The sequence below is a fragment of the Triticum urartu genome, chromosome 7A (assembly GCF_056163025.1).
Source record: "Triticum urartu cultivar PI428250 chromosome 7A, HENAU_Tu73, whole genome shotgun sequence".
Classification (NCBI taxonomy): Eukaryota; Viridiplantae; Streptophyta; class Magnoliopsida; order Poales; family Poaceae; genus Triticum; species Triticum urartu.
Window position 1 is genome coordinate 104,136,466 of NC_141879.1, and position 72,089 is coordinate 104,208,554.

Consider the following 72,089-nt stretch of genomic DNA (forward strand, 5'->3'; position numbering starts at 1 on the left):
GGGATGAGACTCCGGACGAAAAAAGAGGCCAAAAAAAAGAAGGCCCAAATAAAAAAGAGAGAGAAAAAGAGAGAAGGGACAATGCTACTATCCTTTTTTCCACACTTGTGCTTCAAAGTAGCACCATGATCTTCATGATAGAGAGTCTCCTATGATATCACTTCCATATACTAGTGGGATTGTATATTCCAATGGTGGGCTTCCTCAAAATGCCCTAGGTCTTCATGAGCAAGCAAGTTGGATGCACACCCACTTAGTTTCTTTTGTTGAGCTTTGATATACTTATAGCTCTAGTGCATCCATTGCATGGCAATCCCTACTCACTCACATTTATATCTATTAATGGGCATCTCCATAGCCCGTTGATACGCCAAGTTGATGTGAGACTATCTTCTCATTTTTGTCTTCTCCACAACGACCATTCTATTCCACATATAGTGCTATATCCATGGCTCACGCTCATATATTGCGTGAAGATTGAAAAAGTTTGAGAACATCAAAAGTATGAAACAATTGCTTGGCTTGTCATCGGGGTTGTGCATGATTTAAATATTTTGTGTGGTGAAGATAGAGCATAGCCAGACTATATGATTTTGTAGGGATAACTTTCTTTGGCCATGTTATTTTGAGAAGACATGATTGCTTAGTTAGTATGCTTGAAGTATCATTATTTCTATGTCAATATTAAACATTTATCTTGAATATTTTGGATCTGAACATTCATGCCACAATAAGGAAAAATTACATTGAGAAATATGTTAGAAAGCATTCCACATAAAAAATTCTTCTTTTATCATTTAAGCTTGGGGATGCTTGATACGTCTCCAACGTATCTATAATTTTTAATTGCTCCATGCTATTATATTATCTATTTTTGATGTTAATGGGCTTTATTTTACAGTTTTATATCATTTTTGGGACTAACCTACAAACCGGAGGCCCATCCCAAATTGTTGTTTTTTTGACTATTTTAGGGTTTCGAAGAAAAGGAATATCAAACGGAGTCCAAACGGAACGAAACCTTCGGGAACGTGATTTTCTCAACAAACGTGATCCAGGAGACTTGGAGTGGGCATCAAGAAACGATCGAGGAGGGCACGAGGCAGGGGGCGCGACTACCCCCGTGGGCGCGCCCTCCACCCTTGTGGGCCCCTCGTTGCTCCACCGACGTACTTCTTCCTCCTATATATATCCACGTATCCCCCAAACATCCAGGAGCACCACGAAAACCTAATTCCACCACCGCAACCTTCTGTACCTAAGAGATCCCATCTCGAGGACTTTTTCAGAGCTCCGCCGGAGGGGGCATTGATCACGGAGGGCCTCTACATCAACTCCATGGCCTCTCCGGTGATGTGTGAGTAGTTTACTTCAGACCTACGGGTCCATAGTTATTAGCTAGACGGCTTCTTCTCTCTCTTTGGATCTCAATACAAAGTTCTCCTCGATCTTCTTGGAGATCTATTCGATGTAATCTTCTTTTGCGGTGTGTTTGTCGAGATCCGATGAATTGTGGGTTCATGATCAAGTTTATCTATGAACAATATTTGAATCTCCTCTGAATTCTTTTATGTATGATTGGTTTATCTTTGCAAGTCTCTTCAAATTATCAATTTGGTTTGGCCTACTAGATTGATCTTTCTTGCAATGGGAGAAGTGCTTAGCTTTGGGTTCAATCTTGCGGTGCTCGATCCCAGTGACAGAAAGGGAACCAACACGCATTGTATTGTTCCATGGAGGATAAAAAGATGGGGTTTATATCATATTGCATGAGTTTATCCCTCTACATCATGTCATTTACTTAAAGCATTACTCTGTTCTTATGAACTTAATACTCTAGATGCATGCTGGATAGCGGTCGATATGTGGAGTAATAGTAGTAGATGCAGAATCGTTTCGGTCTACTTGTCGCGGACGTGATGCCTAGATACATGATCATACCTAGATATTCTCATAATTATTCGCTTTTCTATCAATTGCTCGACAGTAATTCGTTTACCCACCGTAATACTTATGCTCTTGAGAGAAGCCACTAGTGAAACCTATGGCCCCCGGGTCTATCTTCCATCATATTAATCTTCCAACACTTAGTTATTTCCTTTGCCGTTTATTTTACTTTGCATCTTTATTTCTCTTTATCATAAAAATACCAAAAATATTATCTTATCATATCTATCAGATCTCACTCTCGTAAGTGACCTTGAAGGGATTGAAAACCCCTTTATCGCATTGGTTGCGAGGTTCTTATTTGTTTGTGTAGGTGCGTGGGACTCGAGCGTGATCTCCTACTGGATTGATACCTTGGTTCTCAAAAACTGAGGGAAATACTTACGCTACTTTACTGCATCACCCTTTCCTCTTCAAGGGAAAACCAACGCAGCGCTCAAGAGGTAGCAAATACGTCCGTCACCTAGCGGTGCATCAAGGACATAATTCTTCTGTGCAGCAATGAGGATAATCCTCAGATCACGGACCTAGTCCGCATCATTGCTACTATCATCTTTCAACATAGTTTTTCTCTAGTAACATATCAAAAATAAACGGGGAGCTACATCGCGAGCTATTGATATACAACATAGTTATGCAAATACTATCAGGACTAAGTTCATGATAAATTAAAGTTCAATTGATCATATTACTTAAGAACTCCCACTTAGATAGACATCCCTCTAGTCATCTAAATGATCACATGATCCAAATCAACTAAACCATGTCCGATCATCACGTGAGATGGAGTAGTTTTCAATGGTGAACATCACTATGCTGATCATATCTACTATATGATTCACGCTCGACCTTTCGGTCTCCAGTGTTCCGAGGCCATATCTGCATATTCTAGGCTCGTCAAGTTTAACCCGAGTATTCGCGTATGCAAAACTGGCTTGCACCCGTTGTATGTGAACGTAGAGCTTATCACACTCGATCATCACGTGGTGTCTCGGCACGACGAACTGTCGCAACGGTGCATACTCAGGGAGAACACTTATACCTTGAAATTTAGTGAGAGATCATCTTATAATGCTACCGCCGAACTAAGCAAAATAAGATACATAAAGGATAAACATCACATGCAATCAAAATATGTGACATGATATGGCCATCATCATCTTGTGCCTTTGATCTCCATCTCCAAAACACCGTCATGATATCTATCGTCACCGACATGACACCATGATCTCCATCATCTTGATCTCTATCAACGTGTCGTCACATGGTCGTCTCACCAACTATTGCTTTTGCAACTATTTCTATCGCATAGCGATAAAGTAAAGCAGTTATATGGCGCTTGCATCTTATGCAATAAAGAGACAACCATAAGGCTCCTGCCAGTTGCCGATAACTTTAACAAAACATGATCATCTCATACAATAATTTATATCTCATCACGTCTTGACCATATCACATCACAACATGCCCTGCAAAAACAAGTTAGACGTCCTCTACTTTGTTGTTGCAAGTTTTACGTGGCTGCTATGGGCTGAGAAAGAACCATTCTTACCCACGCATAAAAAAGACCACAACGTGGTATAGTGATTGCTTTTTGATCTTCAGAAAGAACCTTGTTTATTGAATCTGATTCAACTAAAGTTGGGGAAACAGACACCCACTGGCCACCTGTGTGCGAAGCACGTCGGTAGAACCAGTCTCGCGTAAGCGTACGCGTAATATCGGTCTGAGCCGCTTCATCCAATAACACCGCCGAATCAAGAATCAACTAGTGATAGCAAGCAATATGTATATACCCACACCCACAAATCCTTTGTGTTCTACTCGTGCATATAACATCTAAGCATAGACCTGGCTCAGATGCCAATGTTGGGGAACGCAGTAATTTCAAAAATTTCCTACGCACACGCAAGATCATGGTGATGCATAGCAATGAGAGGGGAGAATATTATCTACCTACCCTCATAGACCGTAAGCGGAAGTGTTATGACAACGTGGTTGATGTAGTCGTACGTCTTCACGATCGACCAATCCTAGTACCGAAAGTATGGCACCTCCGTGATTTGCACACGTTCGGCTCGGTGATGTTCCACGAACTGACGATCCAGTAGAGTGTCGAGGGAGAGCTTCGTCAGCACGACGGCGTGATGACGGTGATGATGATGCTACCGGAACAGGGCTTCGCCTAAGCACCGCTACGATATGACCAAGGTGGATTATGGTGGAGGGGGCACCGTGCACGGCTAAGAGATCAATGATTAACTTGTGTGTCTATGGGGTGCCCCCCTCCCCGTATATAAAGGGGTGGAGGAGGGGGAGGGCCGGCCCTCCTATGGCGTGCCCCATGGGGAGTCCTACTCCCACAGGGAGTAGGATTCCCCCCTTTCCAAGTAGTAGTAGTAGTAGGAGAAGGAAGGAGGAAAGAGGGAGAAGGAAAGGGGGCCCCCCTTCCTAGTCCAATTCGGACCAGAGGGGGAGGGAGCGTGCGGCCAGCCCTGGCAGCCCCTCCTCTCTTTCCACTAAGGCCCATAAGGCCCATTAAACTCCCCGAGGGTTCCGGTAACCCCCGGTACTCCGGTATATGCCCAAACTTCACTCGGAACCATTCCGATGTCCAAACATAGTCACCCAATATATCGATCTTTATGTCTCGACCATTTCAAGACCCCTCGTCATGCCCTTGATCAAATCCGGGACTCCGAACAACCTTAGGTTCATCAATACACATAAACTCATAATACCAATCGTCACCAAACGTTAAGCGTGTGGACCCTACGAGTTCAAGAACTATGTAGACATGACCGAGACATGTCTTCGGTCAATAACAAATAGCGGAACCTGGATGTTTATATTGGCTCCCACATATTCTATCAAGATCTTTATCGGTCAAACCGCATAACGATATACGCTGTTCCCTTTTGTCATCGGTATGTTACTTGCCCGAGATTTGATCGTCGGTATCTCAATACCTAGTTCAATCTCGTTACCGGCAAGTCTCTTTACTCGTTTCATAATGCTACATCCCATAACTAACTCATTAGCTACATTGCTTGCAAGGCTTATATTGATGTGCATTACCGAGATGGCCCAGAGATACCTCTCCGACAATCGAAGTGACAAATCCTAATCTCGATCTATGCCAACTCAACAAACACCATCGGAGACACCTGTAGAGCATCTTTATAATCACCCAGTTACGTTGTGACGTTTGATAGCACACAAGGTGTTCCTCCGGTATTCGGGAGTTGCATAATCTCATAGTCAGAGGAACATGTATAAGTTATGAAGAAAGCAGTAGCAATAAAACTGAATGATCATTATGCTAAGCTAATGGATGGGTCTTGTCCATCACATCATTATCTAATGATGTGATCCCGTTCATCAAATGACAACACATGTCCATGGCTAGGAAACTTAACCATCTTTGATTAACGAGCTAGTCAAGTAGAGGCATACTAGGGACACTCTGTTTATCTATGTATTCACACATGTACTAAGTTTCTAGTTAATACGATTCTAGCATGAATAATAAACATTTATCATGATATAAAGAAATATAAACAACAACTTTATTATTGCCTCTAGGGCATATTTCTTTCAGCCCTACCCCCTGGGCGTGCCCTCCACCCTTGTGGCCACCTCGTGGCTCTTCTGACTTGCACTCCAAGTCTCTTGGGTGTCTTCTGGTCCAAGAAAAATCATCGCGAAGGTTTTATTCCATTTGGACTCCGTTTGGTATTACTTTTCTGTGAAGCTAAAAAACAAGGAAAAAACGGAAACTGGCACTGGGTGCTAGGTTAATAGGTTAGTCCCAAAATAATATAAAATAGCATATTAGTGCATATAAAACATCCAAAACAGATAATATAATAGCATGGAACAATAAAAAAAATATAGATACGTTGGAGACGTATTAGTGATTAGACTACTTGACCAAATAAAAACTTATCATTTTCTTAATTTTAGTTGTAGGCAAGTTTTAGCAATTCTACCAAGTCAAGTACACCCTACACATGCAAGTCTAAGAGTTGAACAGCGGAAAGTAAAGACTTTGCATATGAACATAAAGGAGGGATCAGAGAGATCAAACGCAGTGAAGACACGAAGATTTTTGTCATGGTTCTGGTAGGTGGTGCTATCGTACATCCACGTTGACAGAGACTTCAACCCATGAATGGTAACGGTTGTGCAAGTCCATGTAGGGCTCCACCTATGAAGGGTCCACGAAGAAGCAACATTGTCTATTCCATCATGTCTTACGCCCATGAAGGACTAGCCTCACTCGGGTATATCTTCATGAAGTAAGAGATCTCCTTGCCCTTACAAACTCCTTGGTTCAACTCCACAATCTCTTGGAGGCTCCCAAGTGAAAAATAACGAATCTAGGAGGCACCACTCTCCAAAAGGTAATAGATGGTGTTGTTGATGATGAACTCCTTGCTCTTGTGCTTCAAATGATAGTCTCCCCAACACTCAATCACTCTCTCACAGATTTGACTTTGGTAGAACAGGGGATTGAATGGAAAGCAACTTGGGAAAGGCTAGAAATCAAGGTTCAAATGGTTGTATTGGAATCTCTTGATCTCAACACATGAGTAGGTGGTTCTCTCTTAGAAAATGAGTAATGGAAGTAGTGGTTCGTTTGATGGCTCTCTTGAGAGTAGGTGGTGGTGGAGGGGTATATATAGGCAGCACCAAAAATCCATCCGTTACAAGTCTTTGACCCAACTCGATGACACCCATATGAAAATCTCAGTGAGACCGACTAGTGCAAAATACTTGACCGCTAGGATTTTCGGTGAGACTGAACAGAACAACTTGGTGTGACCGAAGTGCAATGGCTAGGTCAAGACTTCATTTCGGTAGTTCCGATCGTTTCAACTCAGTAATTCCGAAATGGAACAACTTTACTATAGAAACTTGGTCAGGCCATCTCGGTGGGACCGCGATCCATATCAGTTGTACCGAAACGTTAGGGTTTGGCATGTGGCAATGTATGGGGTTATCTCGGTGGGTCCGGATTGGAAGATTTCAGTGGGACCAAGATGGACTTTTAGGGTTTTGGATAGATGTGATGTGGAGAAGTGGTTGAGGATTTTGGCGAAATATCACTAAGCACTTGAGCAATTGAGTCATGATCAAAACCTCATCCCCTTTTAATAGTATTGGCTTTCCTATGGAATCAATGTGATCTTGGATCACTTAACCAAAAATGTAGAGTCTTAGAGCTTTGCCAATCCTGTCCTTAGCATTTTGAGGGGTCCACAATCACTAGTACTTGCCATGCCAATCATTGTTCTTCTCTGAAATCTATTATCAATGAGCACTAGATCAATGACTTATATGTTGTTATTAATTACCAAAACCACCCGAGGATTAGTTGCACTTTCAGGAACCAAAAACAAATATAATATTTAGGCATTCACGACATGAGATTTCAGCACTTAAGCAATCAAGCACCCTATTGATACCCCCAATAAAGCAACCCAACGATATAGCTTTAAAAACCAGACTGGTGGCCGGCTGGTGAGGCTATCTCATTATGTGCATTTTAAAACCGAACCGAAAAACTATACCACAAATAAACTAAATCGAACCAATTTTATGGTTTTATGGTTTCTGGGTTCAGTATGGTCATTGCTTGGAAGGCCAAAGGAGAATCATAATTTTATATTGACCAAGTGGATATTCAAGAACAAGCAAGACACTCATGGTCATGCGGTTCACAACAAGGCAAGATTGGTGGCTCAAGGTTTCACCCAAGTCAAAGGTGTCGATTATGGTGAAACTTTCGCTCCCATTGCTCGCGATGAATCTATTCACATGTTTCTTGCATATGCATTGTACTATAACTTTTAGTTGCAACAAATGGATGTGAAGAGTGCATTTCTTAATGGTTCCCTAAATGAATTGGTGTATGTCAAACAACCTTCGTGGTTCAAGGATCCCAAGTTCCCCAATCATGTCTATAAAATCGATAAGGCGCTCTACGTCCTCAAGCAATGACCACGAGATTGGTATGAGCACCTTATCGAGTTGTTAGAAAATCATGGGTTTGAAATTGGGCAAATCGGTCACTCTTTTTACTAAGAGGGTTAAAGGGAATTTGTTCATATGCCAATTATATGTTGATGATATTATCTTTGGTTCCATTAACAAAGCTTTTAATGATGAGTTTGCTAAGCTAATGACTAAGAAGTTTGAGATGTCTATGATAAGAGAGTTGGACTTCTTCCTTGGATTTTAAATCAAGCAATTAAGATGAGGAACCTTCATCAACCAAGTCAAATATACCCAAGACATGCTTAGGAGGTTCAAGATGGAGGACTTGAAAGGGGCAAAGACACATATGCCAACCACAAGCCAGCTTGACCTTGATCTCGGCGGTAAAGTGGTGGATCAAAAGGTGTGTCGTTCTATGATTGGATCTTTGATTTACCTTTGTGCAACTATACCAGATATTCTATTTACTGTGGGCATGTGTGCAAGATTTCAATCTGCACCAAAAGAAAGCCACTTAGTGCCGGCCAAGAGTCTTTCGATATTTGGCTCATACCCTAAACTCTGGCTTATGGTGCCCTAAAGGAGCAAGTTTTTGATCTTATTGGCTAGTCGGATTCGGATTGGGCAGAGACAAAGTGGAGAGGAATTCAACTTCCATGGGTTGCCAATTTCTTCGTAGGTCCTTGGTGAGTTGGTGTTACAAGAAGCAAAAATGCATGTCTCTCTCCATCATCGAAGTCGAGTACATCGCCGCTGCAAGTTGTTGTGCCCAATTTCTATGTATGAGGCAAACTTTAAAGGATTTCACTGTTGTGCCCAATTGCTATGGATGAGGCAAAGTTTAAAGGATTTCACTGTCATTTGTGACCAAGTGCCTCTTTTATGTGACAATAAAAGTGCAATCAAGATCACCTAGAATCCCTTGCAACATACCAAGACAAAGCATATTGAGATTCGTCACCACTTTTATTCGGGATACATGAACCGTGGAGATACTGAGCTATCTTATGTAGGTGCCGGGAAGCAACTAGTGGATATTTCCACGAAGCCTCTAGATGAAGCAAGATTCAGAGAGTTAATACATGAGCTAAATATCATTGATTCCGATAATGTGGTCTAAGATTGTGCACACCCTCCCATGTCTCAATATTTATATTGTTTAGGTGTAGGCATGGACATAGGGGGTGTTGTTCAGTCCATGAACTCACATTCTTCTTATTATGCGCAAATAGAAAAATCATCCACTATAGTCACTTTGTGTCAAAATGTGCTTCAATGAAGAATATTGGTTATTGGGCTCAAGATATATCTTTGTTGCACCAAGCCAAACACTCAAACATGATGGCTTCGGCCACCGACCCTTTTGGGGAGTTGGTTTTATTTGGTCTTCATTTGAAATATTAGACTTTAATCATATGTATGCTATCATTGTAAAAACACTTAAAATTTGGTTTCCACCTTTGCATCTTGCAATTTTTTAGTGCATATTACCGTATCTTTTTTATGACAATGTCTCCATCTCAAGCCATACCCATCTTACTATTCTTGTGCACAGGTTCCTTGTTCAAAAAATTAATCTAGAATTTTTTTGTTGGTGGCAAGCGGTACTATACCGCTGGGATGTGCGGTATTACCAGACCCCCTACTAGGAGTACCAAGGGTGGTACTACCGTGAGGAATAAGCAGTACTACCGGACCTCCTTGGGTCAATAGTATCAACTGAAGCTCTAGTTTATACCAAGAGTGGTACTACCGCTTACACAGGTGGTAGTACCGGTCTGCAAGATCTGGTTTATATATATGGGGCGGGGCAGAGGGGTATCTTTTCCCCCTTACTTCCCCATGCCCTCAGCATAAACTTCTCATCCGTCCGCCATACGAACTGCACCGGGGAGACCTCCCTCGCCCCAGCTCCATCGCTCCTTCACCGATCGGCTCCATGGGATCACTCCCGTCCTCAATGTCCTCCCTGGTTTTCGGTATTGCCTAGTTCCATTCTCTCTGGGTTTGTATCTTAGAACCCTAAGATTTCTAGGGCAATGCGAGTGGGATTCAATTTTTTTGGCCAAACTATGTGGAGGAGGTCATTCTTAGATGTAGTATTCATTGGATTAGAAGCCCCAATGTTGTATATGTGACTTTAGATTCAGGTAGTTATAGTGCTCGCCCTAGATTCAAAGTGTCCGCTGTATAGGCAAGCGGTACGTACTACCAGTCTCAGGACCGGTACTACCACTCTCTGGCACAACGGTACTACCGGACATAGGAGTGGTAATACCGTTGTCTGAAGGTTCTGACACCTTTTGCGTTTACTTCGTGGATTTCATGGACTTGTGCACTTACTTTCCTATGCTATTTCCTCTATGATATCCACGTGTGATGGTTCTCATGGATTATTTTCTACTTTCATATAATATATATAGGATTATTTAATATAATTATATTATATGGAGCTAAAAACGAGCAAGCAAGTGTTGGCTCGAGATCCGCTCATTTCTCGACCGAGCTACATAAAGTGCTCATACTCAGCTCATTCTTTTAGCCAAAAGACGAGTCGTTGTCAAGCATCTCATGAGCCTCCAGATTTTCTTGCAGCCTTAACAATGCGTGGGTTGTGCAACTTCTCATTCACCAGCTTTTCATGCTGAAATCAAAAGAGACTCAAGAGGATATGTGCTATTGCTAGCCTAGCAGATGTATCCATCATTTTTTGTACATCACAAGATAGGTTAAATGAATCTAAAAAATATCCTCCGTATAGGCTAACAATATCAAACAAATAATATCAAAGCCACATCATCAGCACCACACCTAAGCAAACCATCAAATGATGATGTCGAAGCTGGGTGGAAGTCCTGAAGAAAGGAGAAGTGATTGATTCATAAGCAAAGAGGTTGATCTTTAAGAACCTGTAGGAGGTTTATTAGCAAGGAAAGAGTGCTAACTTTTTTGCAGTGAAGAAGCTTGATGAAAAGAAAGGCACTTTTGATGTATGTTGCCCACAAAAAGGTTGAAAATCTTTTCCCAGTTGTACCATGATCATATGCACTAACAACTAGTTAGATAGAAATTAGAATTTCTGTTCAAATAAAAGAGACGTGGAAAATGGCTAGTAAAGTTGCGTTAATGACCATCACTAACACCTTAACACATTATTTTGTGCTAACCAAACTACAACAGGCAAAGCAGATGCAAAGGTTGTATCATGATTACAAAAACATAAGGTTAGCCCATATAATTAGGATAGACATAAGTACGATTATACAAACATACTTAGAACGTATGCAACATCTGCGAGTTAATTGCACAAAACTATCACATTGAGGTTAGGTTTGCACAAAATCACCTAGTCACTAATTTTCTTCAGAACTCACCACGTTTTCAATAATTCTTTTTGTAGAAAACACTAATCGAAGGATTTCGCCCGTTTCAGCAATTTCCTAACAGGTGGGGCCAATTGTAAGGAGCTGACTTGGCAAAAAAATCGCCACATGCGTGCGTTGAATAGTTTCCACTCATTAGGGCTTACCCGTCAGCATGAATACAGTTCTCTCTTCCTTGTAGACATTATGACGAGCACCTTGTCTACACACGCTCAGCCGGAGCGACGGCACGTAGACACGGCGGTGCAGCTCTGCGGCTCGGCGGTGGCGGCGGGCGCAGGTGGCCTCGACGCACTGGATCCGGCCGGCGAGAGGAAGCAGTGAGGCACGCGGGAGCACACTATTATGACATGATAGATTTAACTTCAACAGTGGTAAATGCATTAGAAGGTAAGTGAAATGTTGAATGGGAGACTGAATTTGACTAAAAAATTGCAGCACAAGAAAGCTTACTAACTGGAGAACGCATACTGAAGAGAATTTTAGCCTATGCTCTGTGGAGAGCATGAAAGATGAACTTCCTATAATGAACTAAATTATTTTGATTGAGCGAAGAAAATAATAGAATGACTTCTATTGCTAGAAGAATATACACATCTGACCTCTGTGTATCCTTTATTTATTTTTTGGAAAAGGAGGATGACCCCCGGCCTCTGTGCATCCTTTATTATGTCCATCCGATTAACACATGAAGGTTAAAAATTCCACGTGTTCACTCATCATTCTTTGAAAAATATGGGACTAGGAACCAAACTCTTATCCTATAGGAACCTTGACGTAGAGAGTCGAAGATGGGAGAGGACTTGGGTGAGGGCAACGGGGCGGTGGCCCTGCCGCCACCGCCGGAACCACCGCCTGGGCTTCATCTCGTGCCCTCCCATCATGGAAACGAGGTGCCGGCATCTCTGGGGCGCTCATCACCGGAGGGGATTGCGCAGGTCTTGCATGACGAGTTCGAGCCCGGGCTTGGGGAGGCGGATCGTGATCGGGGCTTTCTTCACCCGGCGAGATGGAGCGTCAGATTTGAGGACACCAGGGCACCCGGCCAGCGGCGAGAGGGTCGGGTGTACTCCTATTCACCGTCAAGGTGGACGGTGATGGCTGATATTGAGGGAGACCTCCTCGCCGGCCGGCATCTGGTAGATGGGGAGCAACTGGTCGAAGGTACGTGTCTCATGATTGATGTTTTCGAGGTTTGGTTTCTTCAGTGTGTGCAGGAGTTGAGTACGGAAGTTACAATTGAGATCGTGGATCTCACTTCGAGGCCTACTATACCCAAGATCGGTGCGGCGATCGCGGGTACGCGGGCGAATCCGGGGGCGACCGGAGCGGCGATCGCGGGGGCGCCACCCTCATCTTCTGCGAGTTATACGCGCGTCGGGGACCGATTCTGGGCGCTGGCCGGATCGAATGAAGATGATGAGGATGGTGACAGAGAGGATCAGGCGGTCTCACCGACGTCACCAACGCTGTCAGATCTAATTTGTGAGTTCTTCCACTCCGGATATGACGAAGACGAGGTAGCCACGGCGGTCGACAAGGTCTTGCCGGTGGATGATCCGGCTAGGGTTGGGCTTCACGCGGGCGAGAGGAAGGAGATGGTCAGGCGTGTTGTTCACCGGAGAACGGCAGCGACGGCGATCAGGCCTTGGAAGGCCCCCCTACCTAAGGTACGTCTTCCGAACCTTACACTTTTTGATTTAATTCATTTGGATTCGTGGATGGAGGTTAGGAAGAAGAGGCAGGCGCGTCGGAAGGTGGCTGCTTCGCAGCCGACGACGGCTGCGGCGACCGGGCCACCAATCTCTATGATTGGGATCAGGGCGGCTCGAGATGCTCGTTTGAATTTTCTTCTGGGCCGAGTTGGGCCAGTTTTGTCAGTCTCTAGGCCGCAACTAGATGGGCCGGGGATAGCTGGGTATGAGGCCCAGGCTATACCGAATCCCACCAGTTGTGCGCCTATTGATACATGCAGGAAGAGATCGTTCCTTGCCATACGTACGAAATCGCACCGGAAGCTAGGGTTCGTCAGAACGGGACGCCGGGGTTCCCTTCTTGCGGTCCTGGTCGTGCGCGTAGGATTCTTCCCCTTGGTGCCATGGCGGGCCGAGGTTCCGGAATGCCGTCTGCGAAGAAAACCCAGGCGGTGGTCGCCAGGGGCCGGATTGGGGCTGAGCCGCCGCCGCACGCGGGCGCAGGCCGTGGTGCCACCGGCGCAGGCCATGGTGCTGCTGGCACTGGGCGGGGCGCAACCGCTCCTATTGCTGCTACGGGGCGGGGCGCTGCCATTCCTGTTGCCGCTTCGGGGCGGGCGGGCGGCAACGTTGGGGCTCGGCCTCCTGTGCCCGCGGCGGCTAAGCCGCCCGTAGCTCTGGCAGGCAGAGGTGGGCCTACTGGACCCCGGCCGACAGCGCCGACGTATTCCGCAACTACTGCTGCAGGTCGGGGCGGGGCCAGCGGCCCGAGGCCGGCTGTGGTCAACCAGACCTCGGTCGGCGGTCAGCCTCGTGTCGTGCCGCCGCCCCATTACGTCGTGAGGCAGGCACTAAATCGCTTGGGTCCAACGCAATCGAGGCAGAACTCTACCGCTGGAGAGTCCTATGATCTGCCCCGGAGTTAGTGGGGGGACGATGGTCATGATGCTTATGGAGATGGACAACACCGTGGCTCATCATCCACGGTAGGCGGTCGTGGTTATGCTTGGTAGAGTGATGGCTCTGCTGAGCGACCTTTTCTCAGCTCTCCGGGTGGATTTGTCGAGGGAGCCTTCGACCTAGATTACCGGCAGAGAGGTGGCTACCATGGTCACCGTGGTGGTGGTCGCGGTCGGTACCGCAGACAGCCGCCGCCACCGGCAGTTGTTGACCATGCGGCATCGCGGTGACCGATCCCATTCAGTCAACTGATCTCCTTTCCCAGGCGATGGACGTTGTGACGGCATTGGCCAACGTGGAGGTTCCTACGACTGGGGGTACTGCTGAGGCAGGTGACAGGTCTGATTTTGAGAGAGCGTCCAAGTGGGCGCGTAAGAAGGAAAAGATGTTATGCTATCGGTGTGGTGAGAAGGGCCACTTCATTGCTGAGTGTGTGGCGGAGCTGTGCGATTCGTGTGGTAAGGCAGCACATGCCACGGGGGATTGCCCGTTTCTGCATGATCAGGTCCCGACTCTTTCAATGTATGGAGTATATTGTGCTGGGTTGATGTTCTTTGAGTCCTCGGCTGCGGGAGAGATTCCGGAGGAGACGCAGAGTTTGACCACTGGGATTGTGAAAGCTACCCAGGGAGAGGTATCTCAGGCTCAGATTGTGCAGAGGCTTCAGGAACTGGTTCCAGGTGATTTCCAGTGGGAGCTTGTCAGTATTGAGGCCGATGCTTTCAAGGTTGACTTCCCAACTGTGGATGATTTGCAGATATTGCCGAGCTTTGGTTTGTGCAGAGTTCCTGGCACTAAATGCATTCTGGAATTTCACGAGTGGAAGAAAGTGGATTCAAAGGGCAAGCCTCGTACTCAGGTCTAGTTGCGGTTTTCCGGGGCTCCCTCTAAGCCTTTACAGGATGCTCGAGTTGTGGCTAGTTTGGGCATGATGGTTAGAAAAACTAAGAAAGTGGATATGGCCTTTACCCGCGCTCATGGGGTGGCCCGACTTCTAGTGAGCGTCCTGGACATTGAGTTCATCCCTGATGTGGTAAACTGGACGTACAGGGGAGAGGGTTTTCCTTTGGAGATTGAGTTTGAGGATGCAGATCTATTTAATGAGGCGATCAATGGGACTGATGTGGATATGCACGACGGTGATGACAGCGTGGGTGCTAAGGGGGCGCCGACTGATGAGGCTGGACGAGAGGGGTCTAACGGATCAGGCCCTGTTGCTCAGCTGCCCGGCGACGGGGCCGGGGTTGAGCCGGCACCATCGCCCTCGATGCCTATGATTGCTCTACAATTTGGGTCGTTTGAGCCAACTTCTGCTCCTGCCAGGCTCTGGAGCGACAGGGTGGATTCTGATGGTGTGTTTGAGTGCACGCTTCCTATGTTGGAGTTTGAGGCTGCTGACAGTCCCATGATTGGAGGCTTGGTGAGGATGCCCTCGGTGATGACCTTGGTTGGTGAAGGGGAGGTGGAGCATGTGGTGGCTTCTCCTCCCCCCTGCTCTCCCAGCGGTTGCATTCACAGAGATGACATTTGATTCGGAGGTTGTGTCTGGGGAGGGAGTCCAGGGCAGGTGGCCTCAACCTCTTATACTCCTATCCTGGTGCCAGCGACGATGATGACGGCCGGCTGTGGGGGAGGCGGTCCGGGGCAGGTGGCCTCGGACCTCCCTTCTCCGGCGGCGGGTAGGACGACCACGACCCCAGTGGCGCTGGGGGGGTCTGGGGCAGGTGGCCTCAACCCCCCCTTCTCCTTCCGCGGTCAGGGTGGCCGCGTCTCCTATGGCGCCGGTACTACCCTCTGGTCAGAGGGGTGGGGCGGGAGGAGTGCTCGGGCAGGCGGCCCCCGCGCTTCCCTCTCCTGACTTTCCTGTGGCCAAGGGATTCGGTTTGGGACACTCGTCCATGGGGCTTGGGAGCCCACTGCCACCTCCTTCGGTAACTTTGGTTGACCCTTCATGGGATTCAGCGCAAGGTTTTACTCGGGAGGAGGTCATTGCCTTTGGCGGGATTCCAGACCCGGTCTCTGTGGGAAGACGGATGAGTGCCCGCATCCAGGAGCACCCGGAGGTTGATGACATGCAGTAGAGGTGCACTATGAGGGCGGCCAAGCTTCATGACATTGAGGTCACTTCTGGTATGTCCGTCAATATGTCTAATTCTATATTGCATTTTTCTAATGAGGAGATTATAAATAATGCAAACCAATTAGGAGTTTCGCTAGGGAATAATGCGAGTGAAATTTCCAACTCGGTTAATGACGTCTTAGACTTGGAAGCGGAATGTGCTTTAGAGACAATTCGCAATCTAGCAGTGGTAAAACCCATGAATGATGTAGAGATTGATGCATTGGGGGTCAGAGTGCTCGATAATTTTTGTGCGGATCTTGCACCATCCAATCCTGAGTCTGAGGATGAGGGTATGACTCTAGACAATGCAGTAGCTAGACCCACTGAGCCCGGTTATGAGGACCGGGTGGAAGACCATAGTAAACCCAAACGCAAGTGGAAGCGGAAGATTTATCCCATTTCAGCGGTTCGTAGGAGTGCTAGGATTCGGACTACCAAAAAATTTCATGATGAAATATGAAAGGAATCTTTTGGAATAGCAGAGGTCTGAAAGACTTGGCTAAACGAAGGTTTCTTGCTGAGGTGTCTCTAGAGCATAGATTAGATTTTATTGCTCTCTCGGAAACTGGTAGAGATAATTTTGCGCCCCAGTTTCTTAATACTCTTTCGGGCGGTGTTGATTTTGATTGGCATTGCCTTCCTCCGCGAGGAAGATCGGGTGGGATCTTGCTTGGAGTGAGATGCGATTCGCTGGAAGTCCGCAGTGTAGTGATGGGTGACTTCGCGGTTAAGTTTCGAGTCAGGTCCAAAGCTGATGGGTTTAACTGGGCTCTGGTGGCGGTATATGGTGCTGCGCAGCCCAAGCTTAAACCAAAGTTTTTGGCGGACCTTGTTCGAATTTGCGGATCCGAGCAGCTCCCAATTTTAATTGGGGGTGATTTCAATATCATTATGAGGAGAGAGGAAAAGAATAATGATAATTTTGACGGCAGATGGTCGTTTATGTTCAATATCATTATTGAAAGCTTGGATCTGAGAGAGATAGATCTTTCCGGTAGAAAGTTTACTTGGGCTAATGCTTTGCCAAACCCGACATATGAGAAGCTGGATCGAGTTCTCACGAGCGTCGAGTGGGAACAGAAGTTCCCTCTCGTAACGGTTCAGGCTCTCTCGCGCGGAGTCTCAGATCACACACCTTTATTCGTAGACTCGGGTGAGCCAAACCACGTGGGAAACAAAAACACATTTTCTTTCGAGATGGCATGGTTCGAAAGAGAATGATTCTTGGATCTGATTGCCAGGGAATGGGCTAAGGATGCAGGAGGTAGGACTTCTGTTGAGCGTTGGCAGAATAAGATTAGGCATTTGAGAAGCTTCCTACGGGGATGGGCTAAGCACCTTAGTGGAATTTATAAGGTTGAAAGGAAAGGCTCCTTTTGCTTATTCAGACACTAGACTTAAAAGCCGAATCATCGATTCTGCAAGCTGCAGAGTTTCAGGTTAAACTAGATGCGGAGATGAGGTTGAAAGAACTTCTCTGCGAAGAAGAATTGAAGTGGGCATTGCGGGCTAAGGTCCGTAAAGTTGTCCAGGGGGAAGCGAACACTCAATTCTTTCACTTCATTGTGAATTACAAGCATAGAAAGAAGAGAATCTTTCAGCTTGAACAAGATGAAGGAACTATCTTAGGACAAGACAACCTAAAACTTTACATAACTGAGTATTATAAGCAGTTATTTGGACCTCCGGAGGATAGTTGTGTGTCCCTCGATGAGTCCAGGATTGAGGATGTGCCTCAACTAACTGCCACTGATGATGATATTTTGGTTGCCCTGTTCTTGGAGAAGGAGGTGTATGAGGCTATAGCGCAGATGAAAAACAATAAGGCTCCCGGGGCAGATGGTTTCCCGACGGAGTTCTACAAAAAGTTTTGGAATATTATTAAGGGGGATTTGCTACCAATGTTCAATGATCTATTCTCTGGACAGCTTCAATTATTTCACTTAAATTTCGGAACAATAATACCGCTTCCTAAGAAAATGGATGCTGTGAGAATAGAGCGGTTCAGGCTGATCTGCCTTCTCAATGTTAGTTTCAAAATCTTCACCAAGGTTGGGACTAATCGGCTCACACAGATTGCGCATTCTGTGGTGCAACATTCCCAAACTGCTTTCACGCCAGACAAAAACATTCTAGAAGGGGTGGCCGTCCTTCATGAAACGCTCCATGAAATCCACTCGAAAAAACTAGATGGAGTTGTTTTTAAGGTGGATTTCGAGAAAGCGTATGATAAAGTCAAATGGCCATTCCTCCAACAGGCATTGCGTATGAAAGGTTTTGATGAAGCCTGGCGCCGCCAGGTTGAATCGTTTACGCAAAAAGGGAGTGTTGGAATTAAAGTGAATGACGATATAGGTCATTACTTCCAGACACATAAAGGCCTGGGACAAGGGGATCCGATGTCACCTATCATGTTCAACATTGTAGTCGATATGTTGGCCATTATGATAGGAAGAGCTAAGGAGGCTGGTCAAGTAGGTGGCCTGGTACCTCATCTCGTTGATGGAGGTGTGTCCATCCTTCAGTACGCCGATGATACAATCATCTTTATGGAGCATGACTTGGCCAAAGCGAGAAATATGAAGCTGGTGTTATGCCTATTTGAACAATTGTCCGGGTTAAAGATTAACTTTCACAAAAGCGAGTTGTTCTGCTTTGGTAGAGCCAATGACGAACAAGAGGCATATAGGCAATTGTTTGGGTGCGATTTGGGGGCTTTACCTTTCACTGACTTAGGTATACCAATCCACCATCGTAAGCTAACAAACAGAGAATGAAAGTGCATCGAGGACCGATTCGAAAAGAAACTGAGTTGCTGGAAGGGCAAGCTCATGTCATGCGGAGGCCGATTAATACTGATAAATTCGGTTCTCACGAGTATGCCTATGTTTCTTTTGTCGTTCTTTGAAGTCTCAGTTGGAGTTAGGAAAAGACTGGACTTTTATCGATCACGTTTCTTTTGGCAGGGTGATGAACTAAAAAGAAAATACCGTCTAGCTAAGTGGAATATCATCTGTAGACCGAAAGACCAAGGGGGTCTTGGTATTGAGAATCTTGAAGTTAAGAACATATGCCTTCTCAGTAAGTGGCTGTGGAAGTTATCAAGTGAGACTGATGCCACTTGGGCGCAAATCCTTCATAGCAAGTATCTTCAAACCAAAACTTTGTCTCAGGTGACAGTAAGGCTGACTGACTCACCTTTTTGGAAAGGGCTTATGAAAGTCAAACAATCCATATTTAATAGGACAAAGTTTATTATTGGTAATGGTGCTAGTACGCAATTTTGGGAGGATACTTGGCTCGGAGAGACACCCTTAGCCATTCAATACCCGTCTTTGTATCGTATTGTTCAACGACGCGAGGTGTTCGTTGCAACGGTATTTCAATCTATCCCCCTTAATATTCAGTTCAGAAGAGCGCTAGTGGGCAACCGTTGGGAAGAATGGCTCCGCCTAGTAAGTAGACTGATGGCGGTTCAGTTTTCTCAACAACCCGATGAATTATGCTGGAAGCTTACTAGGTCTCGAGTATTTACAGTTAAATCAATGTATATTGATGTCATCAATTCAAGCTTCATTTCTAGTTCCAAACATGTTTGGGCTATCAAAGTTTCTTTGAAAATCAAAGTGTTTATGTGGTTTGTCCATAAACAAGTTATTTTAACCAAGGACAACTTGACAAAGTGTAATTGGACAGGTCCTACTAGGTGTAATTTCTGTGATCGGGATGAGACGATCAAACACCTTTTTCTTGAGTGCCCACTAGCCCAAGTTTTATGGCGGACGGTCCATATTGCTTTTAATATTACTCCATCGAGTTCTGTCAACACGTTATTTGGAACGTGGCTTAACGGGATAGAGCCCGCTTTAGCGAGACATATTCGCGTAGGAGTTTGCGCCTTGCTGTGGGCTATCTGGATTTGCAGAAATAATTTGATTTTTAACAGGACAACACGCATTCATTTTTTGCAGGTTATTCTCCGAGCCACGGTGTTGATCCGTTCGTGGTCACTACTCACTCCGACGGAGGCCAGGGAGCGTATGGTTACTGGATCTATCCGCTGGGAGATGGTAGCACGGGATATATTCAAGCGGTTTGGATGGCGGTCATTTAATAGGATAGGCAATTAGTTTACCTATCTCTCTTTTTGTCAGCCGGTTGTGGCGTCCTTTTTTTTGGCTCTGTCTGAGCTCCTTTTTATCTTTCTTTGGAGACTTTTAGACATTGTTGGAACCTATTTATTTGTTTAATAAAATGACCATATGCATCGTTTTGATGCAGAGGCCGGGGAATCCCCTTTTCAAAAAAAATCTAATTAACACACGCAAATCCTGGAAAGCAGACGAAGCTGCTATTGCACATAACCAAAAGAACAAGATCAGATACTGATACGAGATGCATCGTCTAAGCGGGACACAGATGGCAACACTGAAGAAGTTAAGCACCATGTCACAGGTGCTGCAACCGTTCCGGCAGATCAACAATCTCATATTGCTAAAACAAGACAACAAAAGAAAAAGAAGGTACCTTCTGTACAAAACCTAAAAGCAATGTAATGTGCAGAAACTAGTTTTCATGTAGATGTACTGTTGTTGGATAAAACCGAGTAATTGACAAAAAACTATCACACTTCACGTATCCGTCCCACAGAACTACCACATTTTGAAAACTGACCGAAAACTCCAGAGTAATACTAATTTTGTGACAAAAAACTACCAAGTTGAGTTGATGACCGTTTTTATGATTTTAAACCTGTTTATGACATGTGGGACCGGGAGCAAAGTCAACTCGGTTTATTTTGACCGTGAAGTTGACCGTTATGACAAATGAGACCCACACGTCATCATCAACCTTCTTCCCTCCTTCTTTGTTTGACATTTCAACAAGCACCTTATGTGCATCGGGCAGCACCACCGTGCCGACGCGTCGACGCCGGTGAGCAGCGGCAGCCCGTGGCACCGGCGATTCTTCCTTCCCCGATTCCCTCACCCGCGCCGCCACCCACGGCCGACCCTCTTCTGTTCCTCGGACGGACCTTGCCGCCGGGCTGCGCTCTCATGGACATGACAAGGGAAGGAGGAGAGGGAGATCCAGCGACGGCCATGGCAGATCGAGCACGCTCCTCCGGGTCCTCCCAACCAGATCCGTTGCCTCCATCCGGCGCGGAACCGGCGACGATGACACGCCCGTGCGTGAGGAGACGGGTGGAGTGGCTCGCGCCGCCGGGACAGAACCTCCGACGACGCGGCCGTGCCAACCCTCTCCTCAGGCGATGGCGGCGGCCTTCATTCTCTCTCGGTGGGGAGCTTGCTGCTGCGACACCGGTGATGGGTTGCATATGGTATTCCACACACCGGCGAGGACGACCATGCCAACATCAGTGACAGTGGCGCACGAGCTCGTCACCGCCGGTGGTCTCCATGCACTTGCGCATGCGCATGGTGCTAGTCGGTGGTGGTGCACGCCACCACCCGAGCCTGGGGCTAGAGCTCTACTTGTCCTCGCTGGTGTCCTGCACTGCTGCTGGTAAGGTGTTCGAGGAAATGCCAACAAGAAGGAGAAGAGGAGGAGGAAGAAGGTTTGGTGCTGACGTGTGGGCCGTTAGCCGTTAGCGCGGTAGCCGTCCCGATAGGTGGGCCAGCTCTGTCAGAAAGGGGTTTAAAACGGCTAAATCGGTCTTCAACTCGACTTGGTAGTTTTTTGTCACGAAATTAGCACTAATCTGAAGTTTTTGGTCAGTTTTCAAAATGTGATAGTTCTGTGGAACGGATACGTGAAATGTGGTAGTTTTTTGTCAATTACTCGATAAAACCTGAATTTTGTTCGTACGTTGCAAACCCCGTGGCCAACACCCAAAACAGGACAACTGAAAACACGATCACCAGCTCATAGCAAGAATCCGCTACATTTTTTATTTGTACGAAATGCATATAGTTTAAAAGAAATACATGACCACTAGCCTACTGGAAGAACCAAATTTATTTTCCACTTATATGAAATGCATGATGTAAAAAAAGGGTCGCGCTAACTGCCACACGTGTGGCAGGAAGGGAGACGCACCACACGTCTCTAATGTAAACAGATTGCCACGTCATCGCATGCATGCATGTAGGAATCTTTTTGGATTTTCAGTTTTAAAAATATTTTATCTCTTAAATGAAAAATCCGATTGAAAATTCGTTTTCACCATTAAATCCCTCGCGATGAGATCTTCGAAACTAGATCCCATGTTGATATGTTTTGATGAAATTTTTTTTGGATTAAAAGTTGCCATGTCTATTGCATATGAATTGCCATGATGTTTACACTGAAGTTGCCATGATATGTTTCAGCTATTTTCTTCTACATTTAAAAATAAATTTTGACATTTATAAAACGGGGAATTAAGAAACTAGACTTGCCATGAACCATAAACTAAAATTGCCATGATACATGCACGTAAAATTGCCATGGTTCATATAAAAAATAATTTTCATGGTCAAAGTACTGGAGTTGCCATCATCAAAATACTAAAATTGCCATGATCTACAAACTAAAATTGCCACATGGCAACTTTAGTTTAAGCCCTATGGCAACTGCAGTGTAAACATCGTGGCAACTTCTGGCAAAAAAAAAAAATTCGTCGAAACATATCAACATGGGGTCTAGTTTTGAAGATCTCGTCGAGACGAATTTAATGATGAAAACGGATTTTTAGTTCGCTTTTTTATTTAGGAGATACAACTATTTTAAGCCAAAAACCAAAAAAAATTCTGCTGATATCATCTATTCATACGTGGCAAAATGAGTGGTGATGGAGGCGTGTGGGTGATGTGCAAACACCCACACATGTGGGCGTTAACATTTTTGAAAAAAAATACATGATCATCATCACACTGCAATAACCACTGCATTTTCCATGTATGCGAAGTACATCATCCAAAATGAATGGTGACCGTCGATTCATTTGCAGAACCCATAATGGAATGCTTTATCCCGGAAGCAGTAGCAACCACATCACATAGATGAATGTCAGAAGAGCGACAGTGCAACGACTACTACAACCAGAATCGCTACGAAATTATTCACCCATTGGACACAACGCTTTCAGCAGGTCTGAATCATAGAACCGCGATGCCAAAATAGACAGGTTCCCCCTGTCCTGAGAGCGGAGCAAGTTTAGCTAGCAAAAGAAACACAAGAGCTGATTAGTTTTCTCAACCTACTATATCTATCTATCAAATATCAATATGCAAAAGTAGGCGTCCAGTTCTGCCGGCATTGTGTCTGAGGCAGCGAAACTTCGAGGTGAACTGTCAGGACTCCCACTCTGATCTTTATCTACTTCGCGGCGACATCCGGGTGTCGCAGCGCATCATAGGCTGAATTAGCAGAAATAACGAGGCGGTTAGGCGGCAGACAAATAATCAATATAATGACAAGATCAAGAAGACAAAACCTGAAACAATATAATTATAATGTGCAAGGAACTAAGCTTTATGGACTATCTCTTGTAGGATACAACCTGAATTTTGTTCACAGGTTAGAAACTTAGTATCTTCCCTGCAGTTGCAGACAATTCCCAACACCCAACAGTTTCAGTTAACTTGTTTTCCGGTACAATTTCAGTGAACTGTTTTACTGTAACAGCTTCGGTAAACTATTTTTCAAACACAAGCAGATCAGCACCCCACTTAAACAAGACCAAAAAAAAATCATGGCCGTGCAGCAAAAAGTATCTACACCAAAATCTGTACATTGCTCACTTCTTGCCTCCATGGGATAAATGGGAAGTTCTGAGTTCTGACATGGAGGGAGGCTCTCACCAGGGGTCCCGGACAGCATCACGACGATATCGAGGGTCTCGCCGTAGCGGCCGTGGGGCAGGTTGACGACGAGTGGGGTCAGCCTCCCGTAGAGGCCCGCTCGGACGCACATGACCATGTCGCGGCGCTGGCCGTGGATGTCGATGTCGCCGACGCGGCTGGCCAGCGCGTTCCTCAGGTGGTACACGGACCTCCCCCTGATACGGAGCGCGGACCAGCCGTCCTCGTTGTAGAGCCCCTCGTCGCTCGCTCGCACGAACCGAATCCGGCGCCATCCGCCCGGCTTGCGCCCCAGCATGACGACGGAGAGGTCTCCGGGGACGCGGGTCTGCACTTGAGTCGCCAAGAACCCTAGTTATGTATATTCAGGAGATCAAAGAAGCAGGGTGATAATCTGAATTTTCTGATCGAAAACACAAATGCGATCAGGAATGAGGAGCGGGACATGGCGAACTCACCCGAATCGGGCCCGGAATGAGAGGCGGGCGCGCTCTGGGGCGGATCGGCTCGACGATCCAGTGCATCATGGCGCTGACGTTGTCGGTGTACTCGACGCCGACGCGGGCGTTCCACCGGAGGTACCTGCGTAACTTGCCGCTGGCGCGGAGGTAGCGGCCGCCGATGTTGCGGAGCAGGACGCCGTCCCCGGAGCCCGCGTCGACGGCCTGCCACATGATGGCCGCCAGAACCGGCTCGTCGTAGTCGCGCTGCTCGGCGCGGAAGCCGTGGTGTCCGAACGGCGCCGGCTTGGCCGCGGCCGCGAGGTAGCGGCCGTAAGCGGCACCGTGGAGGAGCAGGTGCGAGCCGTCGCCGTGGTAGATGTGCACCGTCCACGCCGCGTTCAGCGAGTACCGACGGCGGCTGATGGAGACGCTCTCCCCGTCGTCGTCGGCGTGGAGGTAGTACGTGTCGTGCACGCGGCTCCGCAGCCGGACGTGCTGCCCGTCGTGGAAATGGTCCATCGGTAGAGGTGGGCACTGCGCGGTGGAGAGGCCATGGCGAAGGCTGTTGGTTAGGCGGTTACGATCGGCCGGGCGCCATCGCCATGCGAGCCTCTGGGCCCAAGGTGGGCCTGCAGGCCATTTGCTCGGCCCTGGGCTCCTCAAACCCTATTCGGCACCTTAAGCGCCAGTTTGGGTTTAGTCTAAAAAAAAAGTTGTTTGGGTAAACTGCGAAATCACTAGTTTTAGCATGGTTTTTTTAAAAGCTGTTTTAGCATGGTTAATTAGGGCATTTACAATGCTGAGCGCTTAAGTAGACACTTAAATAGGTAAAAGGCAAATAAAATAAGCACCCCCGAAAATGAAAAGGAGCTAACGACCCTCCCCCTCGACGCAGGACGCTAACTGAGACGCTAAAAATCAGCTAACTACGCGTAAGTAGAGACGCTAAAAATCAGCTAACTACACGTAAGTAGAGTCTCCGCTTTCCACGCCGCAAGGCAAAAAACCAGAAAGCGCCCGACTCAATTTGTTGCAACGACGCTAGAGGAGAGACCAGGATTCAACCTGGCAACTGCCCATCGGCAGGGATCAAAATCCTAGCGCCCGTTTTTAAGCGCCGCATTGTAGATGCCCTTATATGCCAACGAGTATTATTTATACTTGGCGGAGCCAACATAGAAGCGTTGGGTTCAAGTAAACCCAACGGCTTTTGCATCGTAAGTCCGTGTAGATACATGTTTGCCTGATCTGAACCCAGTAAAAAATCCTACCTGACCCCATCAGTTTTTGGAACGAGATCCTCTGACATTGGCGATTCCAAGTCAGAGGGACGTCCTTCGCTTGGCACCGTCCATCAACCATCAGACGGCAGTAAATTCCAGCTCTCTCTGGTTTGCTCAGATCAACACCAAAACCAGCGGCCCACTACGGCCCACTACGAACCGAGGGATGCAGGCTAGGGGAAAAAGGGCGCGAGGAGACAGAAAAAGGCGCGAAGAATACCCAGACGGCGCCAGCCGACGAAAAAGAGATCGTCGGAGCTCGAAGGTGGACGCCCTGCTCTGCTCGTCAATATCACGTAAGTCCTAATACTCTGCTCCTCTCATGCCATCTTTCACATGAATGAAAACACTACAACTGATCGAAGGTCCACCATCAGGTTGCTTTGGAACTCCATCAAGTTTCCATTTTTCTCATGGAAGAATCAGTTTGTTGAACTTGATCAAACATCTTTTCTCTCATGAAAGAAGCAACCGAGATGGACGAACATGCCAACACAACCCACCTGGATTCCGATTCCAATAGGTAATTTCTGCACATATACAAGTCTGCACATAGTCAGATTTACATAATTTCTCAATAGTTCAGCGATAGTTCTATTACATAATTTATGCACATATACAATTCTGCATATATTCAGATTTACATAATTTCTCAATAGTTTAAGTGATACTACTACATAATTTCTGCACATATACAAGTCTGAACATATTCAAATTTACCAAATTTCTCGATAGTTCAGTCATACTTCTACAATCCCCTTACTCGTGGTGTTTTTACTTTGCAGAGTTGTATTGCCTAGTTTGGTACCTTATGTTGGCATGGAATTTAGAAGCTCAGACAAGGCTTGGTCATATTGGCTTAGCTACAGTGGGCAAAAAGGCTTTGAGGTTAGGAAAAGGTATACTAACAAAAGTTCAGCCGATGGCAAGGTTAGATCATGTAAATTTGTTTGTGCAAATGAGGGTCAGCGAGCACAAGACAAAAGGGATCATTTGAAAAAGTGCCCTCAAGCTGAAACTAGAACCAATTGTGAAGTAAACATGAAGCTTAAAATGGACCGGAAGAAGGGAAATCTCAAAGTGTCAGAGCTGGTTTTGGAACACAACCACACACTACACCTAGCAGAAACCTTACACTTAATGGTGTCACAAAGAAAAATTTCAGAGTTGCAAGCTTTTGAAATTGCAACAGCAGATGATGCAGGAATTGGGCCAAAAGCCGCACATGAGTTGGCTAGTCAACAAGTTGGTGGACCACTCAATCTTAGTTATACCCTCCGTGATCACAAGAACCATTTGCGGACCAAGCGCCAACGAGAAATGGCATATGGCCAAGCGGGTAGCATGCTTAAGTATTTTCAAGAAAAAATTGCTGAAAACCCATCATTCCAATATGCATTGCAAATGGACTGTGAAGAACAAATAGCGACCATATTCTGGGCTGATGCTAGAATGATCATGGATTATGCACATTTTGGTGATGTTGTTAGTTTTGACACTACTTTTGGAACAAACAAGGAGAGTAGGCCCTTTGGTGTCTTTGTCGGATTCAATCACTTTAGGGAAACTGTAGTTTTTGGTGCTGCTCTCATGTATGATGAAACATTTGCATCCTTTAAGTGGTTGTTTGAGGCTTTTCTAACAACCCATAAAGGGAAGGGGCCAAGAACATTCTATATACAGATCAAGATACTGCAATGGGAAATGCAGTTGGGGACGTGTTTGCGGAAGCACGACATGGTTTATGCACCTTTCACATTATGCAGAATGCTATCAAACATCTACATGAAGAGGATGATGATGAGGAAAATGGGGAGAAGAAAAAAAGAGAAGAAAAAAGGGAAGAAAAAAGGGAAGAAGCAAAAGATGGATGAAGAGAAGGAAAAAGAGGAGAATGAAGAAACAAGTATTCTATCAGATTTTAGCGCGTGCATGTTTGAGTATGAAGACATGGCAGAATTTGAACAAAAATTTGACCTCAGAAGGAAAAAGATGAGCAAGTAAACTTGGTTGGATAGTATATATAAGTTAAAGGAAAAAAGGGCTGAATGTTATATGAAGGATGTCTTCACATTAGGAATGAGAAGTACACAATTGAGTGAGAGTTTGAATAATGACTTGAAAATCCATTTCAAATCTGATTTTGATATCATCCGGTTCTTTAAGCATTTTGAAAGGGTGGTGCAAGGGAAAAGGAACAATGAACTGAATTCAGAATTTGAATCAAGGAAAAAGTTTCCTAGAATATTTATGAGGAGACCACCACCTATGTTGGTGCAAGCTAGCAAGTTATATACACCTGGTATTTTTGAAGCTTTTCAAGGTGAATATGAAATATCTTTGTCAGCTTGCACCAAGGCATTAGATGGTTGTAATGAATATCTAGTAGGAGATTGTATCTTTGAGGAGGAGTATAAAGTTATAGGTGATCCTTTGAAGCAAACAGTTGTGTGCGGCTGCCGGCAATTTGATAGAATTGGGATATTGTGTGGCCATGCTCTTAAAGTTCTCGATTTGATGAATATCAAGTCACTACCGCCACATTATGTGTTAAAGCGCTGGACAAAGGAAGCACGAAGTGGAACTGTACAAGACAAGGAAGGAAGAGATATCGTCTTAAATCCGAATATGGATGCCATGCTTAGCTACAAATATATGTCCCATAAATTTCATAATTTGGCAGATCGAGCAGCCTACTTTCGGGAATGTGTCGTGTTAGTAGACAACACACTTGACATCCTTAGTAAGCAAATTGAAGAAAAAATTAATGCATGTGCAAGCACATTGGAGTATCCATGTACAATTCCGACAGATGCTAGCCCACCAAATGACTTGTTGACTAATGCACGTCTAAAGAAAAAGGAGGTCCAAACAAAGAGTTCAAAACGAAAACAAAATTGGCTCGATAAGAAGCACAAGGCTAGGAAAAGGAGAGAAAGCAGAGCTACATCATAGTTGGGTGAAGAGGTATGTTGCTAAACAATACAGTGCTTTCAGTGTTATCATTATGTCCATTAATTCTCACAGCCTCCAATTTTCTTTCACGACAAAGATGCGGGAGGTCGAGGAAGTGGCAGGTGGTGGTGATGCACAAGTTCCAAATGATAGAGTTTATAAGGATAATGCGGAGGTGCCTGAAGGTTACAAGACCAACCTTAGCTTCACTCAGTTGCTGATGGTATAATCTTACTCCTGTAGTTTAAAAATCTAAAATGATCCAAGTAGAGATCGCAAAGTCTTGCTCATACGGTATTCTTATTTATTTAATTTTCAGGGGCCAATTACAGATGATCTTTTCACCGGGTCATGGTGAAGTACTGTTGTTTTTGGCCAAATGAATGAGAGAGCAAACAAGCAATGGTGGGCAAGTTCAGTTCTGGGCAACACTTGACATTGAGTTCAGTCCAAGTTCAGTTCTAGATAACATTTTGCCATTCGCTTCAGTCCAATTATGCACATGTACAAGTCGAACTTCTGTACAAGTAGAAATTAAAATGCTCAATCTCCAGCCATATCTCCCAGAGATATATTACCCTGTTTTGGCATCTATTTTGTTCGATGCACCTGCAAGTTATATATGCAAGACCTCTGTTGAAGTGTCACTTTCTATGATAATTGTACTTTCAACAGCCAAATCAAGCATTGTGACTTGCTGGTCTTTATAGTCCTGGAATCGCTCAACTTCACTCTCAAATGAAACTTTAAGTCAAATCAAACTCAACAGCCAAACAAAAATTCAGTCAAACTATTCACTCAACTCCACTCTCAAATGACATTGCAAACTGAATTTAAATTCAGTCACACTATTCATTACACATTACTTTTGATTTACACCAATTACAATCTCAATTTGTCATTTGGCTTTGTCTCTGCTGCCATTGCTTCCTCTTTTCTGTCCATCTAAATAGCAGGGAAGTGGCAAGTAGCAGGGGAATTTCCAACAGAAGTCCAGAGCCTGAGTAGCCGACGGCGCAACGATGCTTGCTCCGGCGCGTCGCGGGGCAGTGGCTTGCTCCGCCCCCTCCACAACTATGTGCGTCGCGGCCTGATGGAGACAGTGTGGGCTGTGTGGCCTCAATAGCTCGGCCGCGTCGATGTAGCCTGCTCCGCGGCTCTAGGGCATAGCTAGGAGGCATCCCGCCCTGAAGGAGCAGCGGCTGCTCTTCCCTGCCGGCCAGCGTCGCGCCTTGGAGGAGCAGAGGCTGCTCTTCCCCGTCGCGTCCTGAAGGAGCGAGGCCAGAGCGACCGGCCGAACAGATGCAGTGACGCGAGAGCGAGGAGTTCTGGGCGTACTGGGCCGTATGGGCTGCTTGTTTTCGTGTCCATGCGAGTGGAAGTGGCGCTGGTAGCGAGTGTCGTCGGATGTAGATCAACGGCCCTGGGCGTAGGACGTCCCTCGGCAGTACTTTCTTCTAAGTCAGAGGATCTCGTTCCCAGTTTTTGTTGAGGAAACCTGACTGAAATCACTAATTAAGGAGTACTTGTTGTAAAGAACACTTCACTTTCTTAGGTCGCGACAAGTGGCGCACATGCATCGCGCCACTGGTCACAATCTGAGAGTTTTCCCTTTTTTCATAGATCCGTTTATTCAAAACGTTTTATCTCTTAAACCGTGCGTCCAAATTTTGAACCGTTTTCACCATGGGATTCCTCGCGTCGAGATCTTTAAAACTAGATCCCATGTTGATAGGTTTTGACGAACTTTTTTTTAAAAAAAAATCGGGCAAAAAAACCGGGCGAAAAAACCGAACTGGGAGCACGGTTTTTTTCCCTTTTCGAAAGAGGCACGCCCGTGCCTCTCGCGAAATCACAACCGTGCCTCTCGTGGAAGCAAAACCGTGACTCTTGTGGAAGGAAAAAAACAGAAAACGCGTTTTTTTCCGTTTTCGAGAGGCACGACCGTGACTCTCGCGAAAGCATAACTGTGCCTCTCACGAAAGCAAAAACCGTGACTCTCGTGAAAGAAAGAAAAACAGAAAACGCGTATTTGTTTCCCTTTCCGAGAGGCACGGTCATGACTTTCGTGTAAGCACAACCATGCCTCTCGCGGAAGCAAAATCATGACTCTCACGAAAGAAAAAAAAACAGAAAACGCGTTTTGTTTTTCCTTTTTCGAGAGGCACGGCCGTGACTCTCGCAAAAGCACAACCGTGCCTCTCGCGAAAAAAAAACCATGACTTTCGCAAAAGAAAAAAAAAAGAAAAAACGCGTTTTTTCGTTTCCGAAAGGCATGGCCGTGACTCTCGATAAAGCACAGCCGTGCCTCTCGCGGAAGAAAAACCGTGACTTTTACGAAAGGAAAAAAACGTGTTTTTCGCGCAAATTTTATTTTTGATCGGAAAGCTAAGAAAGACCGTGGGAAAACCAAAACGTAAAAAGAAAACAGAAAAAAATCGTTTAAAAAGCCGAAAATGCGTGTGAAAAAATAAAAAAAATAAAATTCGAAGAAAGTGTCCAGAACGCGACACGTGACGAATGGCCGAGAGCACGCCAATTAGCGCTGATCGTTACGAGGCTCCCGAAGAAGCACTCATTAACTAGTTACTCCCAAACCTGACCCCATTAAGTAACGTGAGGGCCATGAGAACAGCTAAGCAAAGGACCCAAAAGCCCATGAGAAGTCCATGCCCAGGCGGCCAGGCCTAAACCATGATTAGCAGCCCTTCCTTGGTGACTAGTCATGTACTCACGTGCATGTATCTTATTGAAATCATTAATTAAAGAGTATTTATTACAAAGATCACTTCAATTCTTCTTGTTGCGACAAGTGACGCACATGCAACGCGTCACTTGTCGTAACCTGAGAGTTTTCCTTTTTTTCATAGATTCATTTATTTAAAACGTTTTATCTCTCAAACCGTGCGTCCAAATCTTAAACCGTTTTCATTGTTGGATTTCTCGCGTCGAGATTTTTAAAACTAGATCCCATGTTGATAAATTTTGACAAAAAAAAATTCATAAAAAAAATCGAACCAGGAGCACGGGTTTTTTTCCCTTTTCAAAAGAGGCACGCTTGTGCCTATCACGAAATCTCAACCGTGCCTCTCGCGAAAGCAAAACCGTGACTCTCGCGGAAAACACGTTTTTTTCTATTCCCGAGGAGGCACGGCTGTGACTGTCGTGAAAGCACAACCTGACTCTTGCGAAAGCAAAACCATGACTCTCGCGAAAGGAAAAAAAACAGAAAATGCGTTTTTTCCCTTTCCGAGAGGCACGACCGTGACTCTTGCGAAAGCACAACCATACTTCTCGTAAAAGCAAAACTGTGACTCTCGTGAAAGAAAAAAACAAAAAAAGTTTTTTTTCCGTTTCCGAGTGGCACGGCCGTGACTGTCGCGAAAGCACACCTGTGCCTCTCGCGGAAGCAAAACCGTGACTCTCGTGAAAGAAAAAAACAGAAAACGTGTTTTTTTTTTGTTTCCGAAAGGCACAGCCGTGACTCTCGCTAAAGCACAACCGCGCCTCTTGCGAAAAAATGTGACTTTCGGGAAAGAAAAAAAAAGAAAACGCGTGACTCTCATGCCTCTCACGAAATCTCAACCGTGCCTCTCGCAGAAGCAAAACCGTAACTCTTGTGAAAGAAACAAAACTCATTTTTCCCGCAAAATAAAAAAAATTCAATTTTTTTGATTGAAAAGCTAAGAAAGACCGGTGAAAAACCAAAACCTTGAAAAAATCCGAAAAAAAACCGTTTAAAAAGCCGAAAACGCGTGCAGAAAAATAAAAAATAATCCGGAGGAAACGCCGAGAGCACGACACGTGGTGAATGGCTGAGAGCGCGCCAAGCGGCACTGATCGTTGCCAGGCTCCCGAAGAAGCGCTCATTAACTAGTTGCTCTCGCATCTTACTAAAAAACAAATTTGCTAAAAAAATCTAACTAAAAAGAAATGTTGTGTTTATATGAGTTTCTCAAACAAAAAAAAAGTTGGTGTGTATATACACGCAAGCAGCCGCACGCCTCGTCATCTGTTCCTTTTCCATTTTTTTTTGTGTCTATTTGTTCTTTTTCCAAATCGCATCTCTTCTCTCATCTGTTTGTGTTGCTCGGCGCCTCGTCCACCGTACGCGAGCAGCAAGCAGGTCGCTACAGATCGACAGCGGCAACAACTGTAGCCCAAAATTTAAGGTAATTAGATCCGCATTAGATTACATTGTCACATCTAATCTCCTCCTTTCTCTTATTTATGTTCTATCTATCCCAATAGATTTGTATCATAGTGTTTTTTTTTGCTCTAGTTTTTTATTTTTTTCTCTATGGACTTCGATTGATCTACACTAAGGAGCAGTATTATTCGAAGAGAACTCGGTCATCAGATTCGGATAATGATACAAGCAATGAAAGATAGAAAGACGTCACTCTAAAATGTGAGTGACTTTACAAACTTCTTTTGCTTGATGGTACTTATTTTAAACTTGTCAAACTAACTTATCCTTCTTTTTAATTTCACAGGAAGATGAGAAGCTAAAGTTAGAGCTTCAATGCTTGTAGTCATCGTTAGGTGGTCTACAGATCTGAATGTAATTTTTATTATTTCTGGTGTTCATTATACTGTCATGATTAAAAATGAATAGGTCAGAAGTTTTCTCGCAAAAAATAAAAAAAAATCCTTGGAGCTACAAAGTTAGGTATGTAAACAAGTGTTTTTATAATTTTATTGAACCGGTTTGTCTTGCACTCTTCAGGGATCCTTTGATTTAAACGAATTTTATAGGATTTCTAGAAAATTGAAATCCTTAGGAATTTTTCCTATGTTGGCCTTTTGATTCATAGGATTGGATCTCGTAGGAAAAATTCCTATGGAATCTTTTGTACTACATTTCATGAGAAACTTAACATCCACTCCAACCTCTTTTTACATTTTTTTTGTTTTCCATGTAACATCAAACACTCCTTGCTAATCCTATATTATTCAAGTTGACATGCCACCCTAATCATATGCTTTTTCTATTCCCACATTTTTAAAATCCTACGAATCAAAGAGGCCCTCAGTTTTTAATGCAACATAATATGTGATATTGTTATATTGTTTACAGGTGGGGTGTTATACTTTTGTTGTAGTTAGACTTTATTCTTCATAAATTAGTACCACGTTATCATAAATAGTGATTGAGCGAACCCAATGACCAATTTTTCTAGCTCCGCCCCTTACTGTAACCATTTAATTTGGATTGGTTAGGGTGCGCCTGCCGATGCAGTAGTGCAACCCACGGGCGACACCGAAGGGTAACTTTTGATACTATTTTTTGAATCTATTTAGGTGGTACCACAACTCTTTTTCTTAAGTCTAGTGTATTCATGGATCCACACTGCCAGGTGAAAATAAGAAAACAAACATACAGTTTATTCAGTGAAATCATCAGCCATGGCTAAGTTCAATAATTTGCGAAAAAGTAAGTCTGAAACTATGCATATGGATCAGACAAATTTGGTCCCTTTTTGACATCTCTGCTACCACTAAGTATTTCTGCTACATACACTAATTTTATGTTAACTATGAGCATAATGAAATATTTGTAGCAAGTATCCATTAACATTGCTCTACGAAATATTCGCAGTTCATGGAAGTTGGCGAACTGAAGGGCAGATTAACTAGAGTAATAAGTAATTGTGACGCATTGTGTAGGAGGATTACTGAGAAGGGGATGCATTGACGCATTGTTCATGGAGGCGGCGACGGCGGGATCTCAAGGTGGCCACGGTTGGGTGGCGGGTGCCCCCCCCCCCCCCCCCCCCGATTAGAGTAAACAGAGAATGATTTTGGACTAAGCTTGAAGAAAAAAATAGTCATTAGCCCCCCCCCCCCAAACAATCATTTATTATCCTCTGCCCCCCTGTCGTTCTCTGGTAGGTTCGCCACTAATTTATAGTCAACCTAATAGCCCATCTATAAAATAAACAATAGCACACTCATACAATAGTTAGTGATACTAGTAGAGTGCCCGTGCATTGCAACAGGCTCTTGAAATAGTTTGCAAGAGTTGCATGTTAAATTTCATATGTACAAACAATATAACACAAACACAATTATTGAATAATTAAAGTCCATTTTTGCAATGTAAATTGATAACAAAAAGGAAGATTAACAACATGTCCATGTAACAAACTGAGCAATGTTCCAACTAAACATCTATTACAAAACTATAAATATCTAGATGATGCTTTTAAGAAATTCTTTTATAATATCAGGAAAGTTGCCTTTAGCTTCATTTCCACGATGTTTTAGCAAGTATAATAAAAATTGCTTTCTCAATTCATACCCATCCTGCACAAACAATATATGTAGTTAGTATGAAAATTTCACGTTGATGGTCTTAAAACATGTAACGGACAATACTCATTGTACAAACCGGCTTCAGCAATTTTTTACCGTTCCACCAGAGCATAAAATGAAAAACAAAATAGCCAGACACATTCCTGCAAACTTTTAAATTAACAAAAATAAATATTTTTATTATGAATTCATTATCCGTCTATACTCGTTGGAATACCAAACGGAAATAAACGTTGCCATTTAGATATATTGGAATTCCAACCATGCAGCTTTATTTCAAGTGCTTCTTTGAAATCCCTTACAAAACTTTTTAATTTCAGTGCATGCGTCAAATTTTTATCCTCTGACGATTGTGATGTTTGAATAGGGTCCATAATATATAAACGACGTGCCTCTTTGTCGATGACATACAAGATGTATCGGCCGATGGATGAATAGGGAAGATAAATCAAAGTGGAGCTATAGAAACAACAATAAACCATGATAACAATAGACAAAATACTTTACTTACCATGTTGACCTCTAGTAGAATGCCTGAGCATTGCCATGGGCGTTTTAGGTTTTTAGCAATGGAGGTAGATTACGTTGTTGTATAAAACTCGGTGTAGTTTTGGCTCATTCCAATGAAATTAACCCGGCCCTTGTCGAAGGATTCTTTTTGAACATCAACGTAATCTATCTCCATCTCTCTCATACCCCGCAAAAAAAGTATTATCATGTGCAACATATATACAAGGAAGAATAATTATTTGTATGCATCTCATCGTGTAAAACTGGATGACTTTTGAGTCCAGTCGCTCATAGTTACATCCGTCACTTTCTCAATCGACATTTTCAAAGCATCATCCGAAACCATCAACTTTTATTATCTCTGACCTACAAAGGTGAACATATAAAAATATAATAAATAAAAAAAGACAAAGCAGCATGTAGCATTGTCATCACTTAGAAGGTGTGTCATCTCACTGCACCATTTCTTGCACCTTTTCTAAACTTCCCACATACTCTAAGATATTATGGCGTATTGTACATCTGATTGGAAAAATGAGACGGCTATCACTACCTCGAGAGATGATGGCGTATTGAATTAGTTGACTGCTCGTGCATTGGAACGGGTCATAAACATTTCAATGGTTTAACACAAATTGTGTCTACTGTATACCAGTGGTGCATCTGACTTGCAATCTTTCCTTCCACCACCTTCCATACATGCTTTTAATTCGAAGCACGTAACCATGCAGTTGTACCTAAAGATTTCTGAGGGAAAAAAAGGATATGTAATAGGTCCTCGTTGGTATATACATGACCATAAGGTCAAACAACCCCAATGTAATCTAACTTAAGCAAAATTGCATAAGAGCTCACAAGTGGACCTGAAGCTATGGTAAGTACAAAATTTAAAGGGTGTACATCTTGAACATCCTACGAGGAATAACAATATTAAGCAAAACCTGAACCAGTAGTTCAGTTCTCGGAAAAAGAAATTACTATTGCCTGAGTAACTTCAACTTCAGGAGTACCTACCAAGGTTTACATTTTACTACATCCTTCTTAAATGTCAGTCTTTGCATAAAACCTTCAATAGAAAACTATCATGCAGAAATCACATTCTTTATGAGAAACAGACCTCATAATAGAAAATCTGTATCATAATAGAAATTATAGATTTCCTTGATGGGAAACATACTAATGGTCAGATCCGCATCATCATCACAGTTTCAGCCTCTACTGCTACCCATCATTACTCATCTTGTGCAACCTCTCTTTCTACTTTCACTCCCTTCTCTGGAGTTTGTCTTCAGCAGTAGTAGCATAAAAAGCAAGTCCGGCTCAATGCTGTCAGCAACCTAAAAATGTTTCGGCTCTGATGGCATTTCTAGATGGCTTGGCAAGTTCTCATGCTCGTTTTAATCCAAGATACATTAAAAGTGCATCAGAATTCGTGGCAGAACAGCTGACAGATGTAGACGTCGCACCTCCAAAAGAAGCGGCGAATCCCCGAAAAAAATCATAGACCGAACCATTTATAGACAATAGAGCTGGTAGGACATCTTTCAAAAACAAAAAATGTACAAACTTGACCATTGGCTCCTGGAGAAAGAATTGGATTGCATAGTACTATTATTGAAGTAACAATGAGACCATATGCGAAAGGAGAAAAGAAAAGAAATATATATGAGCTCCTAGGAATAAATGGCGGAAGTTAAAATGAGCAATGGACATGCAAAAATAAAATGTACTGGTTGCGAAGAAGATGGGTTGAACATGATGCATGTAGGTTAACAATCATTATTTCCTTGGTATCTTGAGAGCTTGGTTAAGAAAAATAAATATTCTCACCAACACAAGGGGCATCTAATCTACCTAGTTGAGTTCTTCACTTCTCTCTGGTTACTCTGGACCAAGAAAAGTTGGAAAGCTAGACTGCAATAGTATGATGTTCTGAGCAGTTTGAACCTGAAGCTAAACCTAAACCATGGCTGGAAGATTAATAGGGTGTTTAGTTTTAGGACAAGCTTATCCTTGCAATGTTACACATGAAAAGGGGGCCGGGACCCTCCTTGGTCCCGCCGACGCTCCACCGGTGCATGTAATGCAAAATCCTTCATAGAAAACTTAATCAATATCAGATGTGCATATTTTGCTATCTCAACCATTTACAACCGCTCAAATGATTCTCTATCTCAACCATTTACAATCCCTCAAATCATTCTCCATATTTATGTTAAAGCTCATTTCTACCTCTTACGTCCGGTCGTGTTTTGACATCAAATGGGCACCCAACGGGCTCCTCAAATTCCAACCATCTGGATAGTCTGGATTCCCCAAAATCCAGTACATCTGTGGGGGAGAAATGTGGCTAAAGTAGATGGGCTTTTTATTGCTGATAATCATGAGTACAATATTACTGCTAACTACTTTAGATAATAAATTAGGGGTATTTTTTAGTAATTCTTGCACAAATACTTGAAGAACCCAAATATATATGAGCTTATAATGGACATTATACCTACCTAACCAAAACTAAAATACAATGAATAGCTTCTGAAGCATTACCTAAGGCATATGATCAGAGGTCATACCTGCATGACCTCATTGTCGCAGTAGATCACATCCGGGGAAACACCGTGTTTGGCGAGCAGCAAGGGCATAGAGTGTCCATGTCACTCCCGCCACCATTGACTACCTCACTATGCACAAGTGTAGTCACATCACGAGTTAATATAAGAAGTAGAACAACCTTTAGTTTCTCATTCTTCAACTCCTGAAGTGACATAAGGAAACCCAACATGCCAAAAAAAGCATCTGAAAAGAAAACACAAACAAGATATACTATACACATTCTAGTGTATACCAAAATACATGGACAAACACATGCATCACAATCATGTAAACACAATTCTTCTGTTCTGATCTTATTCTATCTATATTTTAACATTTGAGAAATAAATTTGAAGATACTACACCAATATGTACATGTATCGTTGTGATATCCATGTGGTTAAACATTTGAAACTTCCACAATCAATAGACGTGCTAATATACCTGGATTGTTCACATTAGTGCAATCTGAATATCTATCAATAAAAGTTACTCCCTCCCTCCCATAATATAAAACAATTTTGCAAGCTACACAGGGAGTATTATCTTATATATTGTTATTTTCTTTAGTTTTGTTAACAATGCAACCAATCTTACATCACGCGAAGAATTATGAAGGACTAATAGATTAGAAAATGAGGATAATGCTAGTATGCTCTACGTTATCAAGAATTTTTGCCTCTTCAGCTTACATGAGCTTGAGGGCCCTGGTGTCATTGATCTCTTTTGCATATTCTTCCTGAAATAGCACAACAATACGGCAGACACAAAAAACTGAGCATTGTAAGTGCCTCTTATTCCTTCCATCAAGATATTAAGGACTGTTCAACTGCTTGTGCACTGATGTACATATTTATCAGCATTACATCAGTTTTCGAACTGCTGGATGCCTATGACAACTACAATCTACTATGCCTTGCCATAAAAAGGAACACTATGAACGACACTTAGCAAGAACTATACCTAACCGAAGTGCTACTACACACTATACATCATAGTTGAACAGGCTTTCAGACTTTATGTACTCAAAAGCATCCATTCTACTGGGTGAACATACTGCAGACGAAGAAAAGCAGTTTTTTTCAAGAGTTCATGGGAAGTTAATTGCATTACATTAGAATTAACCTAAAAACTGATATCTACTTTGCCATGATTTAGCTTCGAAATATGCAAGATCTTTCAATACAACATACATGTATAGACATAGATCTTCTAATGTACCAGTGTGGAATAGATCAATCACGACATGTTTGTTAAAAGGCCTACACTGGGCAATAGCCAACCATCGCGACATGTTCTTGTACAATCACAAAGTTGCAGGCATCTAAAAAATCACCAGAGTATGTAAGAGGCGAAACTGCACACAAATAACATTAAAAATAATAATTCATTTGGTTCGATACTTACAACTGCTACATCACAAGCATCTCATAGTGTGTCAGCTGAAAAAAATCCATCTGCCATCACGCATACAACAGCAATCAAAAGCCAAGCCAAATATTCTATTTCAAAATAGAGGCAAGCAAATAAATTTGTGCGAAAAAACGACCAATAGAGCCAAAGGCAAACCAAGGGAGGGACAAATAAATAGGATAGTACAGTCTATCTTCTATCAACAATACAGATAGAATATTTACAAATCAACAATAATCAGTTATATGAACATGTAGAACGAACAGTTAGCATTATGTTATGTACCGCTTAAGAACCGTGAAATAATTAATTTGGCTCGCCGCTTAGCACGGTTTCAGATAGAACGAACCCTAAAATCACTGCTTGTGAAGATTTATGCACAACTATGAGGTAAGTAAGGGTAGTATTGCCCCTAAAAAAAGGATAGTAATGATCTGCAAAAACCTGATTCAGACAGCAAAGCAACCCAAAAATCAACTAAGTAGTTATTAGTTATCACACTGTTATGGCTACAGAGCAGCAAGCGTCTGAAGGACAAGGATAAGGCATTCACTCTTGTCTAGCCAGTGATAGGACTCAATTCGCTAACAAGGTATATTAACAATATTTCCTCAAACATCAGTGTAGTTACCTCGATCTTCCTTACCTCTGCTTTTGGGTATTCTTAGGGGTTAATACCTATTCAACTTCTGTGGGTAAATCTTGTCACCGACGGCCCACCTGCAACTACTTTTGAGGATTTTTTCCATTATGCAGGCAGAACAAAAATATATACATGGCCATTCCGCCGGTAGAGCTGAGGCGCGGTGGCTACACACAAACATTGCTACAGATCTCAGTGCAGGATACTTAGCGGTGATTTAATAGATGATGCAGCATAGAACAAACATCTAGAAGGTTTAACTAAGATAACTGGCAATCTAACAAGAGTATTTTTTGCAGTTCATTCAGAACTCTACTTAGAACTATTGATATTAAGGTCTCCAGGACAAACTATAATTCATGTCAGCTACCTATCAAGAACAATCTATCCGTGAAATGAGAAGCACCTATATAGAACAACTATTTTTTTCATTGAGGCTATCACAGTACAAAAACTATGGGAAGAATAAGGAGCTTGCAGCTGACCAGAAAGCAGCAGCTTCACCGGGGAAATTAGTTGTGCACACGTGGGAAATCTGAAAATATGGACTGTTAGCAAACACCCTGAACAGAATAGCTTGTCTGAGCTTCACATTTATGGAAGTACAGATGACATAATAAATAATTTTACTACTAACTCTCCACAGGAGAAGATATTCATGAACCAGCTGCCCAAATCAAGACTGGATAAACAAGAAAGCATCCATAATCTAGAAAAATCAGATCAGATTAGATCGTACTGATAATCACATCCGGGGAAAACAAGAATGCTTTTTCTTCTGAAGAAGAACCACCTCTCCTTTTTATGCAAGATAAAAAACCATCACAAATGTGCGAGTTCCATATTAATTAATCAACGCTCAAGATAATTAATTAAGGACCAGATGAACAATGAATAAAATTAAATGAAGGCACGTGGATGGTACTTACGTAGATGCACATGCATGGATCCGATGTGGGAACGATCTAGCTGCTGGAGATGGGGGAAGACGATGGACAGGAAAACGTATTGGAGAGACGCGGGGACGGCTCCTACGACCCCTTCTCCATCTCTCAGCCGCCTACAGGGCACGGTGCGCTGCGCCGCAGCGGGGCGGGGCGCGGATGATCGACTGAAGCAGTGGCGGGATCACAGTGCTGTGGGGGAGGATGAACATGGCTTGGCCTGCTAAAGGAGCACAGCGGCCGACCGTCATGCGGGACGGGACAGAGGTTGGGGAAGGGATGACTATGGAGGGTGGAGGTGGTGGGTGGCGCGATGCAGGGCACGACGGACACAGCCTTGCGCTGCTCCTCGTTGCCTGCAATGTGACCACGCCCTACCTTGGCGTTCCGCGATGGCGGCGGCGGCGGTCTCGTAGATTGGCAGAGGAGCAAGACGTGGGTGGCGAGGCTAGGAACCCTGGGGTTCCGTGATGGAAGCGGCGGCGGCGGTCTCGTAGGAGTTGGACCTAGGAAGGAGTTGGATCGAGATGGGTGATGCCGCCGGCGGCGGCGGCGGTCTCGTAGGAGTTGAACCGATGGGGCTGTGACCTAGATCGATAGGAGTGCTTTTTTTGCGGAGTGCTTTTTCCGGCTACGTGCGTGGCTGGCTGGAGGAGTGGAGGGGACGAAAAAACCGACAAAAATAAACCGACGAAAAAAAACCAGACAAAAATGGTGGGACGAAAATTAAACCCGGAACACGACCTACTAACTAAGACATGAGACATTAGGAATAGAGACTAGTATGCCATATCATTAATATATCACCTATCTCTTTCTCACATAAAAAATTTTAGGGCTCGTGCCGTCTTCTCTTCTCTTCTCTCTTGCCGGATAATGATACAAGACAATTTGCCTTTTATCTTGCCGGCGTAGGGAGCTGCTCCACTGGATGGAACCACCAGTCTTCGAGAGAAGGCTCATCGCGGGGCGGAGAGGTGAGTTGGAGGTTGAACCTTTGGAAAGTAAGGGACAAGGGACAAGATGATTCTGGAGAAAGAGCATTGGGCGAAGAGGTGCAACGCAGTCTCGGTTGTTGATGACAGAGGGCACAAGTTAGATTATGAGGCCAACTTTTCTTTGCTAATGACCCGTCGTGTTACAACGTCCTTGGATTGGAAGCCACGCATGTGCATTGGTGTGGGGGGGGGGGGGGGGGGGGGGGGGGGGCGACCATGGAAGAGCGGCTGACCGGCTGATAAGCAGTTCGCGCTGAGTACTCTCCATCAACAGTCCATTCCCATCTAATGTCATCGGCCTCAGTGGTGACAGGTTGATGCGAGATGCTCGACACATGTAGGTACTCGCACAAAACATGGACAGAATGGTTGGTCTTGATGCAAGAAATCCATTTGTTGTCCCTCATTGCCGCAAAAAAGAGTCTTGCTATGTATATAAAGGCTTGGGACACTAGTAGAAAACAGGGCTTTGGTCACAACTCAATGTACACTTTAGTCCCAGTTGCATTACGAACTGGGACTAATATGAGCATTAATCTCGGTTCGAACGGTTAGGGCGTCGGGAAGGCATTAGTCCCGGTTTAAATAAGACCTTTAGTCCCGGTTTGAGACACGAACCGGGACTAAGGATGTTAGTCCCGGTTCGTGTCTCAAACCGGGACTAAAGGGGTTCGTGTCTCAAACTCTACCACCCCCCCTTATCGCCATTTTAGTTTTAAAAAACAAAAGAAAATGATAAAAACTTCAAAAAAAAATCCTTCGAGATGTAGTTATATTACTACATCTACTAGTTAGGAAAATTAAAAAACTTAAATTTGACATGTTTTGCAAAAAAGTGTTATGAAAAAGTAAAACGGCTATAACTTTTGCATACGATGTCGGAAAAAGGTATAATATATCAAAATATTCAACACGAAAATCCGCATCCGATTTTGACAAAAGTAGGTCATTTTGCAAATTTTTAAAATCCTCAAATTCTAAAAGGAAAAAAGTTATGCTCAAATTTCAGTTTTTTTGAATTTTGGTAAAATCTAGTCAAACTACTTATTCAAGAAGTATTAGTGTTACTAAATAATTATTCATGAATATTAGTGTTACTAAATAATAATTTGAGTTTTTTGAATTTTGGTCAGATCTGGTCAAACCATGGTCAAACTAACTTATTCAAGAAATATTAGTGTTACTAAATCATTATTGTTTTTTAGAATAATAGCTTCAAACTCAAACAGTGAGACGTGTGACTTCATGCCCAAGCTAAACTCCTGAGGGTTAATAGGATTGACATCTTCTATTGTCAGGAAACAACAAATGCAGATTTGGAAACTAGGGGGAATAGAACTCGGAAGTTAAGCGTGCTCAGGCTGGAGTAGTGACAGGATGGGTGACCGGTCGGGAAGTTAGACGATTTGAAATGATGAGGGGTGATTAGAGAATAGAGATTATAGATTAAATTGAACAATGATGAGGGATGATTAGAGATTAAATTTTAAAATAATTCAGAAATTTGAAAATTGGGAAAAAAATTCAAAAAATTTCCTACCAACTGGGACAATGGATGTACTAGAAAGAGATGGAAGCCCGTGAGCCAATGATGATCTTTGTATTTTCAAGGAATTGCATCCGAGAGCTTATCGGAGGGGAATGGCAGGTTAGTCCAGGGCTTGTCGGGGAATTTAGCTTGCTGCCACAACCAGCGAATGCGCAGGGCTGCACCTTGGAACTCCAGGTTTGAGGCCCTCAATCCCTCAAACTTAGTTGGTCAGCAGAGTTGTCTCCAGTTGACCAGCCATTTCCCGCTATAAGAAGTGGTGATCTTTCCAAAGGAATGGTCTTCTAATTTTGTCAATCATTTTATCCAGCCACTTGGCTTGTGGGATAGCAATCATTTGGAATGCCGACATCTTTTATGATGTGGCATCTTTTATAGCCTGCCTATGTCATTCTATTATACTTGCTCTTAAGGGTTATCCTTTGCAAATGTCACTCTATTGCAGTGCGTCCACTTGTCACAATGTGGGAGTTTCTTTTTTTCGTAGATATGTTTATTCAAAACATTTTTATCTCTTAAACCGTGCATTCAAATACCAAAGTGTTGTCAACATTCATTTGTCGTGTCAAGATTTTTGAAACTAGATCTCATGTTAATAGGTTTTGACAGACTATTTTAATGAAAAATACAAAAGAACCGAAACAAAAATGAATAAAAAATCAAAAAATTGGAAACAAACAAAATAAAAGAAATAAACCAGAGCCCAGATGCACGGTTGCGGGTTTCATTATTTTGGAGAAGCATAGGCTATGTTTTTCCCTTTTTCGGGGAAGCACAGACTGTGCTTCTCACAGAAGCAAGGGCACTGCTTCTGATAGAAGCACATCTCGTGGAGGCACATGCTGACCTTCTCGAGGAAGCAACTTTATACTTCCACGAGAAATACAATTGTGCTTCTCATGGAAGCACATATTTGTTTTTTTCAAGAAGCATAGTTGTGCTTCACAAAAAAACTTTCTTTTTCTCCAACACCTAGAGAAAACCGAGCAAACCCAAAAAGCCCAAAAAACACAAAAACATTTAAACCCCAAAAATGTGTAACAAAAAAAAAGGAAAACCAGAGGGATTGGCCAGCACGGGACACATGGCGGCAGCTAGACGCACCACTTTGCGCGGTCCCAGGCCAAAAAAGATGACCCTTGCCGGCAATGGCGAAGATAAAGGGCCGACAGGGTGGGCCATGGCCCATCTTGATATTGGGAAATGGCCTTTATCGCAAAAGCATAAAAGGACAACCGCTAGTAAGTTGCTACTCGTAAACCGCCACACCCTAGCCAGTGAGCTAGATCCGCCACTGCTTGCAGGGTCCCCAAAGGGGGTAACCGTTGGTTAGTTGCTCACCATAAACCGACACACACCTCTTTCACATTGGGCTCGGCCCATTTAACACTTTTTTTTTCTCATTTGCAAACATACGTCGCCCACTAGGGTTCTTACTTCGAGCGGTCCATGGAGTCTTTTTTCTCACCATTTTAGGAACCTTTTAGAAGGTTCCATCAGTTTTTTCTGGAGCGGTTTTTCCTTAGGTTTTTTCAGAATGAATTTTGTATGGTTTTCCGTTTTCCTTTTTCTTTTCCCTATTCACTTTTTCTCAAAAGTTCTAAAGGATTTTTTTCTAAATTCATGAATTTTTTGAAATTTATTTTTACAAAATTATGATTTTTTTTTCAAATTATTGATATTTTCAAAACTAACAAACTTTTTCAAAATCCATGAGCGTTTTTCTAATGAACAAACATTTACAAATACACGGCTGCTTTTCAAATTTTGCAAAACAAAAACTAAAATCCATAAAAAAAAAAAATCAGCGCTTTTTTAGAAAAAATAGCTTAACGTTTTCAAATTGGTAAAATCTTAAAAAGATTGTACTTTTTCATATACATGAGATTTTTTTGTAATTTATGAATTGTTTTCAAACCCATGATTTTAAAAAATCTGAATTTTTTCTAGAAAAAATACAAATCAATTTCCAAAACTCAACGATCAACTAGTCAACCATTCACCTGTCATCCGTTCAACCAGTCCACCTCGCAACCCATCGAATGTCCACGTGTCAACCAATTGTAGTGTGGGCGCCGGTTTGCCTAACTGGCGCTAAAGGCGCTAGTTAGGAGCTCTTGGTGGGCTCTGTGTACGAGTCTCGAGCCCTCCTCTTCGGTGCAGCCGCTCGCTTGTTTTTTCCCTCTCCTATTTTGCTACAGTAGGTTTTTTTGCGGGAAAAACTTTCAATCTATTCATCTTCAATCATAGTAATACAACGAACATTAGAAATAATAAAAATTACATCCAGATCCGTAGACCACCTAGCGACGACTACAAGCACTGAAGCGAGCCGAAGGCGCGCCACTATCATCGCCCCTCCCTCGCTGGAGCCGGGCAAACGTTGTTGTAATAGACAGTCGGGAAGTCGTCGTGCTAAGACCCCATAAAACCAACGCACCAGAACAACAACCGCCGCAAATGAAGAGTGTAGATCAAAAGTATCCAACCTGAAGACACACAAACAGAGACGAACGACGAACAGATCCGAGCAAATCCACCAAAGACAGATCCACCGGAGACATACCTCCACACGCCCACCGATGATGCTAGATACATCACCTGAACGGGGGCTAGGCGGGAAGACCTTTATTCCATCTTCAGCAAGCCGCCGCCGTCTCGCCTTTCTGAGCAGGACACAAACCCTAACAAATCTCGGAAAAAGATCTAAAAACGGAGCTCTCCCACCGGCAAGGGCCGAGATCCACCCTGCCTCCATGGCCCTAAGGCCACCGAAGACGGAACGACCGTCACCAGCGCCAGCGGGAGGCAGAGAATCTTAGTATTTTGGAGGCGGCGGCTGGCTAGGGCATACCCATTGCTACAGTAGGTATTGTTGTTCTTAGGAAAAAATGACCAATTTCTTACGTAAAAAGTGTTCATAAATTATAGAAAATTTTATGAATTCAAAAAGATCATGAAATTGAAAAAAAGCTGTTCGTAAATTTAAAAATTATTAGCGCTTTTATAAATATGTTCACAGATTGGACAAAATGTTCACAGAATTGAAGAGGTCATAAATTTGCAAAAAAAATGTTCACGAATTTGAAAAAGTTTGTGACAGTTCATGGATTTGGAAAAATGTTCATGAATGCGAAAAAGTCCACTGATTTTGACGAAAGTTCATGAATTTGAAAAAAAACATTAATTTAGAAAAAAACATTTTTAGGTTTATTTGAATATGTTCCTGCATTTGAAAAGTTTACCGATTCAAAAAAAGTTTACACTTTTTGAAAAAAGTTAACAAGTTTGAAAAAAGTTCATGAATTAGGAAAAAGTTCGCAGATTTGAAAAAAGGTAAAAAATAATGAAGGAAAAAACAATGGAAAATAAAATAGTAAAGAAAAATGAAAAACAAACAAATTGATCAGCATGGGGTTGTGGCACATATGTACAAATTGATCAGCATGGGGTTGTGGCACATATGTAGAAATCGATCGATCGATGCTAAAATATGTGTGAGCTTAAGTTGTCCTACAACAGGGAAGCATATCAACGCATGGGTGGCGTCTTCGACGAATGACTTCATCTCCTCAATTGTCGATCCACGTGATTTGTCCAAGTAGACTGACCTTGTGATTGCCAACGCCATGGCAAGTGGGACAAGGAAGACACGAGGAGCACAAGTTCAAATGCCTCGACGACAGGACAATCGATGTGCCTTTCATGCGAGGCTGGGACAGGTAGTGCATTGCCTGCCATGACGGCTTCAAGGTGCTCCAACTCTATTACCGGAGAGGCATGCCGTCGCCGGGAAGCCGCCGCCGCTCTACTCGATGTGTGTCTTTGCCTTATAAGCCAAAAATTATACTATTTAGGGGCTTTAAGCTTTAGCTTTTGACTTTTTGTCTCTAAATAGGATAAAGGCCAAAGCCAAAGTTAAGAACACCTAAATAAGTACTATTTAGCTTATAAGACAAAGTGCAAAATTCAAGTAAAAGCCCATCAAAATATCCTCTAAACTTGGAGATACCTCTACTGCAATACATACATGCTAGCGGTGGCAGATGCATTTTGTGTACTAGTGAGGGGCCCTGATGTAGAGGATGCCCGCCACTGACCTGCGACCATTGCTAATATGTCATCAGTGACAGGTAGGTACCTGTTCAAGTGGATGGCAAGGCGGGTGCTGAAGGTGGGGCGGAATCCGGTGGTGGTAGGGGCATTCTCGGTGGCATTACCCCCACGACACATCCCCATCGGGCTCTCTGAATCTGAATCGAGATTGTGGCTCTTGCAGCGCCCATTTGAGGACCAAATCCAGTCTATTCCGAGTCGGCATCCGAGCATGCTCTGCATTGGTGTCCTCCAAGAAGATGACATCTGCTACATACCTCAATTCTCTATCCACACACATTTTACACATCTGGACACTTAAAGGACGACTGTGAACGACAGCCCCCTCGTCCCGTCCCGCTCCCGCGAGCGGGAGGTGCGAACCCTAAATCGCGCCGCTGCCTTCCTCCTCCTCGCGACCCCTGAAGGAAATATATCCTAGAGGCAATAATAAAGTTGTTATTTATATTTCCTTATATCATGATAAATTTTTATTATTCATGCTAGAATTGTATAAATCGGAAACTTAGTACATGTGTGAATACATAGACGAAATGAGTGTCACTAGTATGCCTTTACTTGACTAGCTTCTTAATCAAAGATGGTAAGTTTCCTAGCCATGGACAAGAGTTGTCATTTGATGAACGGGATCACATCATTAGAGAATGATGTGATTGACTTTACCCATCCATTATCTTAGTACTTTGATCGTTTAGTTTACTGCTATTGCTTTCTCCATAACTTATACATGTTCCTATGACTATGAGATTATGCAACTCCCGAATACCGGAGGAACACTTAGTGTGCTATCAAACGTCACAACGTAACTGCGTGACTATAAATATGCTCTACAGGTGTCTCTGATGGTGTTTGTTGAGTTGGCATAGATCGAGATTAGGATTTGTCACTCCGTGTATCGGAGAGATATCTCTGGGCCATCTCGGTAATGCACATAACTATAAGCCTTGCAAGCAATGTGACTAATGAGTTAGTTATGGGATGTTGCATTACGGAACGAGTAAAGAGACTTGCCGGTAACGAGATTGAACTAGGTATTGAGATACCGACGATCGAATCTCGGGCAAGTAACATACCGATGATAAAGGGAACAATGTATGTTGTTATGCGGTTTGATCGATAAAGATCTTCGTAGAATATGTAGGAACCAATATGAGCATCCAGGTTCTGCTATTGGTTATTGACCGGAGATGAGTCTCGATTATGTCTACATAGTTCTCAAACCCGTAGGGTCCACACGCATAATGTTCGATGACGATCGGTATTATGAGTTTATATGTTTTGATGTACTGAAGGTAGTTCGGAGTTCCGGATGTGATCACGGACATGACGAGGAGTCTCGAAATGGTCGAGACATAAATATTGATATATTGGATGGATATGTTTGGACACCGGAATTGTTCCGGAGAAGTTTCGAATAAAACCGGAGTGCTGGAGGGTTATCGGAAACCCCGGGGGTACAAATGGGCCTCGATGGGCCTTAGTGGAGAGAGAGTGGCGGCCAGGGCAGGCCGCGCGCCCCCTCCCCCTTGAGTCTGAATTGGACTAGGAAGGGGGGTGGCGCCCCCTTTCCTTTCCCCTCTCCCTCTCCTTCCTCCCCCTCTTTCCCTTTTGGTGGAAACCTACTAGGACTTGGAGTCCTAGTAGGATTCCCCTCTTGGGGGCGCGCCAAGGAGGGCCGGCCGGCCTCCCCCTTCCTCCTTTATATACGTGGGGAGGGGACATCCTAGAACACACAAGTTGATTGTTTAGCCATGTGCGGTGCCCCCCTCCATAGATTTTCACATCGGTCATATCGTTGAAGAGCTTAGGCGAAGCCCTGCGTCGATAACTTCATCATCACCGTCATCACGCCATCGTGCTGACGAAACTCTCCCTCGACCTTAGTTGGATCTAGAGTTCATGGGATGTCACCGAGCTGAACGTGTGCAGATCGCGGAGGTGTTTTACCTTCGGTGCTAGGATCGGTTGGATCGTGAAGACGTACGACTACATGAACCATGTTGTCATAACGCTTCCGCTTACGGTCTACGAGGGTACGTGGACAACACTCTCCCCTCTCATTGCTATGCATCACCTAGATGGATCTTGCGTGTGCGTAGGATTTTTTGAAATTACTGCGTTTCCCAATAGTGGTATCAGAGCCAGGTCTATGCGCATATGTTATATGCACGAGTAGAACACAAAGGAGTTGTGGGCGTGGGTATATACATATTGCTTGCCGTCACTAGTTGATTCTTGATACAGCAGTATTGTCGGATGAAGCGGCTCATACCGACATTACGCGTACGCTTACGTGAGACTGGTTCTACCGACGTGCTTCGCACATAGGTGGCTAGTGGGTGTCTGTTTCTCCAACTTTTGTTGAATCGGATTCAACGAACAGCGTTCTTTTTAAAGATCAAAAAGCAATCACTATACCGCGTTGTGGTTTTTGATGCTAGGTAAGAACGATTCTTGCTCAGCCTGTAGCAGCCACGTAAAACTTGCAACAACAAAGTAGAGGACGTCTAACTTGTTTTTGCCGGGCATGTTATGATGTGATGTGGTCAAGACATGATGCTAAATTTTATTGTATGAGATGATCTTGTTTTGTAACAGAGTTATCGGCAACTGGCAGGAGCCATATGGTTGTCGCTTTATTGTATGAAATGCAATCGCCATGTAATTGCTTTACTTTATCACTAAGCGGAGCGATAGTCGTAGAAGCAATAGTTGGCGAGACAACAACGATGCTTCGATGGAGATCACGGTGTCAAGCCGGTGACGATGGTGATCATGACGGTGCTTTAGAGATGGAGATCAAAGGCACAAGATGATGATGGCCATATCATATCACTTATATTGATTGCATGTGATGTTTATCCTTTATGCATCTTATTTTTCTTAGTTTGGCGGTAGCATTATAAGATGATCTCTCACTAAATTTGGAGGTATAAGTGTTCTCACTGAGTATGCACCGTTGCTACAGTTCGTCGTGACGAGACACCACGTGATGATCGGGTGTGATAAGCTCTACGTTCACATACAACGGGTGCAAGCCAGTTTTGCACACGCAGAATACTCGGGTTAAACTTGACGAGCCTAGCATATGCAGATATGGCCTTGGAACACTGAGACCAAAAGGTTGAGCGTGAATCATATAGTAGATATGATCAACATAGTGATGTTCACCATTGAAAACTACTCCATCTCACATGATGATCGGACATGGTTTAGTTGATATGGATCACGTGATCACTTAGATGATTAGAGGGATATCTATCTAAGTGGGAGTTCTTAAGTAATATGATTAATTGAACTTTAATTTATCATGAACTTAGTACATGATAGTATTTTGCATGTCTATGTTGTTGTAGATAGATGGCCCGTGCTGTTGTTCTGTTGAATTTTAATGTGTTCCTAGAGAAAGCTAAGTTGAAATATGATGGTACAATTACACGGACTGGGTTCGTAACTTGAGGATTATCCTTATTGATGCACATAAGAATTACGTCCTGGAAGCACCACTAGGTGACAAACCCGCTGCAGGAGCAACACCAGATATTATGAATGTCTGGCAGAACAAAGCTGATGACTACTCGATAGTTCAGTGTGCCATGCTTTATGGCTTAGAACTGGGACTTCAACGACGTTTCGAACGTCATGGAGCATATGAGATGTTCCAGGAGTTGAAGTTAATATTTTAAGCAAATGCCCGGATTTAGAGACATGAAGTCTCCAATAAGTTCTACAGCTGCAAAATGGAGGAGAATAGTTCTGTCAGTGAACATATACTTAGAATGTCTGGGTACCACAACCACTTGACTCAACTGGGAGTTAATCTCCCTGATGATAGTGTCATTGACAGAGTTCTTCAATCACTGCCACCAAGCTACAAGAGCTTCGTGATGAACTATAATATGCAAGGGATGGATAAGACAATCCCCGAGCTCTTCGCAATGCTAAAGGCTGCGAAGGTAGAAATCAAGAAGGAGCATCAAGTGCTGATGGTCAACAAGACCACCAGTTTCAAGAAAAAGGGTAAAGGGGAACTTCAAGAAGAACGAAAAGAAAGTTGCTGCTCAAGTGAAGAAGCCCAAGTCTAGACCTAAGCCTGAGACTGAGTGCTTCTACTGCAAAGGGACTGGTCACTGGAAGCGGAACTGCCTCAAGTATTTGGCAGAGAAGAAAGATGGCAAAGTGAAAGGTATATTTGATATACATGTTATTGATGTGTACCTTACTTATGCTCGCAGTAGCACCTGGGTATTTGATACTGGTTCTGTTGCTAATATTTGCAACTCGAAACAGGGGCTATGGATTAAGCGAAGATTGGATAAGGACAAGGTGACGATGCGCGTGGTAAATTGTATAGTTGCACTAGTTCGACGAAGAGATGGTGATACAAGTGGTATATGGATAGTAGATAATGGTTTTTGTAATCTGAAAATATAAAAACAGCAAGGTAACTAATGATAAAAGTGAGTGTAAACGGTATTGCAATGCTAGGAAACAAGGCCTAGTGCTCATACTTTCACTATTGCAAGTTCTCTCAACAATAATAACATAATTGGATCACATAACTATCCCTCAACATGCAACAAAGAGTCACTCCAAAGTCACTAATAGCGGAGAACGAACGAAGAGATTATGGTAGGGTACGAAACCACCTCAAAGTTATTCTTTCCAATCAATCCGTTGGGCTATTCCTATAAGTGTCACAAACAGCCCTAGAGTTCGTACTAGAATAACACCTTAAGACACAAATCAACCAAAACCCTAATGTCACCTAGATACTCCAATGTCACCTCAAGTATCCGTGGGTATGATTATACGATATGCATCACACAATCTCATATTCATCTATTCAACCAACACATAGAACCTCAAAGAGTGTCCCAAAGTTTCTACCGGAGAGTCAAGACAAAAACGTGTGCCAACCCTTATGCATAGATTCCCAAGGTCACAAAACCCGCAAGTTGATCACCAAAACATACATCAAGTGGATCATAGAATACCCCATTGTCACCACAGGTATCCCGCGCAAGACATACATCAAGTGTTCTCAAATCCTTAAAGACTCAATCTGATAAGATAACTTAAAGGAAAAACTCAATCCATTACAAGAGAGTAGAGGGGGAGAATCATCATAAGATCCAACTATAATAGCAAAGCTCACGATACATCAAGATCATACCACCTCAAGAACACGAGAGAGAGAGAGAGATATATCAAACACATAGCTACTAGTACATACCCTCAACCCCGAGGGAGAACTACTCCCTCCTCGTCATGGTGAGCACCGGGATGATGAAGATAGCCACCGGAGAAGGATTCCCCCTCCGGCAGGGTGCCGGAACGGGTCTAGATTGGTTTTTGGTGGCTACGGAGGCTTCTGGTGGCGAAACTCCCGATCTATTGTGCTCCCTGAAGTTTTTAGGGTATATGGATATATATATATATAGGAGGAATAAGTACGCCGGGGGAGCCACGAGGGGCCCATGAGGGTGGAGGGCGTGCCCAGGGGGTGGGCGCGCCCCCTGCCTCGTGGCTTCCTCTTTGCTTCCCTTACGTACACCCCAAGTCTTCTGGATTGCTTCCTTTCCAAAAATAAGTTCCGTGAAGTTTCAGGTCAATTGGACTCCGTTTGATTTTCCTTTTCTATGATACTCTAAAACAAGGAGAAGACAAAAACTGGCACTGGGCTCTGGGTTAATAGGTTAGTCCCAAAAATAATATAAAAGTGTATAATAAAGCCCATAAACATCCAAAGTTGATAATATAATAGCATGGAACAGTAAAAATTATAGATACGTTGGAGACGTATCAGCATCCCCAAGCTTAATTCCTGCTCGTCCTCGAGTAGGTGAATGACAAAAACAGAATTTTTGATGTGGAATGCTACCTAACATATTCATCATGTATTTCTCTTTATTGTAGCAAGAATATTCAGACCCATAAGATTCAAGACAAGAGTTTAATATTGACATAAAAATAATAATACTTCAAGCATACTAACTAAGCAATCATGTCTTCCCAAAATAACATGGCCAAAGAAAGTTCATCCCTACAAAATCATATAGTTTGGTCATGCTCCATTTTTGTCACACAAGAATGCTCTCATCATGCACAACCCCGATGACAAGCCAAGCAATTGTTTCATACTTTAGTAATCTCAAACTTTTTTCAACTTTCACGCAATACATGAGCGTGAGCCATGGATATAGAACTATGGGTGGAATCAAATATAATGAGGGGGTTATGTGGAGAAGACAAAAAGGAGAAAGTCTCACATCGACGTGGCTAATCAATGGGCTAGGAAGATGCCCATCATTTGATGTCAATGCAAAGAGTATGGATTGCAATGCAACGGATGCACTAGAGCTATAAATGTATGAAAGCTCAACAAAAGAAACTAAGTGGGTGTGCATCCAACTTGCCTGCTCACAAAGACCTAGGGCACTTGAGGAGGCCCATTGTTGGAATATACAAGCCAAGTTCTATAATGAAAATTTCCCACTAGTAAATGAAAGTGACAAAACAAGAGACTCTCTATCATGAAGATTATGGTGCTACTTTGAAGCACAAGTGTGGCAAAGGATAGCAGCATTGTCCTTTTTTTTATTTGGCCTTTCTTTTCTTTTTTTATTTGGCCTTTCTCCTTTTTTTGGAACAATGCTCTATGGATGATGGTCATCACACTTCTATTTACTTACAACTCAAGAATTACAACTCGATACCTAGAACAAGATATGACTCTATATGAATGCCTCCGGCGGTGTACCGGGATATGCAATGAATCAAGTGTGACATGTATGAAAAATTATGAACGGTGGCTTTGCCACAAATACGATGTCAACTACATGATCATGCAAAAGCAATATGACAATGATGATGCGTGTCATAATAAACGAAATAGTGGAAAGTTGCATGGCAATATATCTCGGAATGGCTATGGAAATGCCATAATAGGTAGGTATGGTGGCTGTTTTGAGGAAGATATAAGGAGGTTTATGTGTGAAAGAACGTATCATATCATGGGGTTTGGATGCACCGGCGAAGTTTGCACCAACTCTCAATGTGAGAAAGGGCAATGCACGGTACCGAAGAGGCTAGCAATGATGGAAGGGTGAGAGTGCGCATAATCCATGGACTCAACATTAGTCATAAAGAACTCACATACTTATTGCAAAAATCTACAAGCCATCAAAAACCAAGCATTACGCGCATGCTCCTAGGGGGATAGATTGGTAGGAAAAGACCATCGCTCGTCCCCGAGCGCCACTCATAAGGAAGACAATCACATAACACATGATGTTTCAAATTTGTTACATAACGTTTACCATACGTGCATGCTACGGGACTTGCAAACTTCAACACAAGTATTTCTCAAATTCACAACTACCCAACTAGCACAACTTTGATATCACTATCTCCATATCTCAAAACAATCATCAAGTATCAAACTTCTCTTAGTATTCAATGCACTTATATGAAAGTTTTTATTATATCCCTCTTGGATGCCCATCATATTAGGACTAGTTTCATAACCAAAGCAAACTACCATGCTGTTCTAAAGACTCAAAATAATATAAGTGAAGCATGAGGGTTTATCTATTTCTTCAAAATAAAACCACCGTCGTGCTCTAAAAAGATATAAGTGAAGCACTAGAGCAACAACAAACTACTCCGAAAGATATAAGTGAAGATCAATGAGTAGTCGAATAATTATGAAACTATATGAAGACTCTATAACATTTAATAATTTCAGATCTTGGTATTTTATCCAAACAGCAAGAAAAACAAAATGAAATAAAATGACGCTCCAAGCAAAACACATATCATGTGGCGAATAAAAATATAGCTCCAAGTAAAGTTACCGATGAACGAAGACGAAAGAGGGGATGCCTTCCGGGGAATCCCCAAGCTTAGTCTCTTGGTTTTCCTTTGAATATTACCTTGGGGTGCCTTGGGCATCCCCAATCTTAGGCTCTTGCCACTCCTTAATCCATAGTCCATTGAATCTTTACCCAAAACTTGAAAACTTCACAACACAAAACTTAACAGAAAACTCGTAAGCTCCGTTAGCGAAAGAAAATAAAACACCACTTCAAGGTACTGTAATGAACTCATTCTAAATTCATATTGGTTTAATATCTACTGTATTCCAACTTATCTGTGGTTCATACCCTCCGATACTACTCATAGATTCATCAAAATAAGCAAACAACACATAGAAAACAGAATCTGTCAAAAACAGAACAGTCTGTAGTAATCTGGATCAAACATATACTTCTGGAACTCATAAAATTCTCAAATAAATTGGTGGCCCTGAGTAATTTGTCTATTAATCCTCTGAAAAAAGTATCAACTTAATAGCACTCTCCAGTAAAAAAATGGCAGCTAATCTCGTGACCACTAAAGTTTCTGTTTTTTACAGCAGGATCACAAAGACTTCACCCAAGTCTTCCCAAAGGTTATACTTGACACAAACACTAATTAAAACATAAAACCACATATAAAAAGAGGCTAGATGAATTATTTATTACTAAACAGGAACAAGAAGCAAGGAACAAAAATAAAGTTGGGTTGCCTCCCAACAAGCGCTATCGTTTAACGCCCCTAGCTAGGCATGATGATTTCAACGATGCTCACATAAAATATAAGAATTGTAACATAAAGAGAGCATCTTGAAGAATATGACTAGCACATTTAAGTCTAACACACTTCCTATGCATAAAGATTTTGTGAGCAAACAACTTGTGGGAACAAGAATCAAGTTGCATAGGAAGGTAAAACAAGCATAACTTCAAAACTTTAAGCACATAGAGAGGAAACTTGATATTATTGCAATTCCTACAAGCATATATTCCTCCCTCATAATAATTTTTAGTAGAATCATGAATGAATTCAACAATATAACCATCACATAGAGCATTCTTTTCATGATCTACAAGCATAGAAAATTTACTACTCTCCACATAAGCAAAATTCTTCTCATGAATAATAGTGGGAGCAAACTCAACAAAATAATTATCACGTGAGGCATAATCCAATTGAAAACTAAAATCATGATGACAATTTTCATGGATATCATTATTCTTTATAGTATACAAGTCATCACAATAATCATCATAGATAGCAACTTTGTTCTCATAATCAATTGGAACCTCTTCCGTAATAGTGGATTCATCACAAAGTAAAGTCATGGCCTCTCCAAATCACTTTCATCAATATAATCATAATAAATAGGAGGCATGCTTTCATCATAATAAATTTTCTCATCAAAACTTGGGGGACAAAAAATATCATCTTCATCAAACATAGCTTCCCCAAGCTTGTGGCTTTGCATATCATTAGCATCATGGATATTCAAGGAATTCATACTAACAACATTGCAATCATGCTCTTCATTCAAATATTTAGTGCCAAACATTTTAGCGCATTCTTCTTCTAACACTTTGGCACAATTTTCCTTTCCATCATACTCACGAAAGATATTAAAAAGATGAAGCGTATGAGGCAAACTCAATTCCATTTTTTTGTAATTTTCTTTTATAAATTAAACTAGTGATAAAACAAGAAACTAAAAGACTCGATTGCAAGATCTAAAGATATACCTTCAAGAACCCACCTCCCCGGCAACGGCACCAGAAAGAGCTTGATGTCTACTACACAACCTTCTTCTTGTAGACGTTGTTGGGCCTCCAAGTGCAGAGGTTTGTAGGACAGTAGCAAATTTGCCTCAAGTGGATGACCTAAGGTTTATCAATCCGTAGGAGGCGTAGGATGAAGATGGTCTCTCTCAAGCAACCCTGCAACCAAATAACAAAGAGTCTCTTGTGTCCCCAACACACCCAATACAATGGTAAATTGTATAGTTGCACTAGTTCGGCGAAGAGATGGTGATACAAGTGGTATATGGATAGTAGATAATGGTTTTTGTAATCTGAAAATATAAAAACAGCAAGGTAACTAATGATAAAAGTGAGCGTAAACGGTATTGCAATGCTAGGAAACAAGGCCTAGTGCTCATACTTTCACTATTGCAAGTTCTCTCAACAATAATAACATAATTGGATCACATAACTATCCCTCAACATGCAACAAAGAGTCACTCCAAAGTCACTAATAGAGGAGAACGAACGAAGAGATTATGGTAGGGTACGAAACCACCTCAAAGTTATTCTTTCCAATCAATCCGTTGGGCTATTCCTATAAGTGTCACAAACAGCCCTAGAGTTCGTACTAGAATAACACCTTAAGACACAAATCAACCAAAACCCTAATGTCACCTAGATACTCCAATGTCACCTCAAGTATCCGTGGGTATGATTATACGATATGCATCACACAATCTCATATTCATCTATTCAACCAACACATAGAACCTCAAAGAGTGTCCCAAAGTTTCTACCGGAGAGTCAAAACGAAAACGTGTGCCAACCCCTATGCATAGATTCCCAAGGTCACGGAACCCGCAAGTTGATCACCAAAACATACATCAAGTGGATCATAGAATACCCCATTGTCACCACAGGTATCCCACGCAAGACATACATCAAGTGTTCTCAAATCCTTAAAGACTCAGTCCGATAACATAACTTCAAAGGGAAAACTCAATCCATTACAAGAGAGTAGAGGGGGAGAATCATCATAAGATCCAACTATAATAGCAAAGCTCGCGATACATCAAGATCGTACCACCTCAAGAACACGAGAGAGAGAGAGAGAGATCAAACACATAGCTACTGGTACGTACCCTCATCAGCCCCGAGGGAGAACTACTCCCTCCTCGTCATGGAGAGCACCGGGATGATGAAGATAGCCACCGGAGAAGGATTCCCCCTCTGGCAGGGTGCTGGAATGGGTCCAGATTGGTTTTTGGTGGCTACGGAGGCTTCTGGCGGCGGAACTCCTGATCTATTGTGCTCCCCGAAGTTTTTAGGGTATATGGATATATATAGGAGGAAGAAGTACGTCGGGGGAGCCACGAGGGGACCACGAGGGTGGAGGGCGCGCCCAGGGGGGTGGGCGCGCCCCCTGCCTCGTGGCTTCCTTGTTGCTTCCCTTACGTACACCCCAAGTCTTCTGGATTGCTTCCGTTCCAAAAATAAGTTCCGTGAAGTTTCAGGTCAATTGGACTCCATTTGATTTTCCTTTTCTGCGATACTCTAAAACAAGGAAAAAACAGAAACTGGCACTGGGCTCTGGGTTAATAGGTTAGTCCCAAAAATAATATAAAAGTGTATAATAAAGCCCATAAACATCCAAAGTTGATAATATAATAGCATGGAACAATCAAAAATTATAGATATGTTGGAGACGTATCAGTACGCTACCTCTACATCTACCTTCGGGATTAGTTTTAGACCTAAATAATTGTTATTTGGTGCCAGAGTTGACCATGAACATTATATCTGGATCTTATTTGATGTGAGACGGTTATTCATTTTAATCAGAGAATAATGGTTGTTCTATTTATATAAGTAATATCTTGTATGGTAATGCACCATTGATGAGTGGTCTATTTTTACTAAATCTTGATAGTAGTGATACACATGTTCATAGTATTGTAGCCAAAAGATATAAGTTCAATAATGATAGTACAACTTATTCGTGGCACTGCTGCTACCTCTTGAGCATGCGTTCGTTTTCCCTTGAAGAGGAAAGGTTGATGCAGCAAAGTAGCGTAAGTATTTCCCTTAGTTTTTGAGAACCAAGGTATCAATCCAGTAGGACACTACACGCAAATCGCCTTGTACCTGCACAAACAATTAGGAACCTTGCAACCAACGCAATAAAGGGGTTGTCGATCCCTTCACGGCCACTTGCAAAAGTGAGATCTGATAAAGATAATAAGATAAATATTTTTGGCATTTTTGTTGTATATATTGGAAAGTAAAGATTGCAAAATAAACGGCGACAGAAATTGGCAAGTTGACAGGAAACTAATATGATGTAAAATAGACCCCGGGGCCATAGGTTTCACTAGTGGCTTCTCTCAAGATAGCATATATTATGGTGGGTGAACAAATTACTGCCGAGCAGTTGATAGAAAAGCGCATAGTTATGAGAATATCTAGGCATGATCATAAACATAGGCATCACGTCTGTGTCAAGTAGACCGAAACGATTCTGCATGTACTACTATTACTCCACACATTGATCGCTATCCAGCATGCATCTAGAGTATTAAGTTCATAAGAATAGAGTAACACATTAAGCAAGATGACATGATGTAGAGGGATAAACTCAAGCAATATGATATAAACCCCATATTTTTATCCTCGATGGCAACAATACAATACGTGTCGGTTCCCTTTCTGTCACTGGGATCGAGCACCGCAAGATTGAACCCAAAGCTAAGCACTTCGTCTCCCATTGCAAGAAAGATCAATCTAGTAGGCCAAACTAAACCGATAATTCGAGGAGACTTGCAAAGATATCAAATCATGCATATAAGAATCCAGAGAAGAAACAAATATTATTCATAGATAATCTTGATCATAAACCCACAATTCATTGGATCTCGGCAAACACACCGCAAAATGTATTACATCAAATTGATCTCCAAGAACATCGAGGAGAACTTTGTATTGAGAACCAAAGAGAGAGGACAAGCCATCTAGCTAATAAATATGGACCCGAAGGTCTGTGGTAAACTACTCACACATCATCGGAGAGGCTATGGTGTTGATGTAGAAGCCCTCCGTGATTGAATCCCCCTCCGGCAGATCGCCGGAAAAGGCCAAAAGATGGGATCTCACGGGTACAGAAGGTTGCGACGGTGGAAAAGTGGTTTTGTGGCTCCCCTGGATGTTTTCAGGGTATGAGAGTATATATGGGCGAAAGAAGTAGGTCGGTGGAGCTCCGTGGGGCCCACGAGGGTGGGGGGCGCGCCTACCCCCCGGGCGCGCCTCCCTACCTCATGGCCGCCTCGTTGCTTCCATGACCTCCACTCCAAGTCTCCTGGATTGCGTTTGTTCCAAAAAAGATCCTCGCGAAGGTTTCATTCCGTTTGGATTCCGTTTGATATTACTTTTCTGCGAAACACTGAAATAGGAAAAAAACATCAATTTGCACTGGGCCTTCGGTTAATAGGTTAGTTCCAAAAATAATATAAAAGTGCATATTAAAGCCCATTAAACATCCAAAACAAATAATATAATAGCATGGAACAATAAAAAATTATAGATACATTGGAGACGTATCAAGCACCCCCAATCTTAATTCATGCTCGTCCTCGAGTAGGTAAATGATAAAAACATAATTTTTGATGTGGAATGCTTCCTAACATAATTTTCAATGTATTTTTATTTATTGTGGCATGAATATTCAGATACGAAAGATTCAAGACAGAAGTTTAATATTTACATAAAACAATAATACTTCAAGCATACTAACCAAGCAATTATGTCTTCTCAAAATAACATGGCCAAAGAAAGCTATCCCTACAAAATCATATAGTCTCGCTATGCTCTATCTTCATCACACAAAATATTTAAATCATGCACAACCCCTATGACAAGCCAAGTAATTGTTTCATAATTTTGATGTTTTCAAACTTTTTCAATCTTCACGCAATACATTGGTGTGAGTCATGGACATAGCACTATAGGTGGAATAGAATGGTGGTTGTGGAGAAGACAAAAAGGGAGAAGATAGTCTCACATCAACTAGGCGTATCAACGGGCTATGGAGATGCCCATCAATAGATATCAATGTGAGTGAGTAGGGATTGCCATGCAACGGATGCACTAGAGCTATAAGTGTATGAAAGCTCAAAAAGAAGCTAAGTGGGTGTGCATCCAACTTGCTTGCTCACGAAGACCTAGGGCATTTTGAGCAAGTCCATCATTGGAATATAAAAGTGACAACATAAGAGACTCTCTATCATGAAGATCATGGTGCTACTTTGAAGCACAAGTGTGGAAAAAGGATAGTAGCATTACCCCTTCTCTCTTTTTCTCTCATTTTTTATTTGGGCCTTTTCTTTTTTTCTTTTTTATGGCCTCTTTTTTTTTCCTTTTTTCTTTATTTTTCATCCGGAGTCTCATCCCGACTTGTGGGGGAATCATAGTCTCCATCATCCTTTCCTCACTGAGACAATGCTCTAATAATGATGATCATCACACTTTTATTTACTTACAACTCAAGAGTTACAACTCGATACTTAGAACAAAATATGACTCTATGTGAATGCCTCCGGCGGTGTACCAGGATGTGCAATGAATCAAGAGTGACATGTATGACAAATTATGAACGGTGGTTTTGCCACAAATACGATGTCAACTACATGATCATGCAAAGCAATATGACAATGATGTAGCGTGTCATAATAAACGTGGAAAGTTGCATGGCAATATATCTCGGAATGGCTATGGAAATGCCATGATAGGTAGGTATGGTGGCTGTTTTGAGGAAGGTAAATGGTGGGTTCATGGTACCGGCAAAAGTTGCGTGGTACTAGAGAGGCTAGAAATGGTGGAAGGGTGAGAGTGCGTATAATCCATGGACTCAACATTAGTCATAAAGAACTCACATACTTATTGCAAAAATCTATTAGTTATCGAAACAAAGTATTACGTGCATGCTCGTAGGGGGGTAGATTGGTAGGAAAAGACCATCGCTCGTCCCCGACCACCACTCATAAGGAAGACAATCAAAAAATAAATCATGCTCCGATTCATCACATAACGGTTCACCATACATGCATACTACGGGAATCACAAACTTTAACAGAAGTATCTCTCAAATTCACAACTACTCAACTAGCATGACTCTAATATCACCATCTTCATATCTCAAAACAATCATAAAGAATCAATCCTCTCATAGTATTCTATGCACTTTATTTGAAGTTTTTTTATTATACCCATCGTGGATGCCTATCATATTAAGACTAATTTTATAGCCAAAGAAAATTACCATGTTGTTGTAAAATAATCTCGAAATAATATAAGTGAAGCATGAGAGATCGATAATTTCTATAAAATAAAACCACCACCATGCTCTAAAAAGGTATAAGTGAAGCACTAGAGCAAAATTTATCTAGCTCAAAAGATACAAGTGAAGCACATAGAGTATTCTAATAAATTCCGATTCATGTGTGTCTCTGCAAAAGGTGTGTACAACAAGAATGATTGTGGTAAACTAAAAAGCAAAGACTCAAATCATACAAGACGCTCCAAGAAAAACACATATCATGTGGTGAATAAAAATATAGCCTCAAGTAAAGTTACCGATAGACGAAGACGAAAGAGGGGATGCCTTCCGGGGCATCCCCAAGCTTAGGCTTTTGGTTGTCCTTGAATTTTACCTTGGGGTGACTTGGGCATCCCCAAGCTTAGGCTCTTGCCAATCCTTGTTCCAAAATCCATCAAATCTTTACCCAAAAACTTGAAAACTTCACAACACAAAACTCGACAGAAAATCTCATGAGCTCTGTTAGTATAAGAAAGCAAACCACCAACTTAAGGTACTGTAATGAACTCATTCTTTATTTATATTGGTGTTAAACCTACTGTATTCCAACTTCTCTATGGTTCATACCCCCCGATACTAGCCATAGATTCATCAAAATAAGCAAACAACACGCGAAAAACAGAATATGTCAAAAACAGATCAGTCTGTAGCAATCTGTAGGTTTTGAATACTTATGTAACTCCAAAAATCCTGACAAATTAGGACATCCTAAATAATTTGTATATTAATCTACTGCAGCTGGAATTGGTATTAACATCCCAAAATTCTAAATTTTGGAATGTTATAATAAATAGATAGATTTGATTGATTGTCTGAAAGTGAGTGAAATCGAAACTTTTGAAAGTTAAATGAGAGGGACCAGCGCCGCGCCGGCCCACACCGGGTCATCCCCGATCTCCAGCGGGAGACCGAACCCCGCACGACCACCGACCGCCGCCGTCTCCTTCCCGGAGTCCGCCTCCGCGCCGCCTTGCCTTGCTCCCTCCCCCACGCCTTCGCCTCCCCTCCCCTCCTATAAATCCGCCCCGGGCCCCGCCTCCTCTCCTCTTTTCCCCGTCGCGCTGCAGCCGGAGATCACCGCCACCAACCACTGTCGCCGCCGCCGCCGCCCTTTGCTGCTGTTGCCGCGCCGCCGCCGCTGCTGCTGTCCGCGCCGCGCCACCGCCCCGCGCCGCATCTCCTAGAGCCGCCGACGCCGCCGCCTCACGTAGCCGTCGTCGCCTGCACATTGCCGGAGCCATGCCGCCCTCGCCGGAGATCCGCTGCCGGTTCCTCACCGAAGAACCGCCCCGAACCGGTATAAAACCGCCCCGGTCCGGTTTATTTTCCTTTATTTCGGTTTTCGTTAAAAAAAGGGTTTAGTTTTTTTAGATTGATCTATTTAGAGAACGTTCTCTGTTTAAGAACTAGTTAGCGAACGTTCACTTTTTAGCTTTTTTCTTTTTCTGTTATTTTTGGCCAGGGACCTAGATGTGAATATTTATTTACAGATTAGCCCCTGGTTTTCAAACGACCATAACTTTTTGCTCGTCAGTCCAAATCCAACGAAACCAACGCTCACGTCTTCGTTACAATCTCCTCTATCCAGTAATCCAACTCAAACATGTTTTTGAAAATTTTAAAATTTGAATTAGATCAGATTTGAATTCAAACTTCGTTTGATCATAACTTGAGTTTCGTAACTCCGTTTGAGTTGATTCTTTTTGCAAATCGAAGCTCTTGACCTAAACATTCTAATAAGGCCAAATTCACATAATTTTGGTACTGTTAGAAATTGTTTTATGTCGCAAGAGTTATTTGCTTGGTTTTGATGTTTCCGAATCGTCTTCTTCGATCTTTCTGATCTTTTGAGTGATTGCTTATGTGTGGTTACTATTGCTTGCTTACGATAGATTGACCGGAGTGTGACGAGTAGATCTATCAAGATTTTGAGTGCGAATCATCTTCATCAACATTGCAGGCAAGTTCACACTTTGATCATACTTTTCTACAACCCAGTTTTATTGCATTAGATCAATCCTCACACATTGCATGATTAGGATCTAATTAAATTGTGGGATGGGAAGTAGATGAGGTAGTACCTATTACCTGTTTATTATCAAACCTTTGGGAGTTACTTCTACGTTTGCTTATTATGCCATGCTATGCTAGTAGACGTGGATTGGGTGAGTGATATCCATGACAAACGTGAGATTTATAATTAAGGGTTTATCTAAGGTGGCAACCTAACACACATCTGGGTGGATCGAGGCACCTGGGGTTACCAGGACTTGCCTGTTTTCTTTGGACCGCCACCCAGGCTTAAAGGGATCATGAGATTTTTCACACTAGAAACTTCCGTGTGCAGCCACAAGCCATTATGGGCTCTGGCATAGTTGACTAAGTTGTGCGAACTCTTATAGTGGTAGACTAGCAGATGTAGGGGAAAGTAGGTGTACCGGTCTACCCGTCGTAAGGTGCTAGCGCTTCTGAAAGACCGTGTCTCGGTCATCCGTCTTCTCAAACACCCTGTAGTGCGTGAAACCAAACGGAGGCGATCGAGTCTTGTGGGGAAAAGTGCACAAACCTCTACAGAGTGTAACAAACTAATCATGGTTAGCCGTGTCCCCGGTTATGGACATCTTGAGTATCTAGTTCTTGGATTATCCTGTTGATCTCATCACGTTACTTTAAATGAATATTGTTGGGTTTAATGATGTTACTTAATTGGGATTGAGAATGCTGTCAACCATTCTCAATGTTCAACAACCACCATGATAGTTAAATAAATTTATTCCTTTGTAGTAGGGAAAAATTGGCTTTACGCAAAAACCTTATAGCCATAGAGCTTTTCCACCAGCCATATATGCATATAGTGATAGCCATTGTTCATCATTTTCTCTATGGTGTGAATTTGCCAGTACATTCAATGTACTGACCCGTTTCGGGCTGCAACGTCTCATGTTGCAGGATTATCTTACGACGAGTAAGTGATACGTTAGGGTTACGATTTCTACACTCAACTTTGCCGTTGGTGTTGATGGGAATCCACAACCTTGTTGCTTCCGCTATATGGATTGAGGTAATAGTATTTACGTTACTTTATACATGTGATTTACCTCTGTTATAAATCCTTCGAGTACTGTGTGTGTCAGCATACCGATCCAGGGATGACACTTAAGCACAGAGACTTGATCCATTCGGGTCGGGTCGCTACAAGATGGTATCAGAGCACATGTTGACTGTAGGACGTAACCCTAGAAACTGGCAAGCCCATAGCAAAGATTTTTCTCTACAACTTTCCTTTTCAAAAAGACCTTTTACCTCTCTTCTCTTCTGAGCTTATTCAAAAATTCTCTTTAGTGAGACCATATCCCCTTTTCCCCTTTTGACCACTTGAAGATTCCACTGATGAGACCACTCCAAGAAGTACAAGATATCGGACAACTAAGACCACTTCAGAACGAAGAGTATTTTCCATGCAATGGAAACTACGACCGAAGACAAGTAGAATTTGTTGGCTCTGAAGAATTCCCAGATTTGTATGACCTAGGAAGGCTACCCTTATGGAACTTGACAGATTATGGAAGTTGTCAATACCCGAGATCAAGGTGTATCGAAGAAAGACTGAAACAAGGAGCATGAGAACTCGAAGTTTTGTCAAAGAAAACCCTAAGGCAGGGGATATCAATTATGGAAGATAGCTCATAGAAATGACAAGGGCAGAAACACGGTTATCCGTGATGTCATCCCCGCTAATGCTATTGTCACCGTGCTGAGTTAAGGATGCATTTCTTCAGAATGGATTGGATGGAAGAAGGCTGATGGAGCACCTATTAGTAAGATGAAGTTTAACCTTAGCCGGTGTATCACCAGGATCTGGAGTAGTACATCAAGAATTTAAGATGGAGCTATAAGAAGCCGTATTTTGACAAGGAGCATTTCGTGAAGAACTTAGACGCGAAAGTAGCCAAGCTGGAGGAGCTACAACCTCGAGATACCGGAGATTTGTCAGGAACTGAAGGACAGTATGACCATGGTTCATGTGAAGGATGTTGAAACCAGAAGTTTGAAATGCAACTCCGGAATATTAAAGGACGTTACGAGAGACTTTGCATCAACAGAGTTGATCTGGCAAAAGAACTTGAGAAAGACAAGCATGATCGGAAGAAGCCATTGGAGGCATGAACAAGGTTTGAAGAATTTGGAGACGTTGAAGATTTATTAACCTTTAGAAGACCAAACCCCTATTATACACCTATGTTAGATGCAACGATTCTGAGCTGTCATTTGTTTGTTGTTTTTCCGACAGCCACAATAAAATCTGTCTTTTCAAAACTTTTGTTTGTATTGTGTGCATCCCTCTTGAATCTCTCTTATCTCACCCCAAAACCCTTGGACCCAATAGAGGATGAATGGAGATGAGCTTGTATTTTCTGGACCGATGGGTCAGTTGGAGACAGACCGATGGATTCAGAACATGGAGGATCACATGGAGAATAACCCTATAGTTGGACATGATATGACCCAACATGCTCTTCTGTGCTTTGAAAGAGGTGCTGCTACTTGGTGGAGGATGTAGCAAACCATGAATGGATGGCAAGGAGTAACCACTTGGAAAGAATTTAAGTTGACTTTGCCAAAGTCTCGGTTTGTGTCCCAGAAGTTGAAACCTTATGGAAAGGATATGAAGAAACATGGTGCATGCAAGATTTGTGGAGAAATCGGACACACCCATAAAGAACACAAGGATGAATGCCCTAATTGTGAAGGAAGTCACCCAGTTGAAGAATACCCAACTAGGCAGATTACTTGTTTCTTGTGTGAAGGGATTTCCCACTATCCTACTCAGTGTCACATTTACCCCATGGTACGAAGGACCGTACAGCAGAACAAAGAAGTAAAGAAAGAAGCCCTTATGGGAATTTTAGAAGAAACTGTGATGAAGGAAGAGGTGGAGGGCACACCTAAAGAAGAGCCAATTAAACCCTGCACCAAGTCATGCTATTCATGTGGAGAAGAAGGACACATCTCCCAAAATTGTTTGAATGGGGATCTAGTAGAATTCTCGACAGAGGAAGTAGAATATGACCCACAGGAAATAGAAGCCATGAATGGCATGGAAAGGTACAGGAAGAGAAGCAGATTGGATTCCAGGAAGGACCTGAGTCATATCACCTGTTACAGGTGCAAGGAGTCAGGGCACTACCTCAACAATTGCCCAACAAGGAAACCTCGATACTTGTCAGAACTAATATGTTTTAGTGGTAATGGAGCAGGGCACTTTGCCAGAGAATGCCCCAAGGAGAAGGAAACTTGTGCTAGATAGTTGAGTTTGCAACAAAAGTAATGGAGTAGTAGAAGTGAGAACATTTTTCTTTTATATTGAGGTGTTGAGTTGAGACATGTAATGGAGAAGCGAGAGATTGTAAACATTTTAGAAGCATCGTTGGTACTGATATGGATTTTATGAGTTGTTACTCTATGAAGAAGGATTTTGACCATTTTTGAGGATAAAAGAAATATGGTCTATGGAAGATTTGTGCATTTTAAGGGTGGTAGTACCCTGTAATGGACTTCGGACAAAATGAATACGAGTTTTGTCTCGATATGTGTGATGCCCCAAGAGTATGTGGGATGAAGTTGGAGACCGACAGTTGTTTGGACCAAAGGTGATCAAAGGAGTCAGAAGATAATGTTAAGTTGATTCGAGATAGACTGAAGGTATCTCAGTCCAGGCAGAAGAGTTATGCAGACTTAAAAATGCAAGGAGGTAGTCTATGACAGAGCATATCTTCATGTGTTCCCTCTTCAAGGAATTAAACGATTTGGAGTTAAGGGACAGTTAGCCCCGAGATTTTTAGGACCATACCGAGTTTTGGAGCGTATGGGAGAAGTGGCCAACAAGTTGGAGTCACCCGAAGGACTTTCAGGAGTTCGTGATGTGTTTCACATTTTCCCAGTTGAAGAAGTGCCATGCAGAGATGGCCAATATTCCCATGTAAGGACGCTTGACCCTGAAAAGGATAATGATGTTCCACGAAGTGGAATATGGACGTTATAAGTATAAGTTTTTATCTCGGTAGATGAATTACTATTGGATATAAAGGAGGTATGATGTCGGAAATATGGATCAATGGAAAATTCCATGATGAGTCTGAGTAATCATGTCCTAGTTTGGTGCAAATAGAAGGGAGGAAGACAGTACAATTGGATGGATTTAAGAATACTAGAAAGTTGGAAGTTGGAATAATGATCGGTTGCCCGATGATAAGTTCAAGGACTACAAGTGATGAGATGTGCCATAACCCACAGGCCCCAGGACCTGCCAAGAAGCAAGCACACTCTTGCTGAAGGAAAAACCCAGGAAGAAGTTACGATTTTATCGATAGACGATCTTAGAGGAGTAACGCAAAACCTGAGAGTTGTGAAGGAACGATAGATGTTTGTCTGGCTTGCAGAATCTATGGATTTATCCGAACTTGGTTCGTCGACAAGAGAAATTCTGCAATGCTTGTGAGGATGACCGAGTGTTAGAATGCGAGATTCACTAAAGCATATACAGGGTAATGATTTGGGTGCGGGATGGATTGATCACCATACCGACTTACTCTTATTGTTCTCCTTGCTATATGGGATGGTAAATCTGAGAGACTTGCCTATAGTAGAGAGACGACGATCAAAACCCTGTTTAAACCTTAGAATGGTATAGGTATTTTTCCCTTGTACACGGCAGCTTTGCCAACCGTAGGTTATACGGTGAGGATCAACCCAGACCCATTTCCTGCAGGAGAAACCATAAATTGTTGACCACCATGAGATATCGATAGTTGTTTAGTTTTGGCGCCAGACCCGTCAGCTAAGAAGACCCAATCTCGGAAGAACCTTACCAAGACGTAAGGATAGAAAAATTGTGGTAAGGTTATGCCACTACCCGAAGAGCCCGGATAAGGAATTATCCTGAAGATCTAAGAAGACCGACACTGTCAAGAATAAGGATGGAGTATATGAGTTTTGATAGAACCGTAACCATGCTTTTAAGGGTGGTAGCACCCCAGACCCCTGTGATGATCGATGGATTTTGAGAAGACCCCAAACCCTAACCTTTTCTTGCTAGCCTCTCCGAATCTCGAGGACGAGATTCCTTTTAAGGGTGGTAGGTTTGTAACATCCCAAAATTCTAAATTTTGGAATGTTATAATAAATAGATAGATTTGATTGATTGTCTGAAAGTGAGTGAAATCGAAACTTTTGAAAGTTAAATGAGAGGGAATAAAAGGACTTTCCCAAACTTTCATATTTGCTTTTATGATCTCCATGAATTCAAATTATTTTCAACACAAAACCCTAGAGAGAAGATGACATGACTTCTTCCATTTAAAATGAAAAGGGTGTTTGAAAAATATTTGAATTCCATTGGGAAATATTTTCCACTTCAGAAACTTTATGCAACTCAATGATTTTCACGAGAGAAGATAAAATGACTTCTTCAAATTTTGAAATATGAGTTGGGAGTTTCAAAGGATCAATTTCAAGTCCTTTTGGAATTAATTTTCAATTTGGATTTATTTGAGTTTTATTCAAATTATTTTCTCCAAAAATAGAATATATGGAAATTAGGGTAACATGATTCCCTACAATAGAATATTGGAGAAAAATTAATTTGAAATCATTTTGGTATTTTTAAAATGATTTTTGTTGAATTTTAATAGACCAGTAGCACTCTTTGAATTATTAGAATTTGTGTGTATTTTATTTAATGCTAGAAAAATGTTCACGTTGTAGGAAATCTTTTTCTGAAAATTTTGATATATTATATGCCTATATAATATTTTATTTTATTTTATTTTTCTTTCTTTCTTTGTCTGTGTTTATTAAAAAAAGAAACATACCCTCACCAACTGGGCCGGCCCAGCTAGCCAGCCGGCCCAGCGCTGCGCCGGCCCACACCGGGTCGTCCCCGATCTCCAGCGGGAGACCGAACCCCGCACGACCACCGACCGCCGCCGTCTCCTTCCCGGAGTCCGCCTCCGCGCCGCCTTGCCTTGCTCCCTCCCCCACGCCTTCGCCTCCCCTCCCCTCCTATAAATCCGCCCCGGGCCCCGCCTCCTCTCCTCTTTTCCCCGTCGTGCTGCAGCCGGAGATCGCCGCCACCAACCACTGCCGCCACCGCCGCCCTTTGCTGCTGTTGCCGCGCCGCCGCCGCTGCTGCTGTCCGCGCCGCGCCACCGCCCCGCGCCGCATCTCCTAGCGCCGCCGACGCCGCCACCTCACATAGCCGTCGTTGCCTGCACATCGCCGGAGCCATGCCGCCCTCGCCGGAGATCCGCCGCCGGTTCCTCACCGAAGAACCGCCCCGAACCGGTATAAAACTGCCCCGGTCCGGTTTATTTTCCTTTATTTCGGTTTTTGTTAAAAAAACGGTTTAGTTTTTTTAGATTGATCTATTTAGAGAACGTTCTCTGTTTAAGAACTAGTTAGCGAACGTTCACTTTTTAGCTTTTTTCTTTTTCTGTTATTTTTGGCCAGGGACCTAGATGTGAATATTTATTTACAGATTAGCCCCTGGTTTTCAAACGACCATAACTTTTTGCTCGTCAGTCCAAATCCAACGAAACCAACGCTCACGTCTTCGTTACGATCTCCTCTATCCAGTAATCCAACTCAAACATGTTTTTGAAAATTTTAAAATTTGAATTAGATCAGATTTGAATTCAAACTTCGTTTGATCATAACTTGAGTTTCGTAACTCCGTTTGAGTTGATTCTTTTTGCAAATCGAAGCTCTTGACCTAAACATTCTAATAAGGCCAAATTCACATAATTTTGGTACTGTTAGAAATTGTTTTATGTCGCAAGAGTTATTTGCTTGGTTTTGATGTTTCCGAATCGTCTTCTTCGATCTTTCTGATCTTTTGAGTGATTGCTTATGTGTGGTTACTATTGCTTGCTTACGATAGATTGACCGGAGTGTGACGAGTAGATCTATCAAGATTTTGAGTGCGAATCATCTTCATCAACATTGCAGGCAAGTTCACACTTTGATCATACTTTTCTACAACCCAGTTTTATTGCATTAGATCAATCCTCACACATTGCATGATTAGGATCTAATTAAATTGTGGGATGGGAAGTAGATGAGGTAGTACCTATTACCTGTTTATTATCAAACCTTTGGGAGTTACTTCTACGTTTGCTTATTATGCCATGCTATGCTAGTAGACGTGGATTGGGTGAGTGATATCCATGACAGACGTGAGATTTATAATTAAGGGTTTATCTGAGGTGGCAACCTAACACACATCTGGGTGGATTGAGGCACCTGGGGTTACCAGGACTTGCCTGTTTTCTTTGGACCGCCACCCAGGCTCAAAGGGATCATGAGATTTTTCACACTAGAAACTTCCGTGTGTAGCCAGAAGCCATTATGGGCTCTGGCATAGTTGACTAAGTTGTGCGAACTCTT

At 42.8% G+C, this 72,089-nt stretch overlaps 2 protein-coding genes across 2 annotated transcripts; one reads left to right on the forward strand and one right to left on the reverse strand.

Moving 5' to 3' along the window:
* Window positions 1-22,892: 22,892 nt before the first annotated feature.
* Window positions 22,893-24,978, reverse strand: LOC125518431 (uncharacterized). Its single transcript, XM_048683271.2, has 3 exons — window positions 24,373-24,978; window positions 23,915-24,242; window positions 22,893-23,470 (listed from the first exon to the last, which is right to left on the reverse strand). The coding sequence occupies exons 1-3, from the start codon at window positions 24,874-24,876 to the stop codon at window positions 23,430-23,432; spliced, it is 873 nt and encodes a 290-aa protein (XP_048539228.1). The 5' UTR covers window positions 24,877-24,978; the 3' UTR covers window positions 22,893-23,429.
* A 1,120-nt stretch (window positions 24,979-26,098) lies between these two features.
* Window positions 26,099-28,260, forward strand: LOC147958309 (protein FAR1-RELATED SEQUENCE 5-like). Its single transcript, XM_087537945.1, has 3 exons — window positions 26,099-26,163; window positions 26,426-27,200; window positions 28,195-28,260. The coding sequence occupies exons 1-3, from the start codon at window positions 26,099-26,101 to the stop codon at window positions 28,258-28,260; spliced, it is 906 nt and encodes a 301-aa protein (XP_087394071.1).
* The last annotated feature ends 43,829 nt before the right edge of the window (window positions 28,261-72,089 follow it).

Bases quoted from the DNA above. Each gene is read 5' to 3' on its own strand.
- LOC125518431 (XM_048683271.2), bottom strand. From the start codon at position 24,876: ATGGACCATTTCCACGACGGGCAGCACGTCCGGCTGCGGAGCCGCGTG. The intron at 24,243-24,372 runs GTGAGTTCGCCA...ACTCAAGTGCAG, and splicing joins TCATTCCGGGCCCGATTCGG to ACCCGCGTCCCCGGAGACCT. The intron at 23,471-23,914 runs GTGAGAGCCTCC...CTGCTAATTCAG, and splicing joins GATGCTGTCCGGGACCCCTG to CCTATGATGCGCTGCGACAC.
- LOC147958309 (XM_087537945.1), top strand. From the start codon at position 26,099: ATGAAAGAAGCAACCGAGATGGACGAACATGCCAACACAACCCACCTG. The intron at 26,164-26,425 runs GTAATTTCTGCA...TTTACTTTGCAG, and splicing joins CTGGATTCCGATTCCAATAG to AGTTGTATTGCCTAGTTTGG. The intron at 27,201-28,194 runs AGGGAAACTGTA...ATTATGTGTTAA, and splicing joins TTGTCGGATTCAATCACTTT to AGCGCTGGACAAAGGAAGCA.